Source organism: Gossypium raimondii, chromosome 12, assembly GCF_025698545.1.
Source record: "Gossypium raimondii isolate GPD5lz chromosome 12, ASM2569854v1, whole genome shotgun sequence".
Lineage (NCBI taxonomy): Eukaryota > Viridiplantae > Streptophyta > Magnoliopsida > Malvales > Malvaceae > Gossypium > Gossypium raimondii.
The window spans coordinates 35,508,265-35,580,353 of NC_068576.1; the positions used below are offsets into that span (position 1 = coordinate 35,508,265).

The 72,089-nt window shown below is 33.0% G+C and overlaps 4 protein-coding genes across 5 annotated transcripts; 3 read left to right on the forward strand and 1 right to left on the reverse strand.

The window, feature by feature from the left end:
* The first annotated feature begins 1,352 nt into the window (after positions 1 to 1,352).
* Positions 1,353 to 2,249, forward strand: LOC128035495 (uncharacterized). Its single transcript, XM_052625245.1, has 2 exons — positions 1,353 to 1,868; positions 2,127 to 2,249. Exons 1-2 carry the CDS (start codon positions 1,353 to 1,355, stop codon positions 2,247 to 2,249), a joined length of 639 nt encoding a protein of 212 aa, XP_052481205.1.
* Positions 2,250 to 33,171: 30,922 nt separating this feature from the next.
* On the forward strand, positions 33,172 to 35,781 carry LOC105763827 (protein CELLULOSE SYNTHASE INTERACTIVE 1). 2 transcript variants are annotated; one of them, XM_012582200.2, is made up of 2 exons: positions 33,172 to 33,342; positions 33,843 to 35,781. In XM_012582200.2, the coding sequence occupies exon 2, from the start codon at positions 33,926 to 33,928 to the stop codon at positions 35,582 to 35,584; it is 1,659 nt and encodes a 552-aa protein (XP_012437654.1). In that variant the 5' UTR covers positions 33,172 to 33,342; positions 33,843 to 33,925; the 3' UTR covers positions 35,585 to 35,781. The 2 variants fall into 2 exon arrangements, with proteins under 2 accessions (XP_012437654.1, XP_012437656.1); XM_012582202.2 differs by lacking the exon at positions 33,172 to 33,342 and adding an exon at positions 33,572 to 33,692.
* Positions 35,782 to 39,515: 3,734 nt separating this feature from the next.
* On the reverse strand, positions 39,516 to 41,595 carry LOC105763828 (F-box protein PP2-A13). Its single transcript, XM_012582204.2, has 3 exons — positions 41,096 to 41,595; positions 40,735 to 40,853; positions 39,516 to 40,154 (listed from the first exon to the last, which is right to left on the reverse strand). Exons 1-3 carry the CDS (start codon positions 41,423 to 41,425, stop codon positions 39,731 to 39,733), a joined length of 873 nt encoding a protein of 290 aa, XP_012437658.1. The 5' UTR covers positions 41,426 to 41,595; the 3' UTR covers positions 39,516 to 39,730.
* A 7,899-nt stretch (positions 41,596 to 49,494) lies between these two features.
* Positions 49,495 to 50,779, forward strand: LOC128035496 (secreted RxLR effector protein 161-like). Its single transcript, XM_052625246.1, has 3 exons — positions 49,495 to 49,640; positions 49,737 to 49,872; positions 50,453 to 50,779. The coding sequence occupies exons 1-3, from the start codon at positions 49,495 to 49,497 to the stop codon at positions 50,777 to 50,779; spliced, it is 609 nt and encodes a 202-aa protein (XP_052481206.1).
* Positions 50,780 to 72,089: the final 21,310 nt, after the last annotated feature.

Sequence of the window (72,089 nt, forward strand, 5' to 3'; positions counted from 1 at the left end):
CCTCGTCCCTAAGAAAGATGAGAAAGTACGAATGTGTGTGGACTACAGGGATTTAAACAAAGCCAGCCCGAAAGACAATTTCTCGTTGCCTTACATCGACACCTTAGTGGACAACACGGCAAGTTACTCACTGTTCTCCTTCATACAAGGCTTTTTTGGATACAACCAGATTCAAATGCATCCTGAAGATATGGAAAAAAACCACACTCGTAACCGTGTGGGGAACATTTTGCTATAAAGTAATGTCATTTAGACTGAAAAATGCGGGAGCGACGTATCAAAGAGCCATGATAACCCTGTTTCATGATATGACGCACAAAGAAATTGAGGTTTATGTTGATAATATGATCGCAAAATCCCGAACAGAAAAAGAGCATATACAAGTCCTGAAAAAATTGTTCTTGAGGTTGAGAAAATTCTAGCTAAAGCTCAATTCAGCAAAATGTACTTTCGAAGCTAGGTCAGGAAATTTGTTAGGATTCGTAGTCAGCGAAAAGGGGATCGAGATCGACCCGGACAAAGTTCAGGCTATATAAGAGTTGCCTCCGCCGCACACTTTAAAGGAGGTCCAAGGTTTCTTAGGGTGATTAAATTATATCGCCTGGTTCATTTCAGAACTGACCGAGAAATGCAACCCCATATTCCGTCTCCTTAATAAACACAATCCAGGTGTATGGGATGAGGAATACCAGAAAACCTTTGACAAGGTCAAACAGTACCTGTCCAATGCCCCAGTGCTGATGGCACCTAGTCTAGATAAGCCGCTAATACTATACTTGGCAGTATTTAGAAATTCCATGGGATGCGTGCTTGGCCAACATGATGAGTTGGGAAGTAAAGAAAGAGCGATATACTATCTCAATAAGAAGTTCACTAAATATGAGACACGATACTTGCCAATTGAGAAGTTGTGTTGCACCATAATCTTGACAACCCGAAGACTGAGACAGTACATGTTGTACCACACAACTTGGCTCATCTCAAAAATAGATCATCTAAAGTACATGATGGAGTCAACTACTTTAAATGGAAGAATGGCCCGATGACAGATTCTACTTTCTGAATTTGGTATAATTTACGTGAGCCAGAAGGAAATAAAAGGGAGTGCAATAGCAGATTTTCTAGCCAGTAGAGCCTTAGAAAATTACAAGCCTTTGAACGTTAATTTCTCAAATGAAGATCTGATGTGTGTTGCAACCATTGAAGAAGGTGCTCGAGACAGATATCCTTAGAAGCTAAATTTTGACGAAGCTTCAAACACTGTGGGTAACGAAATTGGGGCAGTCCTGGTATCCCCAGACGGAGATCATTATCCCTTTACTAGTAAATTAGATTTTGATTGCACGAACAATATGGAAGAATATGAAGCATGCATCATAGGTATCCGTACAGCCATAGAACACAAGATTAAAGTACTAGAGGGGTATGGGGATTCTGCACTTGTGATCTATCAACTCAAAGGTGAATGGAAAACGAGTGATCCCAAACTGATCAATTATCATAGGCTGGTTCTTGAGTTAATTGAGGAGTTTGATGATATCGAGTTTGATGATATCACTTTCTGCTACCTACTACGAGATGAAAATCAGATGGCTGATGCCCTGGCTACTTTAGCTTCCCTGGTCAAAATGAACAAACAAGAGGATGTAAAACCTATCCAGATGAGTATTTATGAGGCTCCAGCTCATTGTTATTACATCGAGGAAGAGGAAAAGAATGATCACCCTTGGTACCACGATATACTGCAATATGTAAAGAATCGTGAATATCTTGATCAGGCGACCGAGAATGATAAAAGGACGCTGAGGAGACTGGCCAATGACTATGTCTTAAATGGAAAGATCCAATATAAAAGAAGAAAGGATCAGGTGCTACTAAGATGTTTGGACGCCGTTGAGGCCAAGAATATTTTGGAATAAGTCCACTAGGGCGTTTGCAGAACGAATGCTAATGGTTTTACAATGGCCAGACAAATCATGAGATTCGGGTATTACTGGTCCACCATGGAAGGGGATTGTATCAGTTATGCCAAGAGATGCCATAAGTGCCAAATTTATGGAGACAAAATTCATGTGCCTCATTCACCTCTTCATGTTATGACTTCTCCATGGTCTTTCTCTATGTAGGGCATGGATGTCATTGGGTCAATCACGCCAAAAGCTTCTAGTGGGCATCGATTCATCTTTGTGGTCATTGATTACATCACCAAGTGGGTAGAGGTCACTTCTTACGCCAATGTCACGAGGTAGACAGTCAGTAAATTCTTAAAGAAAGAGATCATATGTCGGTATGGGATGCTAGAAAGGGTTATATCTGACAATACATTAAACTTGAACAACAGCACGATAGTGGAGGTCTGTAGTCAATTCAAGATCAAACACCATAACTCGTCACCATATCGCCCAAAAATGAATAGTGCGGTGGAGGCAACCAATAAGAACATTAAGAAGATCGTAGGGAAAATGACTAAGACTTATAAAAATTAGCATGAGAAGTTACCATTTGCCCTCTATTCTTATCAAACGTCTATCAGGACCTCCAACTGAACAAGTAGACAGGGTAATGCATCAATGATATATCCTTGATGAACAACGAGTAATGTCAACCTAAGCATTAAAAGGGGATCATTCTCAAAAAATAGCATTCTGCTTTCATGCAAATATCATTCATACATATCTAGTTAGGAGCATTTGATTCATTCTGATCATAACATCCTAATCGCTTAGCATAAATATAGGCCCATAAAATAGATTCTACAGGACATGTTCCCTAGAGAACGGTGTAAAAGATCAGTGAAATCACAAATTCTATATCCCTAGAGTTGCAGTGGGACAGATTGAAGTCATCGTGGCAAATCTTATCTCCCTAAAGTTGCAATTGAATAGATTAAAGCCACAAATCTTATCTTCCTGAAGTTGCAGTGGAGCATATTGAAAATAGCAAATCCTATTACCCTAAAGTTACAGTGGAACAAATTAAAGCTACAAGTTACAAATCTTATCTCTCTGACATTGCAGTAGAGTAGATTGAAGTTACAAATCTTATCTCCCTGAAGTTGCAGTGAAGTAGATTAAAGCCACAAATCTTATCTCCCTGAAGTTGCAGTTGAGCAGATTGAAGATAGCAAATCTTATCTTTCTGAAGTTGCAATAGAGCAGATTAAAGTCACAAATCTTATCTCCCTGAAGTTACAGTGGAGCAGATTGAATATAGTGAATCGTATCTCACTGAAGTTGCAGTAGAGCAGATTGAAGCTACAAATCTTATCTCCCTAGAGTTGCAGTGGAGCAAATTAAAGATAATGAATCTTATCTCCTTGAAGTTGCAGTGGATCAGATTGAAGATAGCAAATCTTATCTCTCTAAAGTTGCAGTGGAACAAATTAAAGCTACAAGATAGAAATCTTAACTCTCTGAAGTTGCAGTGGAGCGGATTGAAGATACGAATCTTATTTTCCTAAAGTTGCAGTGAAACGGATTAAGGCTACAAGTTACAAATCTTATCTCTCTAAAGTTGCAGTGAAGCATATTGAAGATACAAATCTTATTCCCCTGAACTTGCAGTGGAACGGATCTTATCTCTCTGAAGTTGCAGTGGAGCAGATTGAAGCTACTAATATTATCTTCCTGAAGTTGCAGTGGAGCAAATTGAAGTGGCAAACCCTATACCTCTGAAGTTGTAGTGGAGTAGATTGAAGCAACAAATCCTATACCTTTGAAATTGCAGTGGGTTGGAATGAAGCTACTTGAAAAAGAGAAACACCAAAGAAAAAGATATTCGACAAGACCAGACAAAATTAGTCTGTCTTAAAAGTCTTTACTCCATTCTCGTTACACTACAACGAGCAAAGAGGGGCAGCTATAAGGGCCCAATTCTATCCGGGCCCAAACAAACCAAACCAAACCAAATAAAAAAAAATAGTCCATTTACAAAACATAAGGCCCAAATTACAAGCCTACTTAAAACCTGTTACCTAAATAACAAAGCTCAAAAATTAAAAAACCCTAATGGCCCAAATGGCCCAAACACCTAAACTGTTCAGTGTATAAAAACCCTAACCCTAACCCTAACCTTTTGCACCGCACCCTACCTAGCCGTCGCCGCTCCTTCCCATGTCAGCGTTGCACCAACTCCTTTGCCACCACCAACCACTACCTGCAAAAAAGAGAAAGAAGAACAAATGTGCAAAAAAATAGTGGCAAGAACGGTAGAAAATAGAAAAATAATAGTATGGAATCGACTATAAAAGCCTAGAAAAATCGATTGTAAGGTCTGGTTTTTTTCTTCTGAAATAAAAATCGAAATAAAAAAACAAAACAATTGAAAAAATTCAAAGGTGATCCTTTTTTATTTTTCTTTTTTTTTCTTTGAATCTATTATTATATATATAAAAGAAAAAGAAAACTCACCTGGTGGTCGTTTCTGCTGTCGGAGCTGAAGGGTTCTTTGCCTTTTTGGCGATTTTTTTGGCCAATTTCTAAAAAATTGACCCTAGATTCTGGCTTAGGGAGACGAAATAGCCAAAAAGGAGGTATCTTTTTTTTTCGGCCACCGTGGACGGCCTAAGGAGGTCTTTAGAGAAAAAAAAAGAAGAAAGGTTTTTTTTAATTATTTTAAATGATTTTTTTTGAATTGTTTTAAACTTAAATAGGCCATTAATACGATGTCGTTTTGGCCTGGCTTCAATTGCCCCAAAACGGCGTCGTTTCAAAGCAGAGCCTGACGACCCGACCAGTTCGTGTAGTAGGGTCCGCATGTTTTCGAGAAATGGCCTAATTGCGCCTTTAGTCCATCCGCCTTTTGAGTTGTTTTAATTTAGTCCAAATTTCACTATTTCTTCTTTTTAGAAATTTTGCCATTCAATTTTACCCCGCTTTCTATTAGGTCTTCGGTTCGTTGAGCTACTGGAGAAAGGGCGCGTGTCCTGAGGATCTGGATAATTTCTCATTTGGTCCTTATTTGTTTTCGCGCTTTTCATTTTAGTCTTTTATTTATTTATTTATTTTATCCCGATTTATCCTTTAAAATTTAAGTTAAGTTACAATTAAGTCCTTTATTTATTTTAATTCTTTTATCTATTTATTTGCTTATTTATTATGCCTTCATTTTTTATTTAAAATTGGTTTTTTTATTTTTATTTTCTTTTCATCTAGCATTTATTTATTTATTTATTTATTATTATTTTATTATTATCTATTTATATTTATGTATTGTTTCTTTTATACATACTTAAGAATTGGATTGTATACATGCTTTATTTGGTTCATTTTATTATTATTTTTCCTTTATTATTTAATTAGTATTAGAATTAGTAATTATAATATGTTTATTGCCATTGATTTGGTGTTTTATTATTATAATTATATCATTGCCATTTACTAGTATGATTTTTTTATTTTTTTCGTATATCATTTTAAGAAATATCGTCGTTTTATCAAACATATAGAAAATATTCAAAACCGAGGCAATATTCATTATTTTTGGAATTTGAGGTGTTATGCTCCTAACTTACGGAGTATGACATCTTTTAAAACCGAAATAACCGAATATCCTATTTAAAACAACGAAAAGCAAGATTTAGATGGCGATTAAATGGCGGTTATTTTGGTTTTCGCGAATCGAAGGCATCGTGTCCTAACTCACGGGGCATGGTCTTTCTTCTCGATTTACTTGAAATAAGGCTTTTTCCATTTAATTTAATTTAGTTAAATCATATCTTAATAACATTATGCAAAAAAAAGGATCGTATTTTAAATTTGCTTCAAATTTTCAATTTTCGACATTAAGACATCAAGTAATCAATTAGGTACCAATTTTGGGCGTAACGAGGGTGCTAATCCTTCCTCATGCGTAACCGACTCCCGAACCCATTTCCTGAATTTCGTAGACTAAAAAAATCATTGTTTTAATAAATCAAACCTTTTATTAAAGCGATCAAATTACAAGATGACCCGATCACACCTCATAAAAAGGATTGGTGGCAACTCCCATTTTCATTTTAAAATAAAAAGACGATTCCTAAAAAATTGGTTTCAACAAAATCGAGTGCATTCTAATCTATTCATTCAAGAAGCTATTTTGTGAGAGAGTGCAAACAATTATTATAAATATTGTTGAGTGTTTACTACCTAAGTTCTCAGGGAGAAGATTTGAAAGTGAGTGTTCTAGTCTTTAGGTACAAAGGTGAGATCTCTATACTTGGGGAGTGATAGAGTGTGAATCACTTGTTATATTGTGAATTAAAGATAGTGAAATTACTTACTAAGCTAAGCTCCGCGGACGCAAGGAAACCGAACTGCGTAAACAAGTCTTTGTGTTCTTTGAGTTTTTGTTTGCACAGTGTGAAGCTGTAATGACAACTGCAGTCTGACACTCCATTTCTATTTCCATTTTAAGCAAATAGACAACTTAAGGTAGCAACAACAACAAAAAACTATTTGAAAATAAGCAAAAAAATTCATTCTCTTTTCCAAAAACAAATAATGTGAATGGCTAAAAATTAACGATTGAAATTAATTTAGTGTTAACTCATATAATAAAACATGGTGAAAAAATAATACTACTAATGTGTGTATTAATTTACATCGTATTATCTCTATTGATATAATATTTTAATCACTTTGTTATATTATATTAGTAACATGTTTAAAATTATCAAATGCTTGACTTTACCAATTCTTATTGCATGCCTGTAATAAATTATCTAAGGACTAAGAACATTATTAAGAAAACAACAAAAGGACAAATCAACAGCATTTTGTGTTGTTTAGAGGTTAATTTCACCAGATATACAAGGATGGGTCTGTCAGTCTTAATCACTCTAATTAATATCTAGCTAAAAACAATGGCTTAATTGGTAATTTAAAAAGAAACATACATTAATGTTGTCAATTATTAAGTTTCGTAATTGGATTGAACATGGTATTATGTTTGCAGTTATCTAGTAATAGATATTTCTTTGTTTGATGAAAGGTTAAAAATTCATATTTATTTATTTTGTAGTTATCTTGTGAATGTTTTTTGAATTCAACTGAATTAGTTAATTGGATTAGTTGAATTAAAAATTGATTAATAGATAAGTTTGAATATAAAAGTTGAACTGATTTTTGAGTAAATTGCTCAAACCCAGTAAAAAATCAAAATTTGGATAAAAAACAACAGTTGGACTAATTAAATCGATTTTGTAATTTTTTATTTTGTTATTAATTTGTATAATTTTTAATTATTTTTAATAGACGATCAAACCGATTGAACTAGGAATTGGTTGTTTGACTGATTCAACCACCAATTCAATGATTAAACATTGGTTTATGCGTGGTTTTGTAATTGGTGGTTTAAGGTAATTCCACATCATGAACGTGTCAAGAGCCGCTATTGGAGTTGCTTTTGTAGAATAGGAAGAGCGATGGTGAAGAGTAGTTGCTAGTTTTGGTATCCCAAGCTTTTTATATAACAACATTTAAGATAAATTTTTATTTATACGAGTCATTGGTGAAAATATTTATTGGAGATTTTGTTATCCATTTCAAAGCATTTCAAAGACTTGTAAAAGTACTCAAAAACATGTTTTAAATTTGTTTCAATTCATCTAAATGCTTTTAAGTCAATCCAAAATATTTTTAAGTGTTTTAAGCTCATTTTATTCAAGTCAGGATGTAGTATTGATACATTAACCTAGTTGTATCGATAAAACTAAGTCAAGAAGCAAAATTATACCCAAAAACAAAATTTTCCTTTGTTATATATACACATCAAGAACACTTCAAGATATAAGAGATGAACATTCAAGCATAGAAATCAAGAGAAAAGTCTCCAATTCTTCATTTTCTCATTTTTCCCATGCACATATCTCTTAGGTAATTTATGGTTAAATCTTTTTATCATTTTTATTTCATTTCTTCGCCTTGTGAAAAAGATAGAGATTGCAAAGATTATACCTTATCATTGAAAAGTATTAATTCAAGTATAGTGAATTGGGAAATTATTGATTGAGGTATACCAAGATAATGGAGGTAGGCAATTGGGGCCGAACCATTATAAATCGAAGTGTCCAAGCTTTTCTTTTATTTCCTCATCGTTTAGAAAAAGTTTGCAAATAATTTTAAAGTACCAGTTCATCCCCTTTTGATATTTTTGAGCCTAATAATAGTATGTTTGTGCCCTTTAAGGGAAGGAGAAGAGTCACTTTTATAGGCCAAGGGAAACCTAAAGTTCATGTACAATGGCGAATCATATATGGACTTTAGCCTTCTTGATTCAAATACGTTAATTGTCTTTTTATTCCTCCTAAAAGTTTTATAATTTAATTTAATATTTGTAATAGAATATTCATGATTTTCCCTTACTTTAAGGGCTAAATTAGCCAAAAGTGTTGAATTTTTTTTCAAAATACATCATTCTTTTGGAAAATTAGGGAAATAGACCGATTTTAAAGAGAGAATGTAAAAACGTGTCCAGTTGGATGAGCTTTCCCTTAAAGCACGTCTAGTTGGGCACGCTTTCCTTCAACAGTAAATTTCTAATGGTCAATTTTCAAATCTGGCCAGCGGTAAAATTATAAATGGCCTAACTGTAACTTTTTTTCCTATATAAACCCAGACTATTTTCAACTCTTTTCACTCAAATCTAAATCTTTCCATTATCTTTATTCTCTCAATTCTCTCAAGATTAGTTCCAAATTTTCCAATAAATTTCTATAAAAATATTCTAGTTTTACTTTATTATTTTGTAAATTATTCATTTTGTTGTGTATGACTCCTATTTCAGTCAAATTTGAGAAATAATCTTCCAGTTAAACCCTATTTATTTGTTTCAATCAAACTTTGATTAGTCTAGATTATTTTTTATTATTTGATCTATAAATTTAGCCTATAAATAGACTCTTTTACAACCTTAGAAAATACACCCATTAGAGATTAGAACTCATAACACCTTTAGAGAATTTTATGTTTACGTTTTGAGGGTTCTTTGTTTTCGGGTTTTAAGGGTTTAGTTTTTATCTCCATCTTTTGTACTCTTCATTCTTTTTCCATTATAGTAAAATTATCTTTTTCCATTATAGTAAAATTTGTGTGTTCAATTATGTGTTCAATGTCTCAATTTCTTCTGCTATTTTTTACTTGTTGCTTAATTGGGTCAATTCCCAACACATTTTAATTATTTTTTTTGCAAATGACAAGTTCTCCTATTCATTTCGATGACAAGCACATTTCCACTGTGCAATTGGTAATGGTAAGGAAAATTTTTTATTTTAATTAAGTTAATTTTAAAGTTTTTAAATTTATAATTTATTTTGTTGGTATAAATAGGCGGATGATCGGGTTTTGGAGGGGTTCATACACAATCTATCAAAAACCGCACCCAACAATTCATTTTCATTTGCCAGATCTGAGATTCTTACATATGTATCATAAACTATAAATTGGATCTCACACTTATCAGCGCGTTTGTGGAAAGATGGAGACCCAAGACGCAAACATTCCATCTTCCATGCGATGAGTGTACGATCACACTAGAGGACGTGGCTTTACAACTAGGCTTACTAGTGGCTAGGTGAGTCGTTACGGGGCCAGTGATCGCTCCTGGTAGGGAAGACCTTTGCGGCCCACTATTAGGGAAGGTGTCAAACAAGTTTCAAAGTGGCTAGATAGAGATTAAATGGTTGGAAGAAAATTTCAGTAAACTTAATGAGCACGCAATTGCCCTTGAAAAAGAAAAATACGCCTGAGCATTCGTCTTGAGGTTAATCGGGAGCCTTCTAATGCCCAATAAATCTCAAAATTTAGTACACTTAAGGTGGCTATTACATCTGGTCGACTTCAAAGAATGCAGTCAACTCAGTTAGGGATCAGTTGTGTTAGCCACATTGTACCGGGAGTTGTGCCAGGCGACAGAACCAAATAAGATATCAATCGATGGTTGTCTGCTCCTACTACAGTCATGGGTGAGGTGGCGGTTACCATTTTTCCGTCCCCGAGTTAACGCCCCTTATACATTTCCACTGGTGGCAAGGTAAAATTTATTTGATAATAATATAGTTACCATAGTAAATGTTATTTTTTTTATATGCTTGAATTAATATATTGTTTTAGTAGATAGAACTTTGGGTCGAGTTATGTGGGACTACGGAAGCAGCTCGAAGATATTCGATTGATGTTAGATCAACGCTCGAAAGCCAAGGTTAGTTATTGAAATTTTCAAACATATAATAATTATGTAATGATTTGAAATTTAATATTTTGTAGATAACAAAGTTTATAATTGTGTACTACATTTGAATGGATGTTATACGCCGATCCGGGAATTGTAGAATGCATCCCGCCCTAAAATTTGGTCAAACAGAATATGTGGGACTCGAAGGTGCCATTGGTAGTTTACGTGATGGTGGAGATGCACAAATCCAATCAAGTGATGCGACAGTTCAGGTGAAAGCAAAATAGTCCACCACCACCACAAGACATCGAACCATTGCAAAAGCTTAATTTGCAGGAGCAAACCGACGAAGATTGACGGGAATTCCACAATGAATATATTGAAATTTGGGAGCGTAGGAATGATTTTATACCCATACTCGAACCTTTTTGCGCACTAAAAATGGCAACCTCTACGAAGTACATGCCATGGTTTAGACACTACAAGAAGTTATATCTACTGTCAGTAGAGACGAAGAGTAGGCAAATTCATCCAAAGAGGCCACGACGACCGCCTCAGATTCCTAGGTCCAGACCACATGGAGCAATAGCGCCATTATCAACTCCAATCCAACAAAGAGGACCGATGTCTGGACCACACCCCGGTCAGTTCCCTCCACATTTTCATGTTCCTTTCACTAACCTCATGTATTTTACACAAGCACCACACTATGCACCACCGTAGCACCCAGCATCTACACCTCCTCCAGGTGTGTTTTTCGTGGCACCTCCATCCCCATCATATTACGCCCCAATGATGACATCGATGCCGACACCAATGTCAACACCAACACTGACATATCCGCCAACAACAATGATTCCATGATATTATCCGCAACCAACTTATGCGACACCGTATGCTCATCCTCCAATAGTGTCACAAACACCCCATGCCATTGCTTTACCAAGGTGGCTTATCTTCGTAACCACATTGTAGAACAGATGAGACACAATGGGATCTTTGGATGACACCATACTCAACCATGGAAGAAGGAGATAAAGATGAAGATGGAAGTCGATGTGAAGATAAAGACGATGAAGAGAAGGAATCGAAACCCCAACTTTTACGAAAAAATCCTATCCGCAATCGTCACTCACCGTCCTGTGGCACACATTTGGCCTGACGATGTCAATGATTTTTTTTCCTTTAGTTTTGTGATGTAAATACATTTGATATCGATAAAATATGGTCATTTTTTTAAGTTTTGTGTTGCAACTCACAATTCACTTTTTTAAATTCTAATGCATATTGTATACAAATTTTCCATCTATAATATTTGATATAAATAATTTAATGATAATTTTAAAATTTTAAAGGTAATTTATTAAAATGAAAATTTGTAAAAATTTTAATATTATTAAATAAAGTATACCCAAAAATTAAATTCGAGACTTTGAGAGAGTCTCAACCTACTCAATACACCTAGTATATCCTTATTCGTTATTTCTCAATGGAAAAAATAGTGAATAGGGCTAAAATTATCTATCATTTAATTTTTAGGAAAAATAAAAAGTAAAACAATGAATGTAACCAATGACTGTGAGGTATATAAAAGAATGAACAAATTTTGTACAAAAAAAAACGAGTAAACTTGTATGCAAAAAAAAATGAATAAAATTGTCTACAAAACAAATGAATAAATTTGTTAACGAGGTTTTGTCCTCAATATATGGTGTGTACTATATTTGTGCCTCCGCACTTGCAACAATTGCAAGTGCGCATGGGAATCGAAGTGCTTGGAATTTCTCACAATCGCAAGTCCCCCATGTTAAGGAAATATGGTACGCTACCCCAGCAATATCTTGGTCGGGTCTAGTGAACTCCGTGACCCGAAATGATAGGTTTGGACATGAGTAACACAGTTCATATATAGAGTTTGTTCTCTTTGCATTTTGTTTAATTTCTTTCATCACATCCTCACACCAAATGTAACCGTTCGCTATCTGTCCAGCATATTTCTCCACCCTCTTTGGAAATAAGGCTGCCAAGTGAAAATATGTTTCTTTCACAATCGAGGTTATCAGCAAATAATGTTTCCCCTTCAATGCAAAATTGATGCATTCCACTAGGTTCGTTGCCATATGTCCATATCGTAGACCCCGTCATACAATTATGTCAACTGATCAAGGGGATGTTAGCAAGGTACGCCGCACAGGCACTGTTGATAGTACACAAGTTATCCAACATTTTAGGGAAACGATGTTGGACGAGCTCGTACCCTGTCAAATATCAATAAACAGTATATCTATGAATGCAAACACTATATATTATATCATTATTGTGGAAATAGTGGAAACTACATACCCATGTCAATGACTTGCTGTCGTTGACTATCTGAATGGTATTTTCCCATGTAGTTAGCAGTGACATGTCTTATACAATACCAATGGTGTGTGCGATCCCAAAGGCTACCAGGTTATTCAATTACGACCAACATTTCGAGTTCCCTGTCGGAAATGACGCATATATCGGGTTGTAGGACAACATAACGACGTAATCGGCTTAGGAAAAATTCCAACCATCTGCCTTTTCTCCTAGTGTTATTGCAAATGCTATCGACAGAATTCTTCAATTACCATCGTGGGCAACAACCAACAACAATCGATGCTCACACCTCCCGTACAACCAAATGCCGTCAATTTGTACCAATAGCTTACAATATCGAAAAATTCTCTACATTGGTCGAAAGTCCAAAAGAATCGACGAAAAATATTTTTCTCAGAGACCAAATTATCACGGATCCAATACCTAACACCATTGCCACAAATCGTTATGGACTTGTCCCACCCGTTATGCATATTCTCCATAGTCTTATTTTTGCGCCTCATTCCTTGTAGTATGATGGCAAGTAATTGTATTGACTACAAATATTGGCTATCCAAATCAGTACGGAAATCTTAGGACTCCCTTTCACCATAGGTAATATTATGTCAATTATCATGTCGGAGTCTAGTTTAGGATGATCTTGTGTTACACCTACAACAGGAGGAGTCAAAGTTACATTATTGTAAATATGAAGACCATTGTTAGGTTAGATAAAAATATCATGTCATCTCATGGGCAACACAAGTATGTAGAACGGTATACTTTTTATTTTCCACAACCCTATCTTCTTTCGAAAAGATGTTATGATTTTTCATTGGCACCTACCGTTATACATTGCGCACTTGGCCTTAAATTTCTTCAAACGAGATTTTGTGACATAGTAGTTCATGCCATTCTTGATGTTGAACCGCTTCAATGCAGCAAGACAAGAATCTTTTGAGGAATACTCTATGCCACATTGTAATTCCCTAACATTTGACTAAGAACTTGCACGGCCAGGTCTTCTGGGCAGAAGATCCGAAAACTCTAACCCAACCTCAACTGAGAGGCCGACGTTATGCATATAGGTCGAAGGTACATATGCCTTGAATCGTGGGTTTATTTTGGAAACATCATTTGAACCATCACCATCAAAACCATAAGGTTCTGGCTCAATTGAAACCTAATCTGTTTCAGAAAATAATTGTTATTTCCAAACCATCCGACCTGGACTGCCAAATTGGATCGAGGTAGGATTCAGATCTGTTAAAACATTTGCTGCCCCTTTGTCCGTGTCTGTATCTTCATTCTCATCTTCCTCAACAAACCAGTACCATGTGCAGGGTTGGATGTTCCTTCACTGGCTCCAAACGTAAGGAGTAAATCAAAAGTTTTTCTATACCTCACGTTACAGTCAAAATGTCCACCAGATTGCCAACCAGTGTAGGTTGATGGCATATCAGTATAAGTGTTTTCGACCCAGGACATTGGATAATGGAAGTTGAAATCGAATGCACTGATTGAATGTCGTGCCTAGGTGTCGAAATTCGGGTTACCGAGATACCCTAACTGATGGGTGGAATGGTCACTAAAGTTAAAGTCAGTGCCTGAAACTAAAGAATATATTCCCATTGATGATTTCGGGACATCGTAATGAAAGCTTTGTAACAAAGCAGTGAACCTACCGCACAACCCTATCATAGAACTTTCTGCTTATTATTCAATTCCTATATGACCCAAAACATTGGTCGAAGACGAGCTCCATTGACCTCGACAAACTCGACATATAACTCAAGTATAGCATTTCGACTTGAGCAATGTGAATCCAACACCGCCTCTAGCTCCATCTCGCCTTTCACGTCAAAGAAATCAAACTTAACAGGGTCTATTGAGGCCAGATATCTACATTTCAAGCTCAAAATTCTTCTCTAACTTGAACCCCTTACTTTCCTCCTAATTCTTGTTCGTAGCTCACACAATTTTATGCTTCGATTGAAAGCCAACTCTATTGACTGTGCTGATGCAAATACGACCCCTACGTCCGTATTGTAAATTTGACCTTCGTAATAAATTATGGTTTTGACTCGTCAACTCATCTCCTCCCCTACAATAATCGAGTTCTCAATTTAAAACGAATTCAATATTTAGAAGAAGAAAAAAGAGTGTCAATTATCCAAAATGGAGAAGAACGAAACACACTTGTGATGGTTACTTAAAGAAATGGGAGATGAAGCTCGAAATGCAACTATTCAACAAACACAATTTGGTGGTGGCTCAGTATTGAATACTTCGGTGGGAATGTTGGGCAGTTTAATACCGAAAAAAAAAAAAGGGAGGGATACTAAAAATGAGTCTTCTAACACATGTTATCATTGAATAATAATAATGTAGATATCAGTTGAAGGCGAGGTGTGCTTGGAAAAATATTCGGGATTCCCGAGTACAAGGCATCTGCTCAGCCTTTGGGTAAATGGAGGAGAGAAAGCACGCCCAACTAGACGTGTTTTTCAGCCGACATGTCAGGGAAAGCGCGCCCAACTGGACGCATTTTCAGACAATTCAGAAGAAAACACATGTCAGAAGACGCATTTCCATACACACTCTCCAAAATCGACCTATTTCCTTAATTTTTTAAAAACCGACGTATTTTGAATTTTTTTCAACATTTTTTAACTAATTTAACCGAATTTGCTCTAAGATATTTTAATTTTATTTTGATTTCTTAAAAAATTTGACTATGTAAACCCGTTTTACTATGCTAAACTCTTACTTTATAGACTATCAAATAGAGTTATGAGTGACTTGACATACTGATACGGCCGGGTTTCAACAAGAGTGACTAATGGCAAAATAAAGAACATTTTGGGTGTAATCTCCTAAACAGTTGGACACTTGTATTTTCTATAATTGTTGTCATATTGCTAGGCGTAAGGTAGGTTTGGCATAACAATACCCAATATAATTTTTGTAACTTTTTTATATTTAAAAGATTATATTTTATAAAATAATTACTTACAAGAGAATCTTATTATATAACATTGTATTTTGTATTAATTTTTGAAAGCAAATATATAATGAATTTTATGTTTAATGATTGAGTTTCGTATTGATTAATATAATTTTCTTTTTGTACTTATCAATAGGGCCAGATTTAAAGTAATTAAGAGTTTAGCTCAAATCTAATCATTAATTAAACCTCAATGTTTTTACTAATCATAAAAATCAGATATGAAATTACACCTTTTTAATTCCACGTGTTTGGTTTTCCTTGGTTAAAAATGCCACATAGTTTAAATTTTATTGTTATTAGCATTTCGAGACATTTTATGTATGAGAAGTCAAAGTTGGATGCTTAATTGAAATAAGGAAAGGATTGCATGAAATAGATACGCCACGTCATTTTTGTATCCCCTATAATTTATTTAATGTTCAATATCTTTTTTCATATAAATGATATATCATTTTGGTAATTTTTTAACTTGAACCCTGGATCATGAACTCTAGACCTTGGGTGTAGGGTCTAAGGTTTAAGTTTAAAAAATTACTAAATCATATGTCAATGACATAAAAAAATATTGAAATGACATTAAATAATTAATAAAAAATATAAAATGATGTGACGTATCTATTTCATACAATTATTTCCGTATTATATAAGGTACCTTCACGAATACCATTGTAGGTACAATACCTTCATTAGTCCCGTCACAGTCAACCTCGCCATCATCTCTCTCCCATCAGCACTGTTCACATTGATCTTAAAAGAACACCCAAACTGCCACTATTAAGAATGTTATCATCCCGGCAAGACAACTGTCGTTCATTATTTTCACATTCTACAATATCACATGGTCATCCTCATTAAAAAAACGAGGGAACCCATCCACCAATGAGAAGTCACCACGTGGATCTTTAAACCATTCATATAAAAGTCTTGAACTCTCTAAAGGGAAAGACATTCAAACTCATATTCTCTCTGGCCTCTTCTTTTCTCCTCATTTCCTCACCTCTTCAACGACTCTCCATTTTCGTTGGATGAACTGAACTTCTATCTTTGTTGTTATCCCATTCTTATTGACCTTTGGTCTCAACATTACTAATTTAAACATTAAATCTAAAGTGAAATGCAAAATATTATATTTCTCAAAATCTTACCCTCCTAAATCTCAATCATGATGTTGGATATATAAATTTGTTGTGAATGCTTTGAAGAAAGATAACATACAAAGTACAATAATTTATATAATTAGTACTCTATACTGAAATAAAGCTCATCATTTAAAAGAACATGAGAAAAAAAAAACCGAACAAAGATACCATAATGAACCTTGATGATCAATTGGACAAGTCTTTAATCTTTAATAACATTGTGAAAAGTGCATGCTGTCTTAACTTTTCCACGACAAGGTTTTGACATGTAATAAAGTAGAATTATTGCTCCATTAATGGAATAAGATTGTCCTTCGATTAGAGCAAATTCAGTATTAATGGAGCAATTCCTAAGCTATCAATATCTTTTATAAGTTTCTTTCTCCCAAATCCTAAACAAGTGCTTGGAGACCGAGAAAACTTGTGTCTTTGTTTGTTTACACGAATATTATGATAATAATTTCACGTAATAATTTTCTAAATGTATAATTGCAGCATAATTTTAAATTAGAATTAAACAACATAATTTTAAATTCTAAGAAGAATATTAATTATTATAAATATTATTAATAATAGTTAAAGAAAATAAATTTCTAAATAAGTAGCAGAACCTAAAATTAAACCATCGTATTAATAAATTAGTCCAAAAGTATTCAACAATATGATTATTAATAAAATTAACAAAGAAAATAAGCATTCAAAGTAAGTTTATTTAATTACTCTACCATTTCATATTTGTTGAACATATATCAATTGTTATCATTGAATGATCATTAACCAAGTATAATTAATAATACATACTACCTAGTTTAATTAATTATTTAGTGGGTTAAAATGTATAAGAAATTATCTTTCATCAATATTTTTAAAATTATTTAAACGAGATTAATAAAATAATATATAATTATATTCTTAAACATATATCGTAAAATTAAAATATTATAATTTTATAAAAATAGTTTTTTAAAGTTAAATCATGTACAAACTTGTTTGGAAAGTCATAAGGTGATTGGATTTTAGTGTAATTGTTAGTAATTACCCGTGTCATTACTCAAATTTCTACCCACCCTTTAATATTTGGAAAGCATAATTGATGTGCTTTAATTACACCCAATTCAGTCAGATCAGTGGTTATCTAAACATACCATAGAAGTATACAAACAATTATACTCAAATTCAATTACTAGGTGGCTTTTAAAGCACATTCTAAATGCGTTTAGTTGACAAAGTTTTATTATACCGTAATTATTTATGTTTGGTAAATAAATTGTAATTAAACAACTATATAATTTTAAATTCTAATATATGTAATTACAAACAATTATACTCATATCCAATTACTAGATAACTTTCCAAAGTAACCCTAAAAAGTGTTAAAGTAATTGTAAAAAAATTATAATTACTAGAGTAACAAATAGTAATTACACCCTCTCGTAATTATTAATTCTCTAAACGTGTTTAGCTAATATAATGTAATTACATATTGAAAAAATTGAAAATCATCATAACTAATTACTCTATACGAGACTCAATTTAATTAGACCCGCTAATTTAAAGTTGTTGCAAGATGATGATTATTCTATTATTAGCTACTCCTAAAAGGAATAATTATTATAGATGAATGTATTTAAGTGGTCCCTCTATCATAGGAACCTTATTAAATTAGTCATCTTACTATTAAATGGATGAATTTAGTCTTGTACTATTAAAAAATCAAATAATGTCAAATTAGAATAGAGTTAATATTTCTTGTTTAAAAAATCGTGTAATGAGTTAATATTTTAAAATTTTTATGGTTACGTAAATGAAATCTTTTGTTTGGAATTGAATTGCAATTGAAAAAATAATTTCCAAGACGTTTTTTGTTATATAATAAATGTTAACGTTGTTACAATCTAGACTTATTTTATTCTTTTAATAGTATAGGGACTAAATTGATCCATTTAATAATAGATGGGCCAATTTGATCCAGTCTCTATAATACATGGACTTCCTAGATATTTTAACCAATTATTATAGCATTGTTCTTGTTTAAAAAATAATTTAGTTTTGTTAAGGAGTATTTTATGGTGGAAAATGAGAACTATGAGAATCAAAATGATCTTAGCCATTAAATCCAAAAAAAATAGTTCTAAGTGTAACACCCCTCACTCAACCCGACCACCAAGTTCAAGTTACAAAATGCTACATTCGTTATCGGAACAACAGTAGACAATTAGGTAGCATTTAATCCTTCACACAACCAATTAAGCATAAGTCACATTTAATTTATGTTAAACAATCATTTTCGGGTTTTATATGAGCTTACAAAAGCTCTTTTGTTAACTCGAGTATGAAATAAGACCAAATTGCAAAGTTTTAAAAATTTAGGATCAATGTTGTGACTTCACATTTCCACGTCATGACGTCGCTAACACAGCAAGCCACATCATGACTTCATGCAATTTGACTCGCGACTCACCTACTGTCGGCCAGTATTGCGACGAGGGATGTTGGTCATCAAGACATGGCCCCTGTTTTTGGCAAAATGCACATTTTGGTACCTATTCCATAACTTCCAACCAAAACCTATTAACATGTTCATCCAATTACCACATCCATTTGATTCAAACATATCCAAAACATGTTAAACAAGTTCAAACATTCACATTCAACCTCTTATCAAAACATGCAATACTTATTCATCACTTAAACTTAAACAATTCAAATGTCATTAAAACACAACAACCAAGCCATTCAAGTTCACCATCAATTTACCTATACATTTCCTTTGTACCTTCTGAAACTAAATGACCTTATTATGAAACAACACAAATCAAACATTAAACATGCATCTAAGCTTCACTTTCAATTTTGCCAACACCAAACATGATCTCAATCTAATCAAAACCAATACATGACATCTCATACATTCAAATACCAAGCTACCATTTCTACCTCAACCTATGCCATTCCACATACTAAACATATGATTTGATTATATAGATCATCACATCTTCTAGCATAAAACATTTATATCCAACACCATATATGGATCAAAACACCAAATCAACACATTATATGAAATGGTTATGTCAAACTTGCCAAGTAGTAAACAATTTTCACATACTAAGGTACACACCAAAATACTTACACATATGTCACAACCCTAGACTCAAAATGATCTCATAACTACTGATTCAATGATAGTGTGAGCTTCAACACGACCTGATTTGACAAGTTCCGCAAGGTGACGAACTTTAGATTTTTTATACCCTTAAAATTTTACATTTTATTCGATTTAGTCATTGAATTCAAAATAGCCATAACTTCAGATTTTTAACCTCTGTTTAAAATCTAACTTCACATACATTCAGTAGGGACCCTCTACTTTCTATTTCTATCAAAATTTTACATATAGTTTTACATTTTATTCACTTCAGTCCTTATATACAAAACTAACAATTAAACATTACAATCTAGTCCTTTTTACCATCTAAGCTTAAAATCTATCAATTTCAAGCCTAATACTTCAAGAAATCAGCAATGGCAACTTTCAAAACCTTTAACAGTTTTACAAATTGGTACATGGGCTAGCTACATCTGTAAATCCCCTAACCCTTATCCATCGCCGGAACAGGGTTACGGAGTATTACTAGACTTTATAGATTAAATACAAACATTTCACAATAATTAATATACATATAAGGAACCAATTATAACACATTCATATCTTCCCTTATATGGGCTGAGGCCCAAAATACGCAATAGGAATAAATCGGGACCCAATCGAAAACTCAGAGAATTTTTTGCAAAATTTCAAAAAAATTTCTTAGGAGCAGGGGACACATGCCCGTGTGGCCAGCCATGTGGCTCACACAGCCAGGAGACATGCCCATGTCTTAGGCCATGTGGGCACTCAATGTGAGGCACACGGTCATGTCCCAGATCGTCTCCACACCCATGTAACTCTCTGACTTGGGTCAGACGGCCAACCACACACCCATGTGCTAGGTCGTGTGTAAGATGTAGGGGTCACACGGCTAAGCCATACGTCCGTGTACTAGACCGTGTGCAAAAACCTGAGCATTTTGCTTCAAAATTTTAAGATGTAGGGGACACATAGCCAGACCACACGCCCATGTGCTAGGCCGTGTGTCACACACGGCTGAGACACATGCCCGTGTCTCTACCCGTGTGGACGAAAATAGACCATTTTAATGCCACTTTTCTCACATATTTGGCAATTCACCTATACACAACATTTCAATACATCAATATATCCCAACCAAGCAATCAACACAAGCCAAAAACATGTTTTAAACATGACATATCGTCACAAATGCTCAATTGCTAATACTTACCTATTTAACCCATTTCATTGATTTAACAAAATCTACTACTAATTACATACATACAAACATTTATCATTCACAACCATAACTCAAACTATTTCACTGCTAAACAACCCTATACATGCTATATAAACCTAAATTTACATTGCAAAAACTACCAGATTAAACTGGATAGTATGGCTTGATGTGTTGATCCGATCTTCCGACCTCACGTTGTTCTACAAGAATATAAAACAACACAAGTAATCTTAATGAAGCTTAGTAAGTTCAATGGAATAAACATAAATCTTACCAAAATTAATGTAATAAAATCATTAGTAAATTTAATAATACATTCTTCTTATGAAACACAAGATAATTCGATGAATATCTTTTCCTCAATCAATGTTAATAATCAATAATAAATCTCTCAATTTCGATCGTATAAGTCTTTTGCCAGTTTTATCGAATTGGATAACGGCTTACGGATAAGAGTACATCGTATTCAGAAGCCCCAAGGCTGCACTGAAGCACATAAGTGCTAAACAGAAACCCGTAAGGGTTGAGCGAAGCTCATAGGAACTGAACGGAAACCCATTAGGGTTAACCATAAACTCATATGAGTTAAGAGAAGCTCGTGAGAGCTAAACGTAAAGTAAACACGAAAGTTCACAACCAATGCTGAACATCGGTATACTTGGAAAATTTACTGTCAATTCATCCTTTACATTTCCGTCAATTCATCCTTTACAATTTTTTCGTTAGTTCCTCTTTTACATTTTCCGTTAATTCATCCTTTACATTTTCGTCAATTCATCCTTTACCAAGAATGATGGTACTCAATCTCGCGTTTCCATTCGGATTTGAACACTCAATTCAATTTCGTAATTTTAACAATAAATTTTATATTTCAACTATATATTTGAATAAGCACATAATAACATTCATCAAATTAATAAATAAACATTAAAGTTTAACCATACGAACTTACATGGGTTAAACTGTAAGATTTGTAGTAGTTCAAGGACTATTATGCTATTTTTCCTTTTTCATGTTTGTCTACGGGCTCTTGATCTATGATGTAAAATTATTCATTCATCAGCATATATTTCAATTGCAGTCCACTTCACAATTAATACCCTTTAATTTTTGAAATTACACAATTATCCCAACTTTTACAATTTTTGCAATTTAGTTCCTCTCCAATTAGCCTATCAAATGAACTATTTTTCTCAATTAAAATTTATATAAATATTCTAAACTATCATACAATATTTGATCAATAGAATTTTAACATCAAACCCTAATATTTAATCTTTTCACAATTTGGTCTAAAATCAATTTCTATTGAAATCACTTCATAAAATCATCATATAACAAAATTAAAGCTCTAAATCCATGTTAATTCATCACAAACTTCTGGCACTCATCAATAATAACTTTCAAAGTTACCCATAAAATCAAAAACTAATGAAATAGATAGTTGGACCTAATTGTAAAAGTTAAAAATATAAAAATTCCAAGAAAAAGGAAAAAATTGAACTCACTTGTAGAAAAATATGAAAATCAGCTTCTTAAGGTTTCATCAATGGCATTTTTAGGTTGAAGATTGGTGAAGAATAGCCTAGAAACCATTAAATCCAATTTTTATCTATTTTAATTTTTATTTCATTTCCAATTTTACCCTTAATCACCTAATCTCTTGATTTTTTTCTGCTCTTGTCGTTTCAGTCATCCTTTGTGTGGTAATTTTCCCTTTTAGTCCTTTCTTATTCATCACTTAAGCTATTTAATCACTATTTCTTTAATTAGCAAGTTTTACACATTCTTCAATTTAGTCCTTTTTAATTACTTAACTACCAAAACGTTAAAATTTTCTAACGAAACTTTAATACTAACTTAATGACACTCTGTAAATATTTATAAAAATATTTATAACTCAGTTTATAAAATCGAGGTCTCAATACATCATTTTCGAAACCAATTAACCTAATAAATTCTTATAACACACAAATTACTACTTCAAAAATTCTCCTAAAATCATTTTTTTGACTCGTAAATATTAAATAATAAAATTTATGAGCTCACTCATCGGATCTGGTGGTCTCGAACCACTTTTTTTGACACCACTAAAATTTGGGTTGTTACAAAATCAAGCTCCCATGACCTTAAATCTATAAAAATTCCAAAGAAAGGACTTGAATTATTACCTTTTTATTGATGGCCGAATAGTTGAAATCCTTGGATAATTTTTCTCTTTTCTTAACTATGGAGAATCGATTTTGGAAGGAAGGAGAAGATGAACACATTCCCTTTCTTTCCACTCATTTGTTATTTATACATGGATTAATGGCTAATTAATTTAATAATTTTATTATTAATTAACATAATATAATCTTAACATTACTTAATGGAGATAGCCATCATCTCCCACTAACATTTACCTAATAATGGTTTAATTACCATTTTAGATCTTTATCTAATAGCAATTTAAGTTCCTAAGTCTTTGGCCAATTAAAACCTATAACGATTGGACTTTTACATTTTAGTTTCTGCACCTAAATTAAGTATTTAATTGACAAAATTGATGGACCAAACATTAATATTATTTTATACCAACTCCATAAATATTCATATTTAATATTTACAAACTCAGTTTATAGAAATGGGGTTCTGAAATTGCATTTTTTGGTACCGCTGAAAATCAGATTGTTACACTAAGCTTTAGATTTTGTATTTATCTTACCTTATTAAAATAAAATCAACAACACCCAATCTTTCTCCTTTTTTTTTCTTTCATCGTGTAATTGAATTCTTAGTGTGAAAATTTTTTGGATAATCTTTACTTTTAGAATTATTTTTTTGAGAAAAAATTGGATAAGAACGCAAGAGATTAGGGTTATTAAGATTATTTCAATAGCTGAATACGAGAGGGAATTTGTATACCTCAGCAGATATGCCCGAGAAATTGTATCAACCGAAGAAGAAATGTGTATTCGATTTGAAGAAGGGCTAAATGATGAAATCAGAATAATGATTGGGGGTATAGAAATACGAGAATTTGTCGTTTTGTCAGATCATGCTCAGAAATTTGAAGAGGTCATTTCCAATAATCTTACAAGAATCTTATAAGAGAAGTTCCTCCAAGTCATTTCCAACAATTCTAGCTAAAAAGTTTAAAGATGATTTTAGTCGAGCCACTCCAATGCCAGAACAATCAAATAAGAATAAGGCGACTCAACAAGATTACGGGATGACTATTAGACCTACGACTAGTGTGGGTAGTGTGCAAAATATTCCTAAGCCCAAATGTAAATATTGTGGGAAAAATCACTTCGGTGAATGTAAAGGCAAGGCAGGAGCTTGTTATAAATGTGGGGCCACCGATCATTTTATTCAACATTTCCCTCAATTGCAAAGAGAGGAAGAAGAATAGAAAGAGAAACAGATCGCCACTTCCCAAAGAAGCAAACGTTTGGGCCAAAACAGTGCCGCTGGGACTACTCGTTCGGGTATGAGAGATTCTGTTGCCTGGTTAGTGGCTAGGGCACCTGCACGTACTTATGCTATCCAAGCGAGGGAGGAAGTTACGGCTCCGGACGTAATAACTGGTACATTCTATTTTATGTTATTATGTATGCATTGATTGACCCTGGATCCACGCATTCTTATTTTTGCACTGCATTAGTACCAGAAAAGAAAATGCCTGTTGAGCTTATTGGTTATGATATTCAAGTCACTAATCCATTAGGCCAAAGTGTGATAGTTAATTTAGTGTGTCGAAATTGTCCACTGAAAGTAAAAGGCTGTTAATTCCCTGCTGATTTGATGTTGCTACCCTTTCGGGAATTTGATGTTATTTTGGGAATGGATTGGTTGACAAAGCATGATGCTGTAGTAAATTGTAGAGAAAAATAGATTGATCTGAAATGTCAGGTAGATGAAATGATTATTGTTGAGTCTGAAAATTCGAAGGAAATTGTTAGAATTATTTTATCTTTTTCAGCTCAAAAACTAATGCGGAAAGGTAATGAGGCATTTTTTAGCCTACATTCTTGATACCCGAGATTTGAATCAAAGCTAGAACAGTTACCAGTTGTTAATGAGTTTGCTGATGTGTTTCTTGAGGAGTTACTTGGTTTACCACCTAATCGTGAAGTTGAATTTGTAATTGATGTAATTCCGAGAACAGCTCTGATATCGTTAACATTATACTGTATGGCACTAGCTGAGTTAAAGGAGTTAAAGGTACAGTTGAAAGAGTTATTGGACAAAGGGTTCATCAGACCGAGTCTGACTCCTTGGGGTGCACCTGTCTTATTTTTGAAAAAAATGGTTCTTTGAGACTGTGTATGGACTATAGACAATTGAATAAGGTTACAATTAAAAATAAATATCCTTTACCTCGTATTAACGATTTGTTTGACCAACTGAAAGGTGATGTAGTATTTTTGAAGATAGATCTCAGATCCGGGTATTATTAGTTGAAGGTTAAAGAGTGTGATATGCTGAAGACTACTTTCAAAACTCGGTATGGTCACTATGAGTTTCTGGTAATGCCATTTAGTTTGACCAATGATCTTGCTACTTTCATGGATTTAATGAATCGGACTTTTCAACCTTATTTGGATAGATTTGTGGTTGTATTTATTGATGATATGCTAATCTATTCCAAGGCAAAAATCGAGCATGCAAAACACTTGAGAGTTGTGCTACAGACCTTGAGGGAGAAACAATTGTATGCAAAGTTCAGTAAATGTGAATTTTGATTTCATGAGGTCAGATTTTTGGGTCATATTGTATCAGCCGAAGGGATTCGAGTGGACCCAAGTAAAGTATCTGCAGTGGTGAATTGGAAAACTCTAAAGAATATAATAGAAGTGCGAAGTTTTCTGGGTTTAGCAAGATATTACCGTCGATTTGTCAAGAACTTTTCAATGATTGCTTCATCGATGACTCAACTACTACAGAAAAGCATAAAATTTGTTCAGTCTGATGAGTGTCAACAGAGTTTTGATCAGTTGAAGAAAATGCCAACAGAAGCTCCGGTCTTGACTCAGCCAGAATTGGGTGTACCACATGTTGTTTACAGTGATGCGTCTTTAACTGGATTGGGTTGTGTACTGATGCAAGTCGGGAAAAGTAGTGGTCTATGCTTCTCGACAGTTAAAACCACATGAGAAGAATTATCCTACACATGATCTTAAGTTGGCTACAATTGTGTTTGCTTTCAAAATCTGGAGACACTATTTATACGGCGAGAATTGTTATGTGTTTACGGATCATAAAAGTTTGAAATACTTGATGACTCAGAAAGAGCTGAATTTGAGACAGAGACGGTGGTTAGAGATGCTAAAAGATTATGACCTGGTTGTTAATTACCACCCGGGGAAGGCTAATGTGGTTACAGATGCACTTAGTTAAAAGTCATCATTGTTTGCACTTCGAGCGATGAATGCTCATTTGTCTCTTAATGAAGACGATTCTATATTAACAGAATTAAGAATGAAACCTATGTTCCTTCAACGAATTCGGGAGTTGCAAGATAATGATCCAAAATTGGTGTTGAAACGACAAATGGTTCGAGACAAGTTGAGTTCAGAGTATACCTTTGATGATAATGGTATGTTGCGTTATTGCAATAAAATTTGTGTTCTGAATAATTTAGATTTGAAAAATGGCATTCTTTCTGAAGCTCACAATAGCATGTATTTCATTCATCCAGGTAGTACAAAAATGTATTGTGATTTGAAAAGAATGTATTGGTGGCCGGATATGAAACGGAAGATTTGTGAGTTTGTGGCAAAGTGTCTGATTTGTCAACAAGTCAAAGCAAAACATCAGGTACCAACGGGTTTGTTACAACCGGTTATGATTCCTGAGTGGAAATGAGAGCATGTCATGATGGATTTTGTATCTGGATTACCTATGACTCCGAGAAAGAAAGATTCAATCTGGGTGATTGTTGATAGATTGACTAAATCGGCATATTCTATCCCGATTAGAATAGACTTTTCGCTTGAAAAGTTAGCGGAATTGTATATATCAGAGATTGTGAAGTTACATGGGGTTTCCACATCTATTATTTCAGATCAGGATCCGAGACTTACATCGAGATTTTAGATTAAATTGCAAGAAGCTCTAGGTACAAAGCTAAATTTCAGCACTGCGTTTCATCCTCTGACTGACGGGCAATCAGAACGAGTGATTCAGATTTTGGAAGACATGTTGAGGTGTTGCATACTCAAGTTTGGAGGTAGCTGGGAAAGGTATTTACTGTTAGCTGAATTTGCATATAACAACAGTTATCAATCCAGCATAAAAATGGCACTATTTGAAGCTCTTTATGGAAGAAAATGTAAGACTCTGTTGTATTGGTCTGAATTAAGTGAATCCAAGCTAGTAGGAGTTGACTTAATCCAAGAAACTAAAGATAAGGTTCGAATCATCCGAGACAGTTTGAAGGCTGCTTCTGACCATCAAAAATCATATGCAGACTTGAAAAGAAGAGATATAGAATTTATGGTTGGTGATCGAGTGTTTTTAAAAGTCTCTCTTTGGAAGAAAGTACTACGATTCAATAAAAAAGGGAAATTGAGTCCAAGATTTATTGGACCGTATGAAGTTATTGAAAGAATTGGCCTTATAGCTTATAGATTAGCTTTGCCTCCGGAACTTGAGAAAATTCATAACGTGTTTCACGTATTGATGTTGAGACGGTATAGATCAGATCTTTAACATGTGATTCCTCATAGTGAAATTGAGCTACAACTGAATATGATGTACTCGGGAGAACCGATAATAATTTTGGCTCGAGAGGTTAAAGAATTACAGAATAAACGACTACCATTAGTTAAAGTATTATGGCACCGTTATGGTTTGAAGGAGGCTACTTGGGAAATAGAAGAATCGATGAAATCACAATATCCGAATATATTCTCAGGTAACAAATTTCGAGGACGAAATTTCCTAAAGAGGGGGAGAGTTGTAGCCGTCTAAATTTTCAATGGTAACGAAAATGATGATTTGATGTCACCAATTTCGATGAGTAAGCTCGTAAATTTTATTATTAAGTATTTACAAGTTAAAAATGTGATTTTAGAAAGATTTGTGAAATAGTGATTTGAGTTTAGAAGGAATTATTAGGTTAATTGGTTTTAAAATCGGGGTATCGAGACCTCAATTTTATAAACTGAGACATAAATATTTTTATAAATATTTACGGAGTGTCATTAAGGTAGTTTTAAAGTTTCGTTAGAAAATTTTATCATTTCGATAGTTAATTAATTAAAAAGAACTAAATTGAAAATTGTGCAAAACTTGCTAAAGTGATTAAATAGCATAAATGGTAAACAAAGGAGGACTTAAGGAGAAATTATGCCTAAAATAAAGGCATGAGGTGGCATAAGTAGAAAAGAAAACAAAAATCATGTGATTAAAGGGAAAAATTGTAATTTTTGTGAAATTAACTTAAATGAATTGAATTCTAAACTTTTCTAGGTTATTCTTCTTCTAATTTTCAGTCCAAAAACACCATTGAAGGTCCTCTAAGCTGGTTTTTCATATTTTTTAATCATGTGAGTTCAATTCTTGCTCTTTTCTTGTATTTTTGTGTTTTAAGACTTTTACAATTAGGTCCAACTATCTAATTCATTAGTTTTTGATTCTATGGGTAATTTTGAAAACTACCATTGATGAGTTCTGGATGTTTATGATAAATTAACATGGATTTGAAGTTTAAATTTTGTTATATGAAGATTTTATCAATTAATTTCAATAAAATTTGATTTTAGGACCAAATTGTGAAAAGATTAAATCTTAGGGTTTGGTATTAAAGTATATTTATTAAGAGTTGTATAATAGCTTATAATATTTAGATAAAGTGTTAATTGAGAAAATTTATCTCATTTGATGAGTTAATTGGTGAGGGACTAAATTGCAAAAATTGTAAAAGTTGGGGTGATTGTGTAATTTCAAAATTTGAGGGGAATAATTTGTGAAGTGGGCTGAAATTGAAATATATGCTAATGAATGAAAAATTTTACATTCTAGATCAAGAGCTCGTAGATCAACGAGAAAAAGAGAAATTACTCGAGTAGTCCACTATTACCAATTTTACAATCCAACCGAGGTAAGTTCATATGGTTAAACTTTTATGATTATTTGTCAATTTAGGAATGGTATAATATATTTATTCATATTTTGTTGTTGAAATTAAGATTATTGTAGAAGTATGAAAATTGAATTGAATGTTTAAAACGAGTAGAACGCAGGATTGAGTACGATTGTTCCGTGGAAAAAAATGAATTGGCAGATAAGACCATGGTTGGACCATGACAATGTTTAAATGTAAGACCATAGCTGGGCTATGGCATTTTAATGAAAAGATCATAACTGGGTTATGGCACTACAAATGTAAGACCATGACAAGGCCATGGCAATGCATATGTAAGACCATAGTTGGACTATGGCACAAAAAGAACGATGTACTCATATCTGTAAGTCGTTCTTCAATTCAGTATGAAACGATAAGAGACTTATGCGATTGAATTGAAAGATTTATAGATTATTATTGATATTGATCTGAAGGAAGTGTGTTTATTGATTATATTGTATTTGACAGGGAAAAATGTATGATTTATTTACAATATAATTTATCATATTATATTAAGTTCGGTAAGATCAGTGTTTAACCTATTGAACTTACTAAGCTTCATTAATTTTACTCGTGTTGTTTAACGTTCTTGTAGATTAATGTGTAGTCAGAAGATCGGATCAACACATCAAACTACACTATCTAGTTTATTCCGGTAGTTTTTGCAATGTAAATTTTGGTTTATATGGCATGTATAGGGTTGGTTTGGCAATGAAATAGTTTGAATTGTGGTTGTGAATATTAAATATTTGTATGCATGTAATTAGTAGTAGAATTTGAATAATCAATGAAATGAGTTAAATAGGTAGGTATAAGTAAATGAAATATTTGTGATGTTATGTCATGTTGAGAACATGTTTTAGCTTGTTTGATTGCTTGGTTGGGATATATTAGTGTATGTGAATGTTGAGTGCAGGTTAATGTCAAAATGGGTAAGAAAAGTGGCCTTAAAATGGCCTATTTTCGTCCACTTTAAGAAAATTTTTGAAATTTTAGAAAAATTTCCTGAATACCCGGTTTAGTCCCGATTCACTTCTAAGGTGAATATTGGGCCTTGGAGGTCCATCTAAGGGACAATATGAGTGTTATATGATTGATTCTTAATATGTGTAACAAAAGTTGGGAAATATCCGTATTTAATTCGTAAAGTTCGGTAATGCTCTATAACCCTGTTCCGGTAACGGATAAGGGTTAGGAGTGTTACGAAAATCATTTTGATTCTCGAAAACTTTTTCATGATTAATATATCATGTTGTCATTATAATAATATTTAATTCAATCTATGGATAATTGTAAATTTTACTATTAGAATAATGTTTTTAATCTAAAAGAAATTATAGTCCAAAAGGAATTTATAAATCTCTAAAATTTAATTTGATGTTGGAAATAATCTTAAAAAGTATTAGATTTACAATTCACTTAGTTTACAAAACCCTAGACTTTTCTTAAAATTAATAAAAACCAAAAAGCTGCCTTCTAGGATTTGTGGAGCACCTCTTCTTTTGCAGTTTTCTATACAATTAACTGAGTTGTTGCAATTTAATTTCCAAATTTAAAATTTTTAATCGATTTAATCTAATCAATTTAATATCGATAAAGTTTATTCAATTAAATCCATTTTAATTTTGATTGTGCTTTTGTTTCCTTCCAAATATAATAAAAGTCGATTTAAATTTCAATTAAAATTAATGAAAATCATAACCAATAAACCATTAACTTTATTCGATTTAATAAAAATCATCAACAAATAAATTTGAATAGAATTTCACTCATCACACAAAAAATGTGCAGAGTTAGTGGGTATATACGAACAAAATTGGAAGACAATAAGAAGAAATTAAAGGAGAAAATGAAAAGGCAAATTGTTGAGTTTTATAGAATAGTCGACAAACGACAGCATCACATCGTGGCTAAACCGACGCTAAAGCCTACCACGCACTATTCACTTTTAAGCATCCTAGGCAAGTTTTTTTTTCCTTTAAATTAAAAATTAATCCTAATTTTTTTAAAAAAAAATTCCATTTACATACTTAACTTTTTTTAGTCCAATTTAATTTATTTTTATCTCAAATTACGATGCCAACCAATAAGAACATAATATGCGTTTGTTTTAGTGGATATCGTTCAATTTTTTAAGTGAAATGAGATAAAATTGATAGTTTAAGTATCCAAATGAGAAAAATAGTATGATTTGAGGTAAATTTTATAATAAAGCCCAATTTAATGAATATATATAGGTCAAATTCAAGTTTCACAATAATAGCCGATTGAGTTTTAACTCGATTAGATGAGCATTGTTGCCAATACAAGAGGACGTGGGTTTGAATGTGCTGAAGTGCATTATCCTTCTATTTATGGGTTAGAGAGGGACTATGGGTAGTTCTAGGCATTATATCAAAAAGAACAGATATTATCAGAACTTATAATGAAATTGTTCAAAATTAAATTGAATTAGTGAAATCAAGTTTTTATATTTAGACAAAAACTAATAGAATTATTGTACACTATTACTTAAATTAAATACATTTAAAAGTAATTTTGTAATGAATTCTCTAAATATCTATGGTAGGAATTGTTTAGGGTTTGAATCTGAAATTAAATATCAAAAACGACTTATAACAATATAAACTCTTTGTCTTCATGGAGGGGCAACTACATATCTCGAAAAAGATTAATCTTCATGAACCGTAAAACAAATATGAAGGATACCTTAATTATACAAAAGAAAAATTATGAAACCCTTGTCACGACTAGGTAACACATCCATCGATAAAATATGATAATTGCTAAACTTGTTTGTAGTAGTAGTTAAAGTTATCGTCTGACATTTTGATGACATGGATTTAAATCCTATCATCCCCTCCTAAAATAAAACAAAACAAGATAATTTTTTCCAACAAAAAGTCTTTATCCTCCCACGTAGCATAAGGTTGGAAATCCGAATTCGGGTATTCATGATTATCTGATTCATCTTTCGCAAGTTAGGATAATATTCATGTTCGGATCTATCTGATGTAGATTTGAGACCGATGCGGATAAATTCCCCAGATACTCATTATTCAAATTTGCATTACTTATTTAGATAACAAGCATGAATTCGGAAATTCAAATTCACTTATTACAAAATGCTTATAATTTTAATTATGTATAAAGAATTTTAACATATTCAAATTCAATTTTTTACGCATTTAAATATTATAAAAATAATTATAAATTCTAATTTAAATTATAAACAAATTTAAAAATTTTAACAAATTCAAATTTGGATAATTTAATAAAGACAAATACTTCGGCTGTGATTCTTTAAATCACATCAACTAAAACAAAACACAAATTCAAAATTTTCATCCAATCCCAACGGTCGAATCCTCTGATTCCAGCCATAATCACAACCGTACAAGCCATCAAAGTTGCTCGACATTTAGACATTCATATCTGAAATATGAATAAACAAAATTCTTGCGAGAGTTAGAAGCATGTTCGGTTTTTTTAGTTAATATATAATTTCATCAGTAAACTTTTTCATTTGTAACTAGTTAATTTTTCAATTAGATTAATATCTCTGCATATTAATATTATTAATTGTACTGACATAACATTATTATCTGATTTAATGGTATTATATGACAGCTTCTTAATATGTGACGTAGCAAATATAAATTAAAATAAAAATATAAATATAAATCATATTTGCCACTTGAGATTTTAAAAAGTTGTCATGTGACACTATTAAATTGGTTAGAAATGTCACGTCAATAAAAATTAATAATATAGACTATGAAGAGACTAATCTAATTGACAGAAGACAAATTCAAGAACGAGACAAAAAAATTTAAAATCAACTATGTAGAAATTTAGGGCCAAAATAATATATTATCCTTTTTTTAATCTCATTTAGGTGATCGTTGCTACAGTTTCTGTCTGGTTCTGCTGTTATTAAGCTCAATACTTTAAATAAAAGAATAAAAAAAGTGTCTTTCATTTGTTTTCTTCCTGGGTTCTTTTTAAAAAAATATATTGATCTGGTATTCATCTTCATAGTTTAAAACCCAATTTAGAAGTATTACTGCCTGTAAAAAAGAAAGGGTCTTTACAGTGGTCTGTTACTGATTCTTTGAAGCATTTTCTGGGGAAAAAAAAAAGAAATTTGAGGATTAAGCTACACAGCCTCATTGCTTGTTAATGTAAGAAAAGGACAAATCTTGCGAGTATCCGAGTCTCCAATTTGAGGTATATTTCTTTTTCCAAAGTTTATTGCTTTGAATTTTCTTAAGTTGGAAAAAAAAATCACAGCTTTGGATAGTGACTCTCTCCTATGGCTTCTCTTTCAAAGGAAGTCTCTTTCTAAAGCTCAAAAGTCTAAAAAATCTGTTCTTGGGGTTAAAATTGGTATTGCAACTAAGAATAATAAAAAAATCTTCACCTTTGGGTTTAAGATCTTTACCAAAATAAAGTTGGGATTTTGATCTTTTTCTTTTCCATTACCAATATACCCTTTAAATTGTATTCATTAATGGCTTCTTTATGAAACTGCAATCTTTTTTAGTAGTAAAAAAGTAAAGTATATATCTTATAGTTTTGTAAGTATCAATGGATTTTTTTTAGTTAGCATTTAATGATCACTTGGTAAAAGCATGAACTTATTTTTAGGTACTTATGTAAACAAGCTTTGTGTGATTTGCCAACTGCTACACTTGTTTTGATAAAAATATCAATTTTGGTTCATGTAGGTCCTTTGTGAAGCTTTGGGGTTCTATGAATTTCACTTGATGTTGCTTTGGTGATCGGTTTTCGATTAACTCAGATTCAAATCATGGGAGAAGGTATTGGAAATGGAGTTTCGATCGATGTTCGATCGGCCGAGGAATCGTTGTCATACGCTCGAGAGCTTGTTCCTATGGCACTTGTTAAGGCAAGGGAGGTGAAGGGGTTTCTTAGTAGGTGGAAGATGATAGTTTCGAAATTGGAGCAGATTCCGTCGTGTTTATCGGACTTGTCGAGCCATCCGTTCTTTTCAAAGAACGGTCTTTGTAAGGAACAACTTCAGGCCGTGTCGATGACGGTAAAGGAAGCTATTGAATTGGCAGATTTATGTTTGAAGGAGAAGTATGCAGGTAAGCTTAAGATGCAGAGTGATCTTGATGCGTTATTGGGGAAATTGGATCTTAATTTACGGGATGTCAGACTTCTTATCAAGACCGGTGTACTCGGTGAAGCTACATTGCCGGAATTGGAGACTGCAGGACGTTGTCGTATAAAGGAATTGTTTGCACGGCTTCAAATCGGGCACTTAGAAGCAAAGCATAAAGCTGTTGATACCCTTGTTGAGGTAATGAAAGAGGATGAAAAGAGTGTATTATCAGTTATCGGACGGAGTAACGTAGCTGCTTTAGTTCAGTTGTTAACTGCGACTTCACCTCGTATACGAGAAAAGACGGTGACTGTAATCTGTTCGATTGCGGAATCCGGGAGTTGCGAGAGTTGGCTTGTTTCTGAAGGTTTTTTGCCACCTCTCATACGGCTTGTTGAATCCGGTAGCACAGTTGGTAAAGAGAAAGCAACAATTTCATTGCAAAGATTATCAATGAATGAAGAAACGGCCCGAGCAATCGTTGGACATGGTGGGGTTCGACCATTGATCGAAATCTGCCAGATTGGAGACTCTGTTTTACAGACTGCAGCTGCTAGTACTTTAAAAAACATATCAGCTGTTCCCGAGGTTCGACAAATACTAGCCGAGGAAGGTATAATAAAGGTCATGATCAATCTCCTCGATTGTGGGATCTTGTTGGGTTCGAAAGAACATGCTGCCGAGTGTTTACAGAATCTTACAGCGAGCAATGAGAATCTGAGACGGTCCGTTATTTCGGAGAACGGAATTCGAAGTCTATTGGTATACCTCGACGGTCCTTTGCCACAAGAACCCGCAGTTGCAGCCTTGAGGAATTTGGTTAGCTTGGTTACAACGGATGTCCTGATGTCACACGATTTCCTCCCTCGGTTAGTTCACGTGCTTAAATCTGGATCATTAGGCGCACAACAAGCTGCTGCATCGACCATTTGCCGAGTTTGCACTTCGAGTGAAATGAAAAAACTGGTCGGCGAATCCGGCTGCATCACTCTTCTTGTTAGAATGCTCGAGGCTAAATCAAACAGCGCTCGAGAGGTAGCCGCTCAAGCTCTTTCGAGCTTGGTAACCGTCTCTCACAATTGCAGAGAATACAAAAAGGACGATAAAACTGTGCCGAATCTGGTACAGTTGCTGGATCCAAGCCCTCAAAACACCGCAAAGAAGTACGCTGTTTCATGCCTATCGTCCCTTTCATCAAGTAAGAAATGCAAGAAGCTTATGATCTCGTACGGATCAATCGGGTATCTCAAGAAGCTTTCGGAGATGGAAACCCCTGGTGCTAAGAAGCTACTCGAGAGATTAGAAAGAGGAAAACTTAGAAGCTTGTTCGTCCGAAAGTAATCGGAAGAAGGAAAAAAGGTCTCTCCTTTTTTGTATAAGGAGATTTTCCATTTGTTTCTCTTTTTGTTCACCTTCTTTTCTTGCATGTAACATATAAGTTTCATTGTCTATATGAAACAAAACTAGTTCATAATGATATATATATATATAACCACTCAAGCCTCCTACGGTAATTGATGTGGGTTCCGATTCTGTAACTCTTGCGTCTAACACTAGGCAAGCCGATTCCTATTCCGTTTCGAGTTTAGGGTTTGAAAATTTTGAAGATTAGTAAAGGTGCACAAAATTTAATTCAATTTGAAAAAATATTTTTTTTTAATTTTTGAATTAATTAAATCGAGTTATTTGTATTTTTTGAATCAACTTGAATTTAATTAGGTTTTTGAGTTTAAGTTAATTTGAATTTCATAATTGAATAATAAATTAATGTAAATACTCTTTGATTCCTAACAGTTTTAAAAATGTGTAAATTTTTCTCTCAAAAAATTACAGAAAATTCAAATTATTCGTCAAAATTTTGAGATATTTATAAAATATACTTTCCAAAATTTTATAAATATATATTCAAAAATTCAAAATTACTAAAAATTTTAAAATATATAAACAAATGCTAAATTATATATTTTTAAAAGATCCTCAATGATAAATTTGAAGCCTTAAGCAAGTAAATTATCAAATCAAGTTTATCACATTAATTATATTTTTCTTTTATTTTATTTTAAATATTTTTTGAATATACATGGTATTTATGTTCTTTAACTTGAAATTTAGTCATAAATTGTCAACAAGAATTGAATATGTGGGTTTAAATTTATTTTTTTTAAATTTAACTCAAACAAATTTTTGACTCGATTTGAATCTCATTTCACTTGACTTAAGTTGAAAAAATTCAAATCAAGTTAGGATGATAAAATAGGACTCGTCAACTCAACTAACTTAATTTTTTTTACTCGATTTGACTCAATTCGTCGGATACTCACCCCTAGAAGAAAGGAATAATAACATGACATAAGTGAAGATATGGTCTATATTACGAGTAGTTAAAGCATCAAGAAGTTATAAAATCTCACACTTTCGTGAAGTTTAAGCTTTGACTATTTGTATATATCCATATATAAAAAAAAAATTCATTTGCGAACCCACCTTGTGAGTCCATACCTTGCAAGTCAACACTCATGGTTAAGGAGGACCACCTTGTGAGTTGGGATACCTGCGAATCTGAACCATCGAGACCACTTGCTTAGCATAAATAAGATGTTTGTCACTACGTCATATATATTTTTTTTCCTCAGACATGCTAGCTCATACGAAAACCTATGTAGAACAACCTACGACATTAAGACAATAGACTCATAAATTGATTAACTTGCAGAAAGTTTGAGACCAATACGTGGGCAACGCGTGGCACCTCAGAAACTACTAGAGAGAAAACTCCCTTACACTGGGAAAAAAATGAGCAAGACACCTTCTTTCCTAACACGATTCTTAATCCTCTTGTACTCACTTTTCTCAAATCCTCTTCTAGATACCTATACTCTAACCATTCTAATCCTCTTATGCCTCTTTACCCTCCACATGAATCGTCTCAAACCGACACAACCTTCTCCGTATATAAATAAAACCTAAGTTCTTACTATTTTTTTTTTAATCATAGCTTGATTCTTGCTTTCTTATTATGCATTTGCAGTTTCTCAATGATTTGGGTAGATTTAGACTCTATTTGTTTCACTGAAAATGACTTTCGAAAAATATTTTCGGTATTTTCTTGAGTTTGTTTCATGGAACACAATTTGGTCAACGGCAAATAAATATTTTTTCCCTTTCAAATGACTTACCATTTTGAAAAGTGTTAGTCATTTTCAAAGAGCTCATTTATGGGTGATTTTATTTTTATATAAAAATTAACTTAATTCAAGCTTAATATTATTATATTAATAATACATTTTAATTATCTATATCTAATCATATAATAAATTATAAATATATTTTATTATTTAATATTTCAATTTTATTTTAAAATAATAATTTTAAATAATGTTCTTCACATATTATTAAAAATATTCAATTTTAATATTTTAATAATAAATATTTATTACAATTATAAATATATTAATAATAAATGTTTTGTAGTATAAAGGTTAAAATATGTCATAAGTCTATATATTTTCACAAATTTGCAATTTAGTCTTTGTACTTTTATTTTCAAAAATTTAGTCCTCTAATTTTCAGATTTGAAAATCAAGTCAAATTGTTGACATTGTTAAATTTTTTGTCAATTTTGTTGATGTCATATTTTAAATAAAAATACTCATTTAGTAGTCATGTAATTAAAAATGACGTTGTAATGAACACAATTTAAACAAAATATTTTTAATATATGCAAAAATGTAAAATATAAATTTATAGATATAAAATAAACTCAATTAAACAATGAAAAAATAAGAAAATCTAAATGTATGTTTGTTTCATTGAAAACACTTTATAAAATATGTTTAAGAAATCTATCGAATAAAAAAAATATTTTACACAGATTCGTCTAAACACCAGAAAAAATTAACTTTTCCAGGAAAGTAAATCATTTTCTCCAGAAATCATTTTTCGGAAGCCATTTTCAGTGAAACAAACCGACCCTAAACTTGATTTAACTTGACTTAACAATAAAAAATCAATTCAACCCCAAAATTATCCTAACTTAGAAAGAGTTGAATCAAAGATCGCCTAATCTTACAAAACCGAATGACTCGAACACAAAATGGCTTCAATCTAAACAACTTGAACACAAAATAGGAGTAATTATTCTTTTGCCCTTTTCATCTTTTCTTTATTGTTTATTTTATTTTTGGTATAAAATTTCTTTTATTTAATATACATAACATAATCTTAATATATTATTTTATAATTTAATTTTAATAAAAATAATTTATATTTATATTTTTTTGCATAATTATAACTTATATGTTTATTTTATTATTTAATTTAAATATAATTTGTAAAATATTTTGATATTTTATTATACATATACATTTTAATTTAATGTCCTTAATTGTCATTTTTTATCTCACCGTCACGGTTGACGTGAATCCAAGTACATATCCCATCAATCTCAATCGATTTTAATCTTATCACTATAATATCCAATTTCATTTTTACAATATCACCACCACAATTTTTACTCTCATTAGAGCTAATCACACTGTCCATTCAAAAAGAACTTAATATTAAAAAAAAAAGTCATAATTAACGTAAAAATACACTCTCTAACATGCATGCTAATTGCAAGGTTTATATAACCAATGGGAAAAAGATAAGGATTTCTAAGTAAAAGTATCGTGGAGGTTCTTGTACTAAGAGTCAAATTGTATTTTACTTCTTCTACTTTAAAAAATGAGAAAATTAGTCATTGTATGTCAGATCAAAACCCAAATTGGTCCTTTTGCTAACAATTCTATATCTTTTTTTACTATTAAAAATTGGTCATGTTGGTTAAAAAAAATTAGTCCCTGAATGTCAATATAAAGTACACGTGGCACGTCACGTATAATTATCTGGTTATTTTATTAGTCACACCAATTTTTAACAGTAGAAATGGATTAAATTTTTAATAGAAAGAACCGGTTTGCTTTTTGATCTAACGTATATAGACTAGTTTATCTATTTTTAAGTAAAAAGAGCAAAATGCAATCTAACTCCTAGTACAGGGGCCTCTATGGTACTTTTACCGAATTTCTATTCTATATTTAAACAGAAGGCAACATTTGGATTCTTTATTTAAGAGTCCGACCCAACTCAACTTCAATTATTATTTTGGATTCTTTATGTTTGTTTTATAATTCATGTATGACTTTGTGGCTTTGAATATAAAAAAGAAACTGACACATCATACAGATGGTCTAACAAAGCATATCTTCTTTGAACATCATCATGCAATACATTTATACTATAAAACCAATTCAAGTTGTTTTAATTCAAACATCACCAATTAACAACATAGTTTCAAGTTCCTATTGTAACATTACAAAACAAAAAAATAATCATTGCAGCAAAATTTGTTATTATTTGAGGAAAATAATAATAACCACAACATCTAGAGCTATCAAAAAACAACCTAGATTTACCGTATTTACAGTTTTAGACCTCTTAATTTTCTCATGAACACAATTTAACCTCTTTTCTTGCACTACTGGGGTATATAAATGCAGCATCAACACAAAGGCCTCCTTTTGTATGAGTGCAATCAATTTGAGTCGATGAAAATTTGATGTTTGTCAACGCATTAGAGTTCTCAACTATGAAATCTCCGACATGGTAGAGAACCCAGCTCCCTGGATTGTCTAAATAACACCGAGATACGACATGTTGGCCGTCCGAAGTTGTTAGTTGGAATTGGACCGGTTTTATGTCCCATCCGTGGACGTGCTCGGTGTTGCAAACCCGACGGCCGAGTCTTTTTGAGGATTTCCCGAGGTGGAGTCTAAAGAATAGGGAATATGTCCCGGCGGGGAATTGAAACTCGAGCTCTCCGTCGACTTCGAACCACCATGTTTGTTGGAGGTAGGCTACTGTTCGATAGCTGCAAGTGAAGACCAAATTAAAGGGAAGGATTTGAGCTAGAAATATGACCAAACAGAAAAACGATTAAATCCCCAGAAACTGGTAAAATTGTTATAAGGTCCCCAAAACTAATAAAATTTGTTATAAGGTCCCTTTAGAGGTTACAAATTTATAAAGCATACCGTGGTAAATTTTCATATTCGCCTAAAAAATTTATAATTTGATTTTACCCTCAAAAGATATTTTTCTACACTTATCCCTGCTATATTCTAATTGAGTCCTCTAAGTATTCAGATTTAGCTTGAAGCATACATAAAACATGTAGTTAAATTGCAACGTCGTGTGCCTACTACATAAAAGTACACCTATACTTACAATTTGATCACATATTTTAAAAATGCTCCGCATGAAATCTGACTGATAATCAACACCTAAACTGAAGGAGAAGCTGATGGAAGGATCATACAGATCCAAAATTGATACTTTCAAGACGATGTTTAGGACCAATTTAGAACCAAGGCCATTGTTTACGAACCCTTGTTGGAATTATCCCAAAAGAAAAACATTGAACAAGGACAATAGTTGAATGATAAACACACCTAGATTCCTCGGTGGAAATATGGTTCCAATATCTGCGATCATCAATCCCTGTAATTGTCAACGCCTTAGAAGACATTGATAAACAAACCCCACCTGTGTTCTTATCCAACCATATCTCCTGCAAATACCCAAAGAAAAAAACCCACCATTGTTAGATCATTACAAGCTCAAATCCCACCGTAAACATGGCAGGATTAAAAGTCCAACCGATCAGGCTAATGGTTCACGATCTAATCGATCCATAAGTTCAATCAGATCAATTGATTTTATTCTTTTCTCTATCTCAATACCCGTTCGGTCCAACTGGTTCATCCAGCCAATAACCTTGAAAAATGGAGATAAAAGGAAGAATGTTTAAACCTTTGTGCCACCATCAAAAGGGATAGGCTTGGTCAACCTAGCATAAACATCTTTCTTCTTCAAATTCATCAAATCTATATCTTCTTCAACAAACAATTTTTCCACAATCAACTTATAATTTGATGGCAATTTCGATTCCCATATGAAATCAGCCAATGAAGCACTACGAAAAGACCTGTTCAAACGAGCCAAGTTACAAATCTCCGGTGGGTTTAACCTTGCTAAAATCAAGGCGGCGCAGCTCTCTGGTATGTCATCGAGTCTTGGCCTTAATGGAGGACCGGTTGCATCGCCGTCAATTGAACCACCACCAGATATGTTGGCACCCATTTAAGGCCAAAAATATGATGGGTTTTTGGTGAAGAAGATGAGACAAAAGGGAAGTTTCTGAATGAAGGGACTTGAGAGCATTTATGGATAGTTTTTGAGGAGGTGGAAGAGAGTAGGATTAATGGAGGATCTTATCCACTTCTATCAAACATTTTTAAAAGTGAGTTGTTTTTTGATAAGTCCCAGGTAAGGCGTACTTATAATGATGTCTTGTTCTAAATGGGGTTAGTACAACTTGCCTTAATGGTAGTATTTCAGATTAGTGTCGGCTATGAATATTATCACTTTTAATTTGAATTTAAAATTTAATATTGTTAAAGAAATTTTGGCTTAGTTAACAATGGAGGAAGGCCTGGTTTATAATATTCGGGTTTCAGATTTATAATGTGCAATTAAATTAAAATGAAGTATTTAAAGTTATTATGTGTGAGTTTTAGTTCAATTAGTTAATTTATTTTATGCATTGGTTCATGTATTAGTTTGTGTAAGAGGACAAGTACGGGTCGTGGTCTCCTTGGGATAAATGCGAAATTGTCTTATAGACCTTTCTCAAAATTAAAAAATTCAATTTAATTATTTTTAATCTTTGATTGAATAAAAGGATTATAATTTTAATCTTTTGAAAACTAAAAATTTAATGTAAGTGTTTTTTAGTACAAGATTTTTAGCTTTGGCCTCTTCAAATTTTATAACATTATCTCGACCCTCTTAAACAATTTTTTGTCTTTTTTTATTTGTACTGTAATAGTTTGATTCTTTATTCTAGTTCTTATTCTATTTGTGCTATAAGAGTTTGATTCTACATAAAATAATTACTTAAATATGTATTTATACTTATACTTTGATCGTTTTGTGCTGGGAAAAAGAATTTTAATCTGATTCACTCAAAATTGAGTTCAATCTAGTATGATTGGACGAGTGAAGTCAATATCTTGAACTAGAAAATGACTTGAATTTGAACCTAAAATTACCTAATCTAAAAGCAACTTAATATGAAATAATCCAAATCAAATCGATTGATAAATTATTTTAAAGAAATAGTTGACTCATATTGACCCAATGTTATCTTAACCCAATTATTGTAAAGCAAATGTTAAAGAAAATTATTTTTATACAATTTTAAATATTTAATCTATTTTAAATTTTATTTAATCAATTACGCTTAAGAAATTAGTGATTCAAAAATTATCATTGAATTCACGTAGTGTTAGAGTTCGTTTTTCTCTTTCACATTTTCTTTCTTTCTCTCTGTAAAATTTATAAGGGCACTTTTGTTTGCCTCAGATTATATTTTAGTCATTTATGTTTAAAATGTTACATTTTAGTCACTTACGTTATCGTTTTGTTACAAGGTGGTCACTCTGCCATTAATCTTCATTACCTCCCTAACGACAACCCTACGTGACAGTCTAAATGGATTTTAAATGTCAACTTGAACTGGAAATTTTTAAATTAATTACACCTTGAACTGGAAGAGAAAAATCGTTCGTCTCCTTTTTCTTTTAGTTTTCTTTTTCATTTTGATTGAAAAAACTATTCTCATCCTAGTTGGACATCCAAGTTGGCATTTAAAACTCATGTGGACTGCCACGTAGGAGTGTCGTTAGGGGGTAACGGAGCTTAACAATAGAGTAATCACTTCGTAACAAAACGATAGCGTAAGTGACTAAAACGTAATATTTTAAACATAAATAACTAAAATGTAATCTGAGGTAAACAAAAGTGACTATTTTTATAGTTTATCCAGTTTATAAATCAATCATATGATTGACAACTAAAAACAATGATGGGTCATTTGACACTAATTTATTCTAGCCCTTATCGGATTGGACCTTCCTTTTTTTATTGTTGAAATAAGTGAGAATTTAATTTCCTTTGTTTATAAATATTTTAGGTTATTTAATTTATTAAATTAATTGTTTGATTGTTAGATTAAGTTTTAGCTCAATTAGTATCGGTGTTGTTGTCAGTGTAAGAGAGCATGGGTTCAAATACGTTGAAATGTAATTATCATCCTACTTAAGAGTTGGGAAAGACAGTTGATTTTAATAATTGAGTGATTTTCTTTTTCAATGGATTATTTGATTAGGATGCTTTTGAATTAGTTTATTAATAATTAATCCCAATTATTTTTACTTTTGCTTTTTTCTTTTATAATTAATTTCCACTTGTGCATTAATCTTAATAATTAGAGGCTTAAATTGCTTTGCTTTTGTGGCAATTGGCACTCATAGACATGACAGCAGTCATTATCCAAAACCCAACCAAGCAATTTTATCAGGGAGCAAAATTCAATTTAATTTATAAAAATTGGGTTTTTCTTTAATTTTAATTTAATCAAATCTAATTATTTGATTTTTTTTTAAATTGATTCAAATTATTAAGTTTACAACTCTAATTTATGACATTGTAACTCCAAACCCAATCAATTCCCAATTAACAACTTGATGAGGGCTATAAATAAGCAGAGAGAAAATCAAACATATATATTACAAGTTGTAAAGAATTAATAGCGAAATTCTAATTTTAGTCCCTCTATTATATCAAATTTTATCATTAATTCAAATAATTAACACTATTAATCATTTCAATTAAAATGTTCATATAAAATTTTTCCTAAAAACATCATTTTAGCACACACTCAAAAAGAACACTTGTCAATGTGATGGGTTAAAAAAGTGTTTTTAATAAATGAGCCACGTCAACATTTTAATTGAATAGTTTATAATGTTTAACTAATTAATCTTAATTAAATCATAAAAGCGAGATAATCAAATTATGTTAAATTAAAAATAAATATTAAATCCCAAAATCAAGCATAATAGAAAAACCAAAATCATAATTTGACTAATAAGATATAATCGTTTATACAATTTTATCATAAATCAAACTCTACAAACACAAAATTCAATAATAAATCGGATTTTGTAAAGAATATTAGCGGCGAAAACATAATTTATGCAACAATCATCTAGCAATTTATTTACCAACAAATGTTGAATACCATAATAAAATACATTGCATTTCTAAAATGAAAATTTATATTTAAACCCTAAAAACAAAATTATTAAAAAAGTAACCACGAACTCTAAAAAAATATGTTTATAGGTTTTGGTCAAAATTTATTCCTTTTGACACAATAAAGCCTAGAACTATCCATAGTCTCTCCTCAACCCATAAATAGGAGGATAATGTGTTTCAGCACACTCAAACTCACATTTCCTTGTATTGACAATAGTACACATATTAATCGATATCTTAATCTTAAAACATATATATAGAATATGTTAACCTATGATTTTGCAAGAGAAATTATGCTAATTTGTTTGGACAGCTGGTAATATATCTAATCATGTTTGGCAAGAAAGAAACTCTTGAAAGGAACAACGTACAAGTGGACAGACCCTAGCACCTATTTTCTCAAAAAAAAAAATCATTTTTTGGGGTTTCAAATTAAGATTATCCTTAACATAAATCAGGGTTTTAAACATTGGAGTGAGAGTGTAATGATATTGTAAAATACACTGAAAAACATCCACAGTTTTAGAGACGCATGGGATACGCATTTCAAACAATCATCCAATTTTGTTTAATGAAAATGATAAAAAAAAGTTAGGATAATCTTCTTTTGTTTATAATGAATATACGTGTTTCATTGAAAGTGAACTACTAGCCTTCTACGCCTACTTATCCTTTTGATTTAATTGTTGGAAAATATCGACGTCACATATATAATAAGGATAATTACATGTCATTATTATTTATTATCATGATAGGTTAGCTCAAATTAATAGTGATCTAATTTGGTTAAAGTTTTATTGAGTTTAATTATTAAATAAAATATAGGTCAAATATGTGTAGCTACTCTAATAATTGAATTCTAATCAAATTCTAATTAATGATGGGCTAATTAGGAATTAGAACTAATATGCCAAAGTTATAAATATTAGGGTTATGGTCTTCAAATTACACACAAGATATATTTTCTAATATCTCATCTTTAGGAAAGAAAGTAAATATTCTTTGAATTTTTGTGTGCTAATTTAGAAGATCAAATCCGCAAGATCCGTAGATTTTAAGGAATTAGTAGATTTAGATACGCTTCCGCATCTAGTTTTATTCTTGTTTTGTTCTTGATGGTTTGACATAACAAGATCCTGATTTATGGTTTATTAAGTTTTATTTCTGGTTTATTTTATAATTCTAACAAGTGGCATCTCAGCCTCATCATATCTAATCATTGAGAATTAATTAAAGTTTTTCTTTTGAATGATTGATTCATGAAATTTCATGAGTTTATATATTGATCTTTGAAGGTTTATATTAAAGTAAAATTTTTAAGATCTTGATTATCTTAAATTCATCTTAAAATTTTAGAGTTTTATTTTAAATTTTAATTTGGGTGATTTTCGAATTGATGAATTCAATTACAAAAGTTTTTGCGTTTTAATCTCTTTCTTGTGATTCAATTGTTTTTCTTCTTCATGATTTGTGCTAGTGTATGTTATATAAATTTGCAAAATCATGTTTCGTCACTTTGTGACTTTTTTTAACATATATATATATATATATATATATATATATATTTAATGGTATAAGGAATTTAATTTGATGTAAAAAAAGTTAACATATACGCATGGTTTAATTCTTTAATATATATATTTATTATATATAAATATATAATATATGTATGCTTTGATTGGTTTAATGCATGTTGTAGTTTCGTATGTATAAATATATAAATATATAATATATACATGCTTTGATTGGTTTAATGCATGTTAGTTTTGGAAAATTATATAAATATATATATGATTATCTTTTAATTTGATTGAAAGATGAAATTAAGGTAAATATTTTAAAATAAATAAATTTAGATTTTGGCTTTTAATTAAGGATGTCTAATATTTTAAATAGATTAGTTGAAACAAAATGCCGCCAAAGTGACCTATTTTGTGTAGATTAGTTTATTTGAAATATCAAGATGATTATATGTTTTTGTGATTCATGCGTTTATTAATTGACCCAAAGGTAAGTTAATATTTGGTAGAATTTCAACGACATCTGTGGTGATAAATGTGTGACAATTATAAGGTATTTTATGTAAGCAATAAGTTAAGTCCAAAGATTAATTAATTGTTTGACATAATTTATTGTCAATGTTTGATTGCTACAACAAGAGTATCGCTTACTGTTAATATTATTATCCAAAGACTTGATATTAATGTTGTGTTTGGTGTCTTGAGATGAGATTAGCCATTATCTTGAATTTATTGTTTACTTATGAATATTGATTTAAGCTTGTTTTTTTATTTGTTCTATATTCAGCTAATTCATCTTTTGTTGCCACAATATCTGCTAATATAAATTCTATACCCATGCTTAATGAGACTAATTTTAAGGAATGGAAAAGGCACTTACTTATAGTGCTTGGTTGTATGGACATAGACCTTACACTAAGGGAAGAACAACCCGCACCTCTCAATGCGGAAAACACCCCTGATGTTAAGAGTGATTTTGAGAGGTGGGATCATTCAAATTTCATGAGTTTAATGATCATGAAACACAATATTACAGAAGCCTTTAGGGGCACAAAATCTGAAGAGATTACTCAGGCCAAGGGTTTCCTTGATGAAATTGAGAAACATTTTTCTAAAAACAATAAGGTTGAGATGACATCACTTCTGACTTCTTTGATGTCTATGAAGTATAAGGGTCAAGGAAACGTAAGGGAGTACATTATGGAGATGTTCCATACTGCTTCAAGACTTAAGGCACTTAAGATCAAGCTTTCTGAGGAATTGCTTGTTCTTATGGTTTTGGTATCACTTACTGCACAATTTAATCAATTTAAAATTAGTTATAACTGTCAAAATGAGAAATGGACTTTAAATGAGCTCATTTCTCATTGTCTGCAATAGGAAGAAAGGTTGAAGCGTGATAAGTCTAAAAGTGCTCATTTGGCCAATACTCTTAAAGACAATGGCAAGAAAAGAAAATATTAGAATGAAGCTGCTAAGGGTCCAGCTCAAAAGAAACAACATCAAGCTACAGAGAGTTGTTTCTTTTGTAACAAGTCTGGACACGTAAAGAAAGATTGTACCAAATATCATGCTTGGCGTGCAAAGGAAGGTATAATTCTTAATTTGGTCTGTTCTAAAAATTAATTTAGCTTCAATACCTAGAAACACTTGGTGGATAGATTCTGGTGCTACTACTCACATAAGTGTTTCTATGTAGGGTTGCCTGAGTTACCGAAAGCCAAGTGATGGTGAAAGACACATCTTCATGGATGATGGAAAATCAGTAGAAGTGGAAGTGATTGGGCATTTTAGGTTGTTATTAGGAACTGGTTTTTATTTGGATTTAAAAGACACTTCTATTATACCGTCATTTAGACAGAATTTAGTTTATGTTTCTTCGTTGGACAAATTTGGATATTATTGATCATTTGGAAACAATCAATTTAATTTGTCTTTATATACGAATGTTGTTGGAATTGGTTATTTAAATACTTATGAAAAGCTTTATTTGCTAGAAATAATTGCATCCTATAATGAAACCTTACATGTGAAATCACGTGGTATTAAACGCAAATTAAATAAGGAAAATTCAGCATCATTATGGCATAAGCGCTTAGGTCATATATCAAAATTTAGAGTTGAGCGCCTTGTGTCTGATGGTATTTTAGAGTCCCTTAACTTTACAGATTTTGATGCCTGTGTCGATTGTATTAAAGGAAAATAGACCAAAACCAATAGATTGGGTGCCAACAGATCTTTGGACATCTTAGAATTAATTCATACAGATATTTGTGGGTCATTCCCTACGATATCTTGGAATGGTCAACAATATTTCATAACATTCATTGAAGATTACTCACGTTATGGGTACCTATATCTCATTCATGAGAAATCTCAGTATCTGGACGTGTTCAAAGCTTATAAAGCTGAAGTTGAAAATCAACTCAACAAAAGGATTAAAAATGTCAGATCTGATCGTGGTGATGAGTACTACGGTAGATATGATGGCTCAGGTGAACAATGTTCAGGACCATTTGCGAAATTCCTTGAAGAATGCGGTATTGTCCTACAATACACCATGCCAGGATCACCGAGTATGAATGGTGTAGATGAAAGAAGAAACATGACTCTTAAGGATATGGTAAGGAGCATGATTGGTCATTCTACCTTACTTGAGTCCCTCTGATGAGAAGCATTAAAGACAACAACTTACATTCTGAATAGAGTACCCAATAAAGCAGTTGCAAAAACACCTTATGAGCTTTGAACAGGTCAAAAGCCTAGTCTAAAACACTTTCACATTTAGGGATGTCCAGCTGAGGCAAGGCCTTATAGGCCACATGAAAAGAAATTGGACTCCAAAATAGTAAACAACTACTTTATTGGTTATTCTGAGTGATCTAGGGGCTATAAGTTTTATGATCCCATAATAAGGAATATTTTTGAGACGAAAACTGTAACATTTTTTGAGGATGTTGAGTTTGGGGGAGAAATAAGGTTAGAGACATTGCTTTTGAGGAGGAATTAGATTCTAACTCAGTTTCTACTATCACTTTTGATGATGTTCAGGTTCTCATACCTATCATTGATCAAGAAGTGAATCCAGAACCTCAGCAAGACAATGTTGAACAACTCCCCATTCAAGATGAGGTAATTGTTCCAAAAGAATTAAAAATCCCGCCGTCAAATCCCAGGGCTCAACCTTGGACAGGCGGTGGGAACTACCAAGCTAGAGTACGGTTAGGGTAGAAGGAATTTCCAGTGGAGCGGTGAAATACGTAGAGATCGAAAAAAATACCAACGGCGAAAGCATTCTGCTGGGCCGACACTGACACTGAGATGCGAAAGCTAGGAGAGCGAATGGGATTAGATACCCCAGTAGTCCTAGCCATAAACGATGGATACTAGGTGTTATGCATATCGACCCGTGCAGTGCTGTAGCTAATGCGTTAAGTATCCCGCCTGGGGAGTACGCTAGCAAGAATAAAATTTAAAGGAATTGACGGGGGCCCGCACAAGCGGTGAAGCATGAGGTCCACAAGAGAAATGAGAAATGCTATTCCAGATGATTATATTGTATTTCTCCAAGAACATGAGGATGATAATGGAATGATGGAGGATGATCCAATCAACTTTCATCAGGCCATGAAAAGTTCTAATTCTCAAAAGTGGATTGATGCCATGAAAGATGAGTATAAGTCTATGCAAGACAATAAAGCTTAGGAACTTGTCCCATTACCTAAAGGTGTAAAGCTTATTGGTTGTAAATGGATATTTAAAACCAATAGGGATGAAAATGGTAATGTGGAGAGGTATAAGTCGCGTCTTGTAGCTAAAGGATATACTCAGAAAGAAGGTATTGATTTTACAAAGACTTTCTCTCCAGTTTCATTGAAAGACTCTTTAAGGATAATCATGGCGCTTGTTGCTTATTTTAATCTTAAGTTATATCAGATGGATGTTAAGACTACACTTCTTAATGGTGACATTGAAGAAACAATTTAAATAGTGCAACCAGAAAATTCTGAGTCGGAAGACTCAAAGAATATTGTTTGCAAATTGACAAAATTCATCTATAGACTCAAACAAGCTTCCCATCAATGGTACCACAAGTTTCATCAAATAATTATTTTGTTCGGTTTTGAGATGAATATTGTTGATGGTTGTGTGTATCACAAATTTAATGGGAGTAAGTACATATTTCTAGTTTTATATGTCGATGACGTTTTGCTTGCCGCTAATGATATATGCTTATTGCATGAAACCAAGAGGTTTTTATCTAAAGCATTTTGAGATGAAAGATCTTGGGGACGCCTATTTTATTTTAGGAATTTAGATACATCGAGATCGATCTCGAGGTATTCTTAGATTATCACAAAAGAGCTATATCGATAAAGTACTCAAAAGGTTTGGCGTGCAAAGTTGTAGACCAGGTGACACCCCTGTCGCTAAAGGAAACAAATTTAGCCTTACTTAATGCTTTAAAAGTAACCTTGAAATTCAGGAAATGCAAAAGATTCCCTATGCATCATCTGTTGGAAGTTTAATGTGTGCACAAGTATTTAAGCGTCCGGATATTGCATATATTGTTGGGATGTTAGACAGATATTTAAGCAACCCTGGTATAGACCATTGGATAGCAGCCAAAAGGGTTATGAGATATCTTCAGATAACAAAAGATTACATGCTTACTTATAAGAGATCAGATCTTTTGGAGGTCGTAGGGTATTCTGATTCTGATTTCGCTGGGTGCCAAGATAGTAGGAAATCTACATCAGGCTATATTTACCTATTAGCTGGAGGAACTATATCTTGGAAAAGTGTCAAATAGACACTTGTAGCTTCATCCACTATGGCAGCAGAGTTTGTAGCATGCTATGAGGCATCAAACAATGGAATATGGTTACGGAACTTTGTCATAGAGCTGCGCATTTTGGAGAATGTAGAAAGACCACTCAAATTATTTTATGACAATAAGTCAGCAGTGCTGTATTCCAATAACAACAGGAGTTCTTCTAAGTCAAAGCATATTGACATAAAGTTCCTAGTTGTGAAAGAAAGAGTGCAAAATGGTCAAATATCCATAGAGCACATTGGGACAAACTCCATGATAGCGAATATGCTCACAAAAGGTGTACCACCCAAGGTCTTTCATGAGCACACTGCTCACATTGGTGTTACATTGTTTGAGGATATCATGATTTAGTGGGAGTTTATTTTATTTTATTTTATGTCTGTTTTCAGACATTTATGTATTTGGTTATTTTCTGATCAGAAATAAAGTATTCAAATTATTCACTCTGTTTATTATTTTGATACTTACCACACTTAAGTTTAAAGGGGACCATTTGGAAATAGACATGTTTAGATCATATTGCATGTAATTTTCATGCTACACATCCATACTTGATCTATGTCATTTGTTTGTGTTAATATACGTGATCAGGGATGGATTTAATTACGATATATGTAATGAAAGTCGCCTTAGTTCTATGTTAGCATAATTAATGGACGAGATTGTTCGGACTACCTTTTGTATATGATAGTAAAATTTTTTACCTCATAAGGTTATATAATGACATGTAATTATAGAATAATTAGTATATATGTGGTCCAAGTGGGAGACTTGGAAAATATGGACATCACATATATAATAAGGATAATTACATGTTATTATTATTACTATCATGATAGGTTAGCCCAAATTAAAAGTGATCTAATTTGGTTAAAGTTTTATTGGGCTTTAATTATTAAATAAAGTATGGGTCAAATATGTGTAGATACTCTAGTAATTGAGTTCTAATAAATTCTAATTAATGATGGACTAATTAGGAATTACAACTAATATGCCAAGGTTATAAATATTAGGGTTATGGTCCCCAAATTACACACAAGATATCTTTTCTAATATCCCATCCTTAGGAAAGAGAGCAAATATTCTTTGAATTTTTGTGTGCTAATTTGGAAGATTAAATCCCCAAGATCTGTAGATTTCAAGGAATTCATGGATTCAGGTACGCTTCCGCATCTAGTTTTATTCTTGTTTTGATCTTGATGATTTGACATGACACGATCCTGATTTATGGTTTATTAAGTTTTATTTCTGATTTATTTTATAATTCTGACATTAATTTGAATAAAATTTGGTTGTGTTAGGCTAAGAATTAAGAAAATCTGAAAACGATATAAAAGAGTAGTGGTTAAATTTGTTGTTCGCACTTGATTTTAAATCCGATTATTAGTAATCTCTTCCCCAATTTGTAATATTGTATTGAAAAATATGAAATTGGTTTTTAAGTGTCTAGGAAGTGCCCACTTCCCTAACACTAGAGCTCTTTAATAACAGTTTGGATGGATTTTGTTGATTATTTGGAGGATATTTAGTCCAATGATGAAGGTCATATTAATTGGAAACTCACTCGAAAGATTGGATCAAATTAAAACACTCAAGACAATCTCTTGCAACATGGACATTTTGATTGAATTGAAACTCTATTAAATTAACTGCTATGTAACAGCCCGATTTTGGGCCTAGTCGAAACAGTGGTTTCGGGACCACAAATCCAGGGAAAATATGACTATTATTATATTTTTATGGTCTACAATTTTACGGAAAAATTTCGTAAAAATTTCGTTCAAAAATTTCGACGTTTGGGCACTCAATTTAGTCAAAAGGACTAAATTGTAAAAAGTGTAAAAGTTGAGTTCTACATCTTAGAGGTATCTAATTGTTATGAAATTTTAAATTGGAGGTCTTTATGTGGTAATTAGACCATTAGTTAGTTGATGGACAAAAATGGGTATAGAATTAGTGAAATAGATTTTTTTAAGTAAGGGCATTTTAGTCATTTAGTAATAAAAAGAAATAAAATGGGAAAAAGATGGAAAAGTGGTGTCATCTTCTTCATAGTTGCTGTCAAATTTTGGAAGACACCATTGCTGGGGTTTCTTTGCTTTCTCAAGCTCATAATCAAGAAAGACGAGAAGACTACCTCAAACGGGGAAAAGAGAAGGTAGTGGAGTAAATTGCAAAATTTCGATATTTTGCACCGAGGTAAGTAAACATGTGATTTAATGCATTATTTTGATATTATTCAATATATGTTAGTATTTAATAGAACATAGAATAAATATTTGGCAAGATCCTAAAAATGTGGTTAAGTTGGGAAATGTGGTAAAGTGTTGAAAATATGGGTTTCGGTTGAACACTCGGAATAAGCCGGAGTACATTGAATATGAAGGGGTTGCTAAGTGCTGATTCCCCGACTCATTGGTGGTTGCTAAGTGCTGATTCCACTGTATCTTTAAATATAAAGGGGGTTGCTAAGTGCTGATTCCCCCAAGGGGTTGCTAAGTGCTGATTCCCTGATTCATTGGTGGTTGCTAAGTGCTGATTCCACCGTATCTTTAAATGTGAAGGGGGTTGCTAAGTGCTGATTCCCCCAAGGGGTTGCTAAGTGCTGATTCCCCGAATGATTGGTGGTTGCTAAGTGCTGATTCCACCATATCTTTGAATGTGAAAGGGGTTGCTAAGTGCTGAATCCACCGATAACGGTTAACATTCCGAGTGTTCAACGAGGAAATTGGGAAGGTGAATATTTATGTATGGTGGACAAATTTATGGGAGGAATATTGGGTTTGATACATAGTCAACCCATGTATAAGGTAAGAGGAAGTATCAAAAACTACAAAAGAGCAAATTAAATATAAAACTGTTTTGAACAACAGCAGTTGGGCAACTTTGAAAAATCACCATAAATGGTGGAAAATGAATTGGAGGTTGAATAATATATGAAATTAAAGCTGAGTGAGTCTATTTTCATATGAAAGAAACAGAGCAAGCAAAAGAGTTGTATATTTGGGGATATTTGAATTTATTTGAGACAGGGCTGGATTGATTTCGAAATCCCCTGTTCCAACTTTGGAAAATCACCAAAAATTGTGAAAAAAATAATTATGGCCTGAAATTTATATTCCTGGATTCCTTATTGAGTATATTTTTAATAGAAACAAACGATACCATTGTTTGAATTTTGTACAGAGAGTTAAGTAAATTTTAGTAAAGGGAGGTCAGAACCGTCGAGCAGTGAAACAGGGGAATATTTAAAGAATAAAATGTACTAATTGGCTAAATAAAAAATTCTTAAAATTTTATGGTGGAAAGCTATATGACTCTAGTTTTGGGGAAAATTTACGGAACTTAATTTGGAGTCCTGTAGCTCCAGATAAAAATAAATTAGCGTCTATGATGCAGAAAGACAGTTTGCTGGAAATTAAACGAACCTTGAAATTTATGTGTGACTAAAATTATGTTGCTATGAAATCATGTGGGAAATTTATTTATTTGTCATATGTTTACTTGCTAAGCTATATGCTTACTTGTTTTTATTTTCCCTTGATTATAGTGACATCAGCTAGCTCGGAATTTGGACGAAGTCAGATAATCATCCACACTATCATCAACGCTTGGGTATTTTGCAACTCATATTTTGGAAACATGGCCTGTATAGACGACTTTATGTATCGTGGCGTAAACTAATATATATATGTTTCGGGTTAAAATGTTGGTATTCATTATTAAATAAATTATGTTTGGTCATACAACTATTTTTGGTTGGATTATTGGATCTGTTTGAAAGTGTGATTGAAAACTTACAGGGGGTTGTATGTAAAAGCAAGCAGAAATGCTGTCGAAATTTTTTTTTAAAAAAAAATAGTAATACCTCATACTCTGTTCCGTTAAGGAATACGGGTAAGGAATGTTACATGCTAAGAGTCCATGTTTGGTTTATTCTCTATTATTATATTGTATTATTGTTTTAATGAGATTATGATAGATCTTCTATGGTAGCAAGTTTTGAACAAAAATCTATTTAAGGGAGAGACTTTTATAGGTATTTTGTACTAAGAGTTTTTAGCACTTATTCTATTTAAGGTAAGAAATGTTTCTTTGAGTAAAAATTGTTAGTAAAACCATTTGTGTTAAGGTTTTACTTGCTAAGTTCACCTCAGGGTGAACTTAGTGGTGAGTGTATCCGTCTTCAAGGTTTAAAAGTGAGGGAATCATTACAGGATGTGTGAGAGGTTAGAGTCACTTATTGTAAGTGTTGAAGATAGTGAATATATCTCATTGAGCTAGGCTTCGTAGACATAGAGAAACCGAATTGCGTAAACAATTCATGTGTGTTCTTTATGTTTCTGGCTTTGATGTCTAAAAAGTGTCCACTTCCCTATTACTCCTTTCAAGCACTTAGATTATTTTGCAAGCAATGATTTATTAATTTCATATTGTATAAAAAAATTGAGAAACTACAAAAACCTTTCACCAACCTCTTTTGCTAAACGTAATAGAGGTCGAATAATCCATTAAAATGAATGTTTAATCATAAGATTTAATGCTTTTTCGGATAGTACAATATCACATACAAAAATGCACGTGTAATATTGTTAATCACATCAAGACTCATGTGAGGATTTTTAATAAGACAATACATCCTTCAATCACATCTATAAACATGTATTGAACGTCTTCTGAATAAGACATCTATGTTTTGGGAGTGATGTTAAAAATTTTGTGTTGGAGTATGGATAAGAAAATTAAATTACAATTTTTTGGTAGAGCCAAAATGTTTTTGATTTTTTTTTAATATAAAAAATTTAAAATTTTAAAAACTTCAAAATAGATTATAAAATAGAGGAGTTCGGAACCCTTGCCTGCCATGAAGAGGATAAATACATCGTGGGTTTGGTTCAAAGAATGTAAGATTATCCTTGACAATAAGATTAGAGATATGTAAGATTACAAGAGGTAAAAGCACCATAGAGTCCCTTGTACTATGAGTCAGATTGCAATTTTCCACCTCTACTTAAAAAATGGACAAAATAGTCCCTATACGTTAGTTGAAAAAGCATATTGGTCATTTCTATTAAAATTTCATCCATTTATACGGTTACAAACTAACATTGTTGATGGAATAACCACGACATGTCACGTGTACATTATGCTGACGTACATGGACCAATTTTTAACAGTAAAAATAGATGAAATTTTTAATAAAAAAGATCAATTTGCTCTTTGATTTAACGTACAAAAATTAATTTACCCATTTTTTTAGTAGAAAGGACAAAATGCAACCCAACCCCTAATATAGGGACCTCTATGATAATTTTACCAATTACAAAATAAAACCTAGAGTATATTATATTACCCTTTCTTCGCCTCCAAGCTTTTGTACCAAATTGATTGAATACATATTTCATTGAAAACGTAACTGCATATAAACTATATATATATCATTTGAGAATCTAAAAATCAAAACCCTAAAAAGGACAAAAGGTTGCTTTCACAACAATAGATGCAATCAGCCAATCCCTACCTAATTTTCGTCTCTACCACTAAACTAAACAAATGAAAAGAAACAGGCAATAAACTAGATTTCGCTTTTTGGTTTGTTTATTTGAAAAAGAAGAACCAAATTGTTTATGTTTGGGCATAATGTCATGTATTATTATGTTCCATACTTATATTGTCCACCACCTTTGTCTTGGATTAACAAATTAGCAAGACTCCAATCTCTCTTGCCTGGCACTGAGTCAGCTCAGTTTTGTGGACCAAAAATGAGGATACCTCGGACACCAACACGTTTCAACTAATGACACAGTTCAATATTTATTACATTATCCACTGAAGGTTGTTTGCTAGGTGTTGATTTAAGTCAAAATTAACTGTGGATTGAAACGCTGAGTTCATCATTCATCTTTTTCCATCATGAAACTCCCTTCTTGCAATCTAAGTTGTTGAAACCATTTTTTTTTATGAAAAGGTCGACTTTTTATTTAAAAATAAAAAAGGGAGTCGTCACCGATCATTTTTATGAGGTGTGATCGGGTCACCTCGTAATGATTTAATTTATTAAAATAACAATTTTAGTCTACGAAATTCAAAAAAACAGGTTCGGGAGTCGGTTATGTACGAGGAAGGACTAGCACCCTCGTAATGCCCAAAATTGGTACCTAATTGATTAATTAATGTCTTAATGTCGAAAATTAAAAATTCGAAAAGAATTTAAAATACGATCCCTCTTTATTAATGTTATTTAAAAAAAATTGCTTGAATAAATTGAAATGAATGTTAAAGACTCTCTCATCTTGCGGTAATAAAATGTCGCATCCCGTAAGTTAGGACAGAGCACCTTTAACCTTTGAGAATGAACTTGCCTTTATCTTTTTTTTTTAAACTTATGTATTTTAATTTTAAGAAGATATTCGGTTATTTAAATTCAACGAGAGAATCAAAACCCCTTAAGTTAGGGTACGATTTCTCGAAGCTCCAAACACGGAATATTGTCTTTATTTTCAAAACTTTTTTTGAATAAACACACACGTAATGTTTAAAACTATGCATATTTATTTTATTTGGATTATAGTGTAAAGAATGAATATCTAAATATGGCTCGCGACATGATTGGAACAATAATAAAATGATAAAGCGAATAAGCGAACTAACGATATGCCTATAATAATGAGACAACAAATAAGCAATGGCAATAATCAATTAAATCTAATGTTAATTAAACCATGATATACATAAAAATAATAATAATAATTAAAGAAAGTGGAATATGCATAAAAAATAAACATGAAAGTATCAAAATAAATAAGTAAATAACAAAAAGGATTAAGATAGTAAATAAATAAATGAATAAATAATATATAAATAAATAAATGAATAAAATAAAAGGAATGATGAATAAATAAACAAGTGAAAAAAGGCTTAATTATAACTTAAGCAAAATTAAAAGGAAAGATTGAATAAAATAAAATAGCAAAAGGGGTAATTTGAAGCTTAAATTAAACTTTAGGGGCGAAATCGGGGTAAAAATAAAATAAAGGACCACATCGTAACATGCGAATAAAAGGGAGGAACCAAATGGAAAATATTTCATGTCCTCCAAAACGCGCAATTCCAAGGTGGACTGAAATGAAACAAAGCCGAAATTACAAGGCCAAATTTAAAAAAAAAGGAAAATAAAAATAAAAAAGGACTAAATTAAAACAAACCAAAAATGCGGGAGGACCAGGGGCGTAAATAGCCCAAAAATGAAAACACGCGGATCCCCAAGAGCGGGTCGGGTCGCGCGTGGGTTGGCCTTAAACGACGTTGTTTTGGGGCCTTTCTGACCCTTCCAAAATGGTGCCGTTTTGGCACCCTATATAAGTCAAAAAACCATTAAAAAAATAATTTCCTCCCTCTTTTAAAAAAAATTTCAGAAAACTCTCTCCCCCCTCTTTTTAAAGTCCTTTGGCCGACCTTGGCTTCGGCGATTCGCCGTAGTCAGAGCCACCATCACCATGATCGTCTTGCAAAGACACAGTGGTCGAAAAGTTAAAAAGCCCCCTTTTTGTTCTTTTTTTCAAATAGAACCCGAATTTGAGGCTAAAATAAAAAAAATAAAAACTTTTGACCCCTCTTTTAGCCTATTTCGACGCCGAAGAAAGTTTCCGACGAATATGCGAAACGACTCAGATGAGTTTCCTTCTTTTCTTTTTTATTTTTTGCATGTAAAATATAAGAGATTTAAGAGTAAAATAAAAAAATAAAAAAACAGCAAAGGAATCACCTTTTTTAAAAATTTCTATTATATTTTTTATTGATATTTGTGTCCGAAAAGGAAAAAGAAATACAAACTGACTGCCATGGCTTTTATAGCCAGATTACAATATTTTTTTTGTCCTCTTGTTTTTTGTTTATTTTTTCTTTGTTGTCCCCTTTTTGCTTGCGTGTTCTTCTTGCTTTGCAGGTGACAGAGGCTAACAGTGGCGATGGCAGAGGTGTGCGGAGAGGGGCGCCAATGTGGCATGCTGCTAGGGTTAAATTAGGGTTTTAGTTTTTACTAAAATTGAGTTTAGGTTGTGGGTCATTTGGGCTTTAGGGTTTTCTGGTTTGGGCTTGTATTTGGGTCTGCTGGATTTTATGTAATTTGGGCTTGTAACTGTTGTAAATGGACTTTTGATATTTGGACTTATTTATTTATTTTTTTTGGTTTTATTTATTATTTGTATTTGGTCTTGGGCCCGAGCGAAATTGGGCCATTATAGTTGCCCCTCTTTGCTCGTTGTCGTGTAACAAGGATGGAGCAAAGACTTTTAAGAAGGACCAATTTTGCTTGGTCTTACCGAATCTTGACTTCTTGGTGCTCATATTCTCCAAGTAGCCTCCTTCTAACCCACTGCCACTTTAGAGAGATGAGACTTGCGGTTTTAGTCTGCTCCACTGTAACTTCAGGGAGATAAGACTTGCTATGGTAGATTTAATCCGACCTATTGCAACCTCAGAGGTACAGGATTCATCATTTTAACTCGCTCCACTACAACTTTAGGGAGATAGGATTAATAACTTCAATCTACTCCACTGCAACTTCAAGGAGATAAAGTTTGTGGCTTTAATCTACTCCACTGCAACTTTAGAGAGATAAGATTTGTAGCCCGTCTTCAATCTGCTCCACTACAACTTTAGGGAGATAAGATTTGTAGCCCGTCTTTAATCTGCTCCAATGCAACTTCGGGGAGATAAAGTTTGTGGCTTTAATCTGCTCCACTGTAACTTCAGGGAGATGAAATTTGTAACCTGTCTTCAATCTGCTCCACTGCAACTTCAGGGAGATAAGATTGGTTTATTTTTAACCTGTTCCACTGCAACTTTAGGGAGAAAAGGTTTGTGGCTTTAATCTACTCCACTGCAACTTCAATGAGATAAGATTTGTAGCTTGTCTTTAATCTGTTCCACTGCAACTTCAAGGAGATAAGATTGGCTTATTTTTAACCTGTTCCACTGCAACTTTAGGGAGATAAAGTTTGATATGATCTGCTCTACTGCAACTTCAGAGAGATAAGATTCGCTATCTTCAGTCTGCTCCACTGTAACTTTAGGGAGATAAGACTTGTAACTTCAACCTACTCCACTACAACTTCAGGGAGATAATGTTTGCTATGATCTGCTCTACTGAAACTTCAAAGAGATTAGATCTGCAATTTATAACTTCAATCTGTTCTATTGCAACTTCAGGGAAATAAAATTTCTCTATCTTCAGTCTACTCCACTGCAACTTCATGCAGATAATACTAGTAATTTTAAACTGCTCCACTGCAACTTCAGGGAGATAAGGTTTGCTATGATCTTCAATCCATCCTACTGCAACTTCAGAGGTATAGGATTAGTGGCTTAATTGACCTGTGGTATAAATTAGTGGCTTCATTGACTTGTTACACCATTCTCTAGGTAACATGACCTGTAGTATCCATTTCATGTGCCTATTTATGCCAAGTGATTAGGATGTCATGATCAGAATGAATCAAATGCTTCTAACTAGATGTTTATGAATGATATTTGCATGAATACAGAATGTCATTTTTTGAGAATGATCCCCTTTTAATGTTTGGGTTGACATTGCTTGTTGTTCATCGAGGTTTTATCACTGACGTATTATGCTGCCTTCTTACTTAACTAGTATCTTTGACAGAAAACCTGAAGAAATAGTCACAACTTAGGCTATTCTTTCCCCAATGTTTACAATTCTTAAATTTGGTTAGTTCTAAATAATAGTCCTATTTCAGGTCATCGTACTATTTAGAAGCTTTTAGAGTAATATGCAGAACTCCTTTTCCTTGAATATTATTAGTCCATTAATCATTATTTCAATGAAAAATGCTTGAAAAAGATTATCGTAATGGACAAGATGGAATTATATTGAGAGTAAAGCTCGAAATGAATAAATTAATCAAGATAGCAAATTTTGCTAAGATACGAAATGAATAAGATGAAAATAGGTGCCTTAGATATCGTAGCATGAGCTTCTCTGCACAAAACTTCTCGAGGATCATTTGAACTTGATATGTGTTTAGAAGTCCTAGAAGACTTTGTTGATGCCCCAAGATGTAACATCCCTCATTCTTGTTAATTTGTAGAGGACAAGACTACCACATGCCTCACCTTTGATCAAAATTTGAATTGCCCATTTCTGGGTTTTCAACTCAAAACCCCATTGGTCTCAAGACGCCCTTTACGGGTTTTTACCTTGGCCTCTCCTTTTTCTTTTTCTTCTTTTCCTTTTTCTTTTCTTTTCCTCTTTTTTTTTGAAATTTTTTGATTGAATCTGAACTCATAGAATTAGGCAAGTCCTTGTTATCAACGTTTTTCTAGATAAGGCCCTCCACATAAGGTTCTTCCTAGTTTACCATCCACTTTCTTCTGAAGTCCTTTTGTATAGGAAAGATCTTTTTCGATACTAGGTCCCCCTCATGGAATTTTCTGGGGTGAACATTTTTTCGTGATCTCGCATCATTTGTTTTTGGTATATTTGACCATGACGGATAACTTTGAACCTTTCTCTTCAATTGGAATTGGATCCAAAAAAAACTCGGAGAGAATGAATCTCGACTTCAATGGGCAAAACTGTGATAAGCCAAAGAGAAAGGCGTTGCCTCGGTAGAGGTTTTTTTTGCCACTACTGCACCGTTCATTTTGAGGCGATATGGTATTAATCTTGAATAGACTACAAACTTCTGATATCCTGCTATTGTTAGTACATTGTCAGATATGATCCTTTTTGGCATTCCATACCGACATATGATTTTTTTTTAAGAATTTGCTGACTGTCGGCTTTGTGACATTGGCATATGAAATAGCTTCCACCCACTTAGTAAAGTAATCGACGACAACAAAGATGAACCGATGACTGCCAGAAGCTTTTGGTGAGACCGGCCCAATGACATCCATGCACCACATAGAGAAAAGCCATGGATTCTATTGATTCTTTGTAAAGTAGGATATATTTCTCATCTTGTTCTACCATCCTTAACAAATCAGGAGATAAGCTATTGTCTCGGTCATCTTCAAAGTCCCGAGGTTCCTCTAGACACCTATCTTGCTCAAAAGACGGTTCTGAGTCAATAGCAGTATCGCTCATATCATTGATATCTGGAGACTTGTTATAGGAACAAAGGAAGTCTCAAAGAACCAACGAATCAAAGGATAATTATCTGTGCGGTATGAGTATGAATGAAATAGAAGGAACAAAAGAATGTTTGCCAAAACGAGACACAAAGATGCATTTCGTTGAAATAAAAAATAGTGGACATGTGCCTTAAAGGATTTTTATTGCTCCTAGGCTTAGAGAAATAAGAGTTGTTGACACCATTTTTTTGATAAAACGGGGTCGACTTTAATTTTGAAAATGAAAACGAATATGGGAGTCGCCACCAATCTTTTGGATGAGGTGTGATCGGGTCACCTTTAAAACGGCTGTTTTTAATAAATGATTTAGATTTATTAAAACAATGTTTTTTGTCTGCGAAATTCAGAAAAAACAGGTTCGGGAGTTGGTTACGTACGATGAAGGATTAGCACCCTCGTAACGCCCAAAAATTGGTACCTTTAATTAATTAGTGTCTTAGTGTCGAAGATTGAAAACTTTGAAGAGTTTTAAAAAATACGATTCAAAAAAAACTCGAATAACATGGATTGAAATTTAAGATTCTCTTGTTCCGAAGGGATATCACATCCAGCACGTTAGGACACGATACTTTAAACCATCGAAGCCAAGATCACCTTATGGTTTCAAAAAAACATACATTGAAGTTTTAAGAGGATATTTGGTCAAACGAGAAATCGAGACCCAGCACGTTAGGGCACGCTTTCTCGAATTCCCAAATGCAAAATATCGTCTTTATTAATTTTTTGAAAAAATCCTCATATCAAGAAAATAACATGTCACATCTCATGCGTTAGGTTACGACGTATCGAATTCCCAATACGAGAATACATGTCGAAAAATTTACTTATTTGAAATACATTCGATTATCTCGATTTTAGAAAAGACCATATTCCGTGAGTTAGAACACGGTCTTTTATTAATTCCCGAGATTATTTAAAAACTTAAATTTGAAAAGATTCGTATATTTTGATTTATCGAAAAAATCAAAATCCCGTAAGTTATGATACAACTTTTCCAAATCTCAAAATACGAAATACTATTCATTTGAATCAAATTTTAATATATCGAGTAAAATTTAACACGATGTCGTAAAAATGCGAAAACAAACTACATTATTGATATGCATAAGAAACAATAATAAATATGATGGTGTAAAGATAATACGAGGAATAACAATGAAAATAAGATAAATAAAAGGGCCAATCAATAACATATAAAATGATAGGTATACAAGCAAATAAAATTAAAGCATTTTTAAGATAATAATGAAAATGTAAATAAATAAATAAATAAATAAAATGAATAAAATTATAAAATGTAAAAGATATATATGTGTATGTACATAACATTATGAAAATATGAAAAATCTTATGTACGTATACATATTGTAAGATTATTAAATATAAAAATATATGTAAGTATGTATATACATATATGTAAGTAGCCTCCTTCCAGTCCACTGTGCCTTGTTGCTTCGATCCACTCTACTGCAACTTCAGATACAACTTGTAGCTTCAATCTACTTTGCTGTAACTTCATGGGGATGAGATTGATATCTTCAACCTGCTTCATTGCAACTTCAGGGGGATAAGGCTTGATGCAATCTGCTCTACTGCAACTTCAGAGAGATATAAGATCTGGATGTGATCTGCTCTACTACAACTTCAGAGAGATGAGATCTGTGGTTTTGATCTGCTCCACTGCAACTTCAGGGAGATAGGATTGATTTCTTTTGTCTAATTAACCTCTATGTCGGGGAAGTAAGATCCGCTGTTGTAGCTTCAATCTGCTCCACTACAATGCCAAAGAGATAGGACTGGTGTCTTCAATCTACTCCACTGCAACTTCAGGGAGATAAGATTGACTTCTTTTGTCTGCTCCACTGTAACTTCAGGGAGATAAGACTGGATTCGATCTGCTCTACTGCAACTTTAGAGAGATAAGATCTGTGGTTTTAATCCGCTCCACTGTAACTTTAGGGAGATAGGATTGGTTTCTTCTGTTTGCTCCACTACTGCTTAGGGAGATAAGACTTGATGCGATCTGCTCTACTGCAACTTCAGAGAGATAAGATCTGTGGTTTTAATCCGCTCCACTGCAACTTCAGGGAGATAGGATTGGTTCCTTTTGTCTGCTTCACTACAACTTTAGGGAGATAAGACTGGATGCGATCTGCTCTATTGCAACTTCAGAAAGATAAGATCTGTGGTTTTGATCCGCTCCACTGCAACTTCAGGGAGATAGGATTTGGTTTCTTTTGTCTGCTCCACTACTGCTTAGGGAGATAAGACTTGATGCGATCTGCTCTACTGCAACTTCAGAGAGATAAGATCTGTGGTTTTAATCCGCTCCACTGTAACTTCAGGGAGATAGGATTGGTTTCTTTTCTCTGCTCCACTGCAATTTCAGGGAGATAAGACTGGATATGACGACTTCAATCCATCCCACTGCAACTTCAGGGGTATGGGTAACTTCATTGATCTGTTCTCTGGGGAACATGACCTGCAAAATCCATTTCATGGACCTATTTATGCCTAGTGTTTAGGATGTCATGATTAGAATGAATCAAATGCTCCTAACTAGATGTGTATGTATGATATTTGTAGAATGTCATGAGAATGATCCCTTTTTAATGCTTAGGTTGTCATTCCTCGTTGTTCATCAAGTTTTTATCACTAATGCCTTCTTGTTTAGTCGGTATCTTTGACAGAAAAACCAAAGAAATAGTCACAATTTAGACTATTCTTTCTCAAATGCTTCCAACCCCTAGGTTTGGTTAGTTATAAACAATAGCCCTGCCTCGGGTCCTCGTACTATTTATAAACTTTCAGAGTAATATGCAGAACTTCTTCTGCTTGAATATTATCAGTCCAGTAATCGTTATTTCAATGAAACGCTTGAAAAAGATTATCAGAATAGACAAGATGAAATTTTGTTGAGAGCAAAGCTCGAAATGAATGAATTAATCAAGATAGCAAATTTTGCTAGAATATAAAATGATAATAAATTAATCAAGATGACATATTTTTTCAAAAATACAAAAAACGAATAGAATGCAAAAAGGTGCCCCAGATATCATAGCATGAGCTTCTCTGCTCCAAACTTCTTGAGGACCCTTTTGAACTTGATATGTGTTTAAAAGTCCTAGAAGACTTTGTTGATGCCCCAAGATGTAGCATCTCTCCTTCTTATTAATTCGGAGAGGACAAGATTACTGCATGCCCCACCTTCGATCAAAATTTGAACTGCCCATTCATGGGTTTTCAATTCAAAACCCCTTTGGTCTCAAGGCGCCCTTTGCGGGTTTTCACCTTGGCCTCTCCTTTTTCTTTTTTCATTCTTTTGTCTTTTATTTTTCTTTTCAAGTGAAGTATTTATTGCTTGAATCAGAATTCTCAAGATTAGGTAGGTTCTTGTCATCCATCTTGGTCAATATTGACGCTTTTTCAGATAAGGCCTTTCACATAAGGTCCTTTCAAGTTTGACATCCACTTTCTTCTGAAGTCCTTTTGTATGGGAAGAATCTTCTTTGATATCAGGTCCCCTCATAGAATCCTTTGGGGCGAACCTTCTTTGGTGAGCTCGCATCATTCATTTTTGGTAGATCTGACCATGACAGATAGCTTTCAACCCTTACTCTTCAATCAAATTTAACTGATCATATCGGGCTTGGATCCATTCTGCTTCATCCAACTTCAGCTCTGACAAGACTCGAAGGGAAAGAATATCAACTTCGATGGGTAAAACAGCCTCTATTCCATATACCAATGAGAAATGAGTTGCCCCGGTAGAGGTTTTTTTTGTTTTTTTTTGCTTTTTTTATTTTTTACTTTCCTTTTTTTTGCCTCCACTGCATCGTTCACTTTGGGGTGATAAATCGTTTAATCTTAAATAGATTGCAAACTTTTGATACCGTGCTGTTGTTCAAACTTAGTACATCGTCAGATATACTCCTTTTTGGCATTTCATACCGACATGTGATTTCTTTTTTTTCAAAAATTTGCCGACTATCAGCTTTGTGACATTGGCATATGAAGTAGCTTCTGCCCACTTGATGAAGTAATCGATGACCACAAAAATAACTCGATGACTGCCAGAAGCTTTTGGCGAGATCATTCTAATGACCTCAATGCCCCACATAGAGAAAGACCATGGAAAAGTCGTAACATGAAGAGATAAAGGAGGCATATAAATCTTGTCTCCATAAATTTGGCACTTATGACATTTCTTGGTATAACTGATGCAATCCCCATCCATGGTGGACCAGCAGTACCCTAATCTCATTGCAAAAATCATTAGCATGTGTTCCTCAGACACCCTTATGGACCTCTTCCAAGATTTTCTTAGCCTCAATGACGTCCATAAGTCTTAGTAGCTTATGCATATCTTGATCATGCGAAAACATTTTTGAATTCCTGGAGTAACTCAATGACGTCTCGCTTTATCTTCGTGGTGATACAGGCTCTAATCTTCATCTCTTTCTCATTTCCTAAATTTATAATTTCCACTGATTTTTTTTGTAAGGTAGGATCTGTTTCTCGACTTGTTCTTACCATACTTAACAAATCAGGAGATAAACCACAGTCTTGGTCGTCTTCAAAGTCCTAAGGTTCCTTTAGACACATATCTTGCTCAAAAGAAAGTTCTGAGTCAATAGCAATGTCGCTCATACCATTGATATCTAGAGACTTGTTAAAGGAACGAAAGAAAACTCAAAGAACCAATGAATCAAAGGGGAATTATTTGTGTGGTATAAGTATGAATGAAATGGAAGGAACTAAAGAATGTTTGCCAAGACAAAACACAAAGATGCATTTTATTGAAATAAAAAATAGTGGACATGTGCCTTTTTCACAAAAGGATTTTCTATTGCTCCCAGGCTTAGAGCAATAAGAGTGTTCTGAATATTACTTTGAAATGGTCCTAAAAAACTACAAGAATCTCCTCCACAGTCCTGTTGTTCAGAACGTCTCTAGGGATGTAGAAACAAAATCATGATAGTTTTTTTTTTTGTTTTTTAGTTCTTTCTTCAAAGGCACAAACATCTTTCCTTTCCATACCATCAATATCTTCAAAGAATTCCAATTCTTTATCATCCATCTGGCTCTGTATAAGAGTTCTGAACTTAATGCACTTTGGATTTTAGGAAAATTATTGTATGCAATGAAATGTAATGTTAATGAATGAAAAGATGCATGCAATGAAATGTAATGCGGATGCATGAATACAAAAAGAGACGTTGATTCTTAATTCAATTCTATTAGAACAACTTTACTAGAAAACAAATCTCTTTACATAAAATGGATATTTACATATACGACCTTGTCCTAACACTCGAAGTAGAGACATCGATCATTTTCTTCAAATCCATATGTTAAGATTGAATCTCAAAAACTCTTCAAAAGGGGCACCTCCTCTATCTCCTTTTTGCTTGATCTGAGCTGCGACCCACTGTTCACTCATCCTCGTGATGCTCATTGGCTTCTTTAAGAAAGTTGGCGTTAGCGGCTCTCGAATTGTCTTCGTCAGCTTGAGTCTTCGGGCAATGAGGCAAAGTTGTGTACTCATTCACCAGACTATTACGCTTTCTCAGACCATATTCGGACGACCGCATTGTCTTCTATTTTATCAAGAAAATCATTTTCTTGTGAAAAGATTTAATTTAGATACTTGAACGTGAATCAACACCTCTTTTCTATTTGATGAAAAATGCAATACAATCATAACCGAAACAAAATGAAACGAGTTAGTACAAAGGAAAAGCAAGCAAAAAAGAAATGAAAAGAGCACCTATTCGGGTGACCACTAGGGTTTGGCGGGTTTCTTCTTAGGGTAGGCTCTTAAGGCTCATTATATGCGGTTCGGTTCTAAAGTAAGGGTACCTGAACTAGCAGATTCCTCGATCCTTACCCATTATAGGCTCATACGGACTGAGTTCAGTTCAGGGGAATACATTTCCCTATGGCCATGCGGAGATGAAAATCTCACAAATACATAGGTACGGATGTATCCCGGAAGCGATTCACTATCCCATGCGGAGGTGAAAACCTCACGAAGGCGTAGCTTCTCACTCCTACTTAAAAGGTGTGACCCACGGTCATGCAATGTAATGTGTAAAGATATAAAAATTTATAATACAAAAAACTATAACACAAAACAAATGAAATACAAGGAGAGGATCGTAAATTTAAACCATATTATCAACCTTCGACAAAAAGACAAGAAATAATCAACCCGTGGCTTGACTCTCTTATTTTCATCCCCAGTGGAGTCGCCAAGCTGTTGACACCATTTTTTTGATAAAACAGGGTCTACTTTAATTTTGAAAATGAAAATGAATATGGGAGTCGCCACCAATCTTTTGGATGAGGTGTGATCGGGTCACCTTTAAAACGGCTATTTTTAATAAATGGTTTAGATTTATTAAAACAATGCTTTTGGTCTGCGAAATTCAGAAAAAACAGGTTCGGGAGTCGGTTACGCACGAGGAAGAATTAGCACCCTCGTAACGCCCAAAAATTGGTACCTTTGATTAATTAGTGTCTTAGTGTCGAAGATTGAAAACTTTGAAGAGTTTTAAAAAAGACGATTCAAAAAAAACTCGAATAACATGGATTGAAATTTAAGATTCTCTTGTTCCGAAGGGATATCACATCCAGCATGTTAGGACACGATACTTTAAACCATCGAAGCCAAGATCACCTTATGGTTTCAAAAAAACATACATTGAAGTTTTAAGAGGATATTTGGTCAAACGAGAAATCGAGACCCAGCACGTTAGGGCACGCTTTCTCGAATTCCCAAATGCAAAATATTGCCTTTATTAATTTTTAGAAAAAATCCTCATATCGAGAAAATAACATGTCACATCCCATGCGTTAGGATACGACGTATCGAATTCCCGATACGAGAATACATGTCGAAAAATTTACTTATTTAAAATACATTCGATTATCTCGATTTTAGAAAAGACCATATTCCGTGAGTTAGAACACAATCTTTTATTAATTCCCGAGATTCTTTAAAAACTTAAATTTGAAAGGTTCGTATATTTTGATTTATCGAAAAAAATCAAAACCCCGTAAGTTAGGATACAACTTTTCCAAATCTCAAAATACGAAATGCTATTCATTTGAAACAAATTTTAATATATCGAGTAAAATTTAACACGATGTCATAAAAAATGCGAAAACAAACTACATTGTTGATACGCATAACAAACAATAATAAATATGATGGTGTAAAGATAATACGAGCAATAACAATGAAAATAAGATAAATAAAAAGGCCAATCAAGAATATATAAAATGATAGGTATACAAGCAAATAAAATTAAAGTATTTTTAAGATAATAATGAAAATGTAAATAAATAAATAAATAAAATGAATAAAATTATAAAAATGTAAAAGATATATATGTGTATGTACATAACATTATGAAAATATGAAAAATCTTATGTACGTATACATATTGTAAGATTATTAAATATAAAATATATGTAAGTATGTATATACATATAGGTATATGAATTAAAATATGCAAATATATATGTATATATATGTATATAAAATATGAAATATAAAAAAATATAATAAATAAAGAATATGTACATATATAAATTATAAGATTTAATAAGAAATATATATAAGTATGTATATGTATATGAATTATAAAAAATATGTATGCGTATATATATATTATGAAAATGTATGAATGTATATATATAACAAAATTCAAATTTAAAAATATAAATGAGTAAATAATAATAATAATAATAATAATACAAAAATAATAATATGATATAATAATATAATAATGAATAGATAAGTATAAAAAGAAAATACAAAAATAACACAGATGGACTAATTTGGGATAAAAATAAAAATTAAAAAGTCGAAACTGTAATAAAATAAGTACGGAGGGACTAAAATGGAAAAGTGTAAAAAGGCGGAGGGCCGAATGGGAAAATAAACCAGACCCTGGACACGCGTCAGCTTTTCAGCGTGTTGGTGGGTCAGGGACCTAATCAAAAACTACACAAAATTCTGGGCCAAATTTTAAAAAGATTAAAAATGCGCAAGAGGGACTAAATTAAAAGAAAGATAAATGCGGAAGGACCAGGGTTGTAAATAACCCATTTCATGAAAATGCGCGGATCCTCCCTAGAGCGGGTCGGGTCGCGCGCGAGTTGTCCCCATACGGCGCCGTTTTGAGGCCACTGAAACTGGCCCCAAACGACGCCGTTTTGCATCTGCTATAAAAGCCAAAAAAAAATTTTAAACACCATTTCTTCCATTCTGTTAAAAAAAAACCCACATTCTCTCAACTCTCTCCCTTTCTCAACCCTATTTCCGGCCAAGGCTCCGGCCGATGGCCTTCATGATCGGCGACGGTGCCGCCGCTCACGGTGGCCGGAAAACCCAAAATTTCTGATTTTTAGCCCGTTTTAAGCCTAGATTTTAGATCAAGGAAGCAAATGCCTAAAAAAGGAAAAAATGGAAAAGGTTCTGCCTTTAGCCTTCTCTGCCGATTTCAACACCGGAGAAAGTGTCCTACGGCGAGTCATGAAGCAACACAGGTGAGTCTCTTTCGCTTTTTTCCCTTTTCGTATTAAAAAACAAAAATAAAATAAAATAAAGTAGAAAATGGAGAAACTCTAAATCAAAGTAATCACTTTTTTTTGTTTTTTATTTTCTTTATAATCTATTCGTACTCGAATAATAGAAGAAGAAAATACAAGAAACAGTTCAGGCTTTTATAGCCGAATACAAAAATCATTTTTTGTTATCCTCTCTGCTGTTTTCTTTTGCTCTTTTGTCCTTTTCTTTGTTGTTTTCTTTTCAATTTGCGTGTCTTCTTCTCCTTGAAGGTGGTAGCAGAGGTGTCAAACGAAGCAACAGAGGCGGTGACGTGCGGTGGCAACAAAGCCAGAGGGCCTAGGTGCGGCGCACCTAGGGTTTTTTGCTTGCTGTTTGTTTTCCATTCTGTTGGGCTAGAGGTTTTTTGTCATTGGTCCATGGTATTTTTGGGCTTGTTGTTTTGTAATCTGGCCTGTTTTATTTTTGATTTTTATTTAGGTTTGGTTCTCTAGTGGGCCGGGCAAAAATTGGTTGTTACAAGAGTGTTCTGAATATTACTCTGTAATGGTCCTAAAAACTACAAGAATCTCCTCCACAGTCCAGTTGTTCAGAACGCTTCTAGGGATGTAGGAACAAATTCCTGATAGGTTTTTTGTTTTTGTTGTTTTTTTTTCTTCTTCAAAGGCACAAACATCTTTCCCTTCCGAACCATCGATATCTTCAAAGAATTCTAATTCTTTATCATCCAACAGGCTCTGTACTAGAGTTCTGAACTCGATGCACTTTTGGATTTTAGGAAATTTATTGTATGCAATGAAATGTAATGTTAATAAATGGAAAAGATGCATGCAAAAAGGCGTTGATTCTAGTTCAATTCCATTAGAACAACTTTACTAGGAAACAAGTTTCTTTACATAAAGCAGATACATATACGGTATCACCTTCACACTTAAAACCTTAACTTTCCCAAGAAACAAAGCTAATGCTTAGCCCTGGTCTGACTCTAATTCATATTTCAGGCTTTGAACGGCTGGGGTCTGCAAGTGGTCAGCTACTTCTCATACTCGAACCAAAGCTTTGCTCATGACGTGGTCCATATCTCTAACCTTCCTCTCTTATAGGCTGTCACCTTTCACTTGTTGCCTTTTCTTGGACCATATTTGTGTGACCGTGTTATCTTTCGCTTTATCAAGAAACCCATTTTCCATTACATATCAATGAAATGTAATGTTAATGAATGGAAAAGATGCATGCAAAAAGGCGTTGATTCTAGTTCAATTCCATTAGAACAATTTTACTAGAAAACAAGTTTCTTTAGATAAAGCGGTTACATATACGGCATCGCCTTCACACTTAAAACCTTAACTTTCCCAAGAAACAAAGCTAATTCTTAGCCCTGATCTGACTCTAATTCATATTTCAGGCTTTGAACGGTTGGGGTCTGCAAATGGTCAGCCACTTATCGTACTCGAACCAAAGCTTCGCTCATGACGTGGTCCATATCTCTAACCTGCCTCTCTCACAGGCTGTCACCTTTCACTTGTTGCCTTTTCTTGGACCATATTTGTG

Bases quoted from the DNA above. Each gene is read 5' to 3' on its own strand.
- LOC128035495 (XM_052625245.1), top strand. From the start codon at position 1,353: ATGGAAGAATATGAAGCATGCATCATAGGTATCCGTACAGCCATAGAA. The intron at 1,869-2,126 runs GTGCTACTAAGA...TTCTCTATGTAG, and splicing joins ATAAAAGAAGAAAGGATCAG to GGCATGGATGTCATTGGGTC.
- LOC105763827 (XM_012582200.2), top strand. From the start codon at position 33,926: ATGGGAGAAGGTATTGGAAATGGAGTTTCGATCGATGTTCGATCGGCC.
- LOC105763828 (XM_012582204.2), bottom strand. From the start codon at position 41,425: ATGGGTGCCAACATATCTGGTGGTGGTTCAATTGACGGCGATGCAACC. The intron at 40,854-41,095 runs GTTTAAACATTC...GGGTATTTGCAG, and splicing joins CTTTTGATGGTGGCACAAAG to GAGATATGGTTGGATAAGAA. The intron at 40,155-40,734 runs GTGTGTTTATCA...CTTCACTTGCAG, and splicing joins ATTTCCACCGAGGAATCTAG to CTATCGAACAGTAGCCTACC.
- LOC128035496 (XM_052625246.1), top strand. From the start codon at position 49,495: ATGAGAAATGCTATTCCAGATGATTATATTGTATTTCTCCAAGAACAT. The intron at 49,641-49,736 runs GTATAAGTCTAT...TAAAACCAATAG, and splicing joins ATTGATGCCATGAAAGATGA to GGATGAAAATGGTAATGTGG. The intron at 49,873-50,452 runs GTTGCTTATTTT...CTTGAAATTCAG, and splicing joins TAAGGATAATCATGGCGCTT to GAAATGCAAAAGATTCCCTA.